The sequence below is a fragment of the Rhinichthys klamathensis genome, unplaced genomic scaffold (genome assembly GCF_029890125.1).
Source record: "Rhinichthys klamathensis goyatoka isolate OS25496 unplaced genomic scaffold, OSU_Roscu_1.1 h1tg000090l_1, whole genome shotgun sequence".
In the NCBI taxonomy this organism is placed as follows: Eukaryota; Metazoa; Chordata; class Actinopteri; order Cypriniformes; family Leuciscidae; genus Rhinichthys; species Rhinichthys klamathensis.
Window position 1 is genome coordinate 156,143 of NW_026606629.1, and position 60,948 is coordinate 217,090.

Here is a 60,948-nt window from a genome sequence, read left to right on the forward strand (position 1 = left end):
TTTGCTGGACTAGAACCGTTCTTTTACCACGTCATGCTTACGTCGGGCTAAGACGCATGGCGACGTACACAGTGACGTAACGACGTCATTCGCTGGGCTCTCCATGCTGCGTTCCAGTCCACTTTTAGACACGCACTTGCGAACTTCCACTTCCCCTCGGGGGAATCCCTGCCGCCATTTTTAAGTGCGTTCCACTTCGTGAAGTGGACGAGGGAAGTTTATATGGACAGACCCTTGCTCCCTCGTGGAGCACACACACACACACGTAATACATATACAGGAATCACATTTTTTGCATAATCCAACAGATTAAAACAAATTAGCACATTGTTATGGATTATACAGTTCCCTTTCGAGGGAACTCTCGATGCGTCACTTGACGCTTTGGGAACGCCCCCAGCGTGCATGCGTCTGAGCATCAATGTCAACTAGTCCAATGGAAAGAATGAGCGTCACGGGCGGGTGACGTCATGACCAGGAAGGGATAAAGGCTCACCCGGTGAAACGCGGCATTAGCTTCTGTGTCTCAGCAAGCGATCTGTGTCATTTTGTCTCTGTCTATTTACTGTTGTCTGTTGCGGAAAAGGATGGAAACTAAACAAGTGTACAAACAGTGTGCTTCTCCCTGCCCGCGTTATTTAACGGGTGGGGACACACACGAGCTTTGTGTCGTTTGTTTGGGAGTGGAGCATGCGGTCTCAGCCTTCGAGGGGGCTGAGTGCCAGCATTGTGAGATGTTACCGCTTCGCATGCTCCGCTCTCGCCTGTCACTCTTTGATAAAGAGAGTGGGCAGGCTCGCGATCCGCAGGGATCAGGACCCGCGTCTGCTGAGGCAGCGCGGAGATTGCATTCCTGGGGATCGCAAAAGGAACTTTCGGAGGGGTTGGAGACGGGTCCGAGGGCTCTTTCTCCTTCCTTACCCGAGAGATCCAGCGCTCTCCCCCCGGTGTCGGAAGCACGCTCTGCGGTTTCTTCCGCCCGGGGAGAGAGCCCTCCATTACTTCATTGCTCTTCCTCCGAGGAGGTTGATGCGATGAGTTTGGAGAGTGAAAGCACACACATGGGGGAAAGAGATTCACAATTTATTTCCCCAGCATATGATGAGCTGGTGGATGTTATGTCGCGGGCTGTAGAGAAATTAAATATTGAATGGCCATCTGAGAAGAAGGGCGCTCGTCCTAAAAGCAAATTAGATGAGCGCTTTTTATCTTCCACCACATTATCTCCACCACGAGGGCTTCCATTTTTTCCCGATTTGCACAATGAAATATCTAAATCGTGGAATAAACCTTACTCATCACGTCTTTTCAGCCCTCAAGTTAACACTTATTCGAGAATAAGAGGGCTGAAAGAGTATGGTTATGAGGCGATGCCCCAGGCGGAAGAGAATTTAGCCAGTTATCTTTCCCCTGGTCCCGCATCGTCTCTGAAAGCCTCGGCTTTGCCCACTAGACCGCTCAAAGCCACTTCGGTGTTAGTGGGCAAAGCTTATACGGCAGCAGGTCAAGCTGGAGCATGTCTGCATACTATGGCAGTGCTCCAGGCTTATCAAGCTGACCTGCTGGGGGATCTGGATAGTAGTGAGGGAGTCAGTCATGACGATATTCGTGAACTTCGTCGGGCTACCGATCCTTCTCTCAGGGCTACTAAGGAGACCGCCAGAGCAATTGGGCGGTCTATGGCAGCCTTGGTAGCTACTGAGAGACATTTATGGTTAAATCTATCTGAAATTAAAGAAAAAGATCGAGCTTTTTTATTAGATGCTCCGCTTGAACCTTCTGGTCTCTTCGGCGACGCAGTCCACGCGGTCGTCGAGAGATTTCAGGAGTCAAAGAAACAAGCTGACGTTTTTAAAAAGTTTATCCCTCGCCGGGTCCAGCCCCCTGGGGCTGCTGGGCGTGAGCAGCCCCAGCCGTCGAGCTCATCATATCGTGTGCATCAGAAAGAGAGTGTTGCGTCTCGTGCACCTCCACGTAGAGACTGGAGACGGACGCAACCCTCTCAACCGAAGTCTTCTAAGTCGAAGCCGGATCTGAGGACCGTTCTTCAGGCGAAGAAGACTTCGGTAAAAAAAAAAAAGGTCCTGATGACAGCCCCGACCGAAGTGGAGCGGTGTACACCTCATTATACGGTGCCCGTTCCATTTCGGGGTCCTCACGAGACCGTTCTGCCAACCCTGCCACCCTCGGTGCTTCAGGGCGCAGCGGTCTCCAGCGAGTCGCTGATGCTATGCTGCGGCACAGCATCGGTTTCGCGCCCTCTGAGGGGGGCCTTAGAGCGGCCAGTTCAGGTAGTTCCTGCCATTATGTTTCAGGCTCCGGAATTAGCCGTCTCGATAACACCAGAGACCAGCCTCGAGAGGCTGGTTCCCTTAGTAAATTTTCTGGCAGCGTGGAAGCTTCTGCCGAATATTTCTCGTTGGGTCCTGCAGATTGTAGAGAAAGGATACAGAATCCAGTTTGGTTCTCGTCCTCCTCGTTACAACGGGGTGCTGCCCACAGTGGTGCATCCCGAGCAGGCTCTGGTAATGGAGCAAGAGGTAAAGGCCCTGTTAGCAAAGGAAGCTATAGAACAGGTGTACTCACCCGACAGAGAGTCGGGTTTTTACAGCCGTTATTTCATTGTTCCAAAAAAGGATGGAGGGTTGCGTCCCATTTTAGATCTTCGTCTGTTAAATCGTTCAGTACAGAAACTCAAGTTCAAGATGCTGACACTCAAGCAGATCGTGACTCAAATCAGATCCGAGGACTGGTTTGTCACGATAGATCTGAAGGACGCTTACTTCCATGTCTCCATCCTCCCTCAGCACAGGAAGTTCCTAAGGTTTTCTTTCGGGGGCAAAGAATACCAATATCGGGTTCTTCCTTTCGGTCTAGCTTTATCACCCCGCACGTTCACGAAATGCGTGGATGCAGCTCTAGCCCCTCTCAGGCTTCAGGGCATACGTATTCTGAACTACATCGACGACTGGCTGATTCTAGCGGAATCAGAGCAGTTGGCGGTTCGGCACCGAGGTGTCGTTCTCGCTCATATGCAGATGTTGGGGTTGAGGCTCAATGCCAAGAAAAGTGTGCTTTCTCCAGTACAGAGAACCACTTTCCTTGGTGTGGTATGGGATTCAGTGACGATGCGGGCCACTCTATCGCCCGTTCGTGTAGCTGCTATCCTGACAGCCACCAAAGAGCTAAAGCTAGGCCAGTCACGCACTGTAAAACAGTTCGAGAGACTGTTGGGTCTTTTGGCGGCAGCGTCCAACGTGATTCCTTTTGGCCTGCTGTACATGAGACCTTTGCAGTGGTGGCTCAGGACCAGAGGGTTCTCCCCGAGGGGAAACCCACTTCGTATGATCAAGATCACGCGGCGATGCCTTCGTGCCTTGGTTATATGGAGAAAACACTGGTTCTTAACCCAGGGTCCGGTGTTGGGAGCTCTCTGCCATCGAGTTACGATCTCGACAGATGCTTCCCTCACCGGCTGGGGAGCGGTAATGGAAGGCCGCTCGGTTCAGGGTCGGTGGAGGAGTCATCATCTTTCTTGGCACATAAATTGCTTGGAGATGATGGCCGTCTTCAATGCGTTGAAGCAATTCCTCCCAGACCTGAGGGGCCATCATGTGCTCGTCCGTACAGACAACACATCGGTGGTCTCTTATCTGAACCGTCAGGGGGGTCTGCGGTCGCGTCCGCTTTGCAAGCTGGCGCACCAGATCCTCCTGTGGTCTCTGGGGAAGGTACTCTCCCTGAGGGCAGTGTATATTCCTGGGGACCAGAATATTGGGGCAGACATCCTGTCGAGGCAGGAGCTGAGGCCAGGGGACTGGAGACTCCACCCCGAGGCGGTGGAGAAAATTTGGGAGTTTTACGGCCAAGCAGAGGTGGATCTGTTTGCGTCTCAGCATACGACGCACTGTCCACTTTGGTTCTCCCTTACTCACCCAGCCCCCCTGGGGCTGGATGCTATGGTGCAGACGTGGCCGAGGCTACGTCTGTACGCATTTCCCCCTGTTGCTCTGCTCCCAGGAGTTCTGGAACGAGTCCGCCAGTACGGAATAAGCCTACTGCTAGTAGCACCACGCTGGCCGAGTCGGATCTGGTTTGCGGACCTGATCCATCTCTTAGACGGTCCTCCCTTGGAGATCCCGATCAGGAGAGACCTTCTGTCTCAGGCCGGGGGCACAATATTTCACCCTCGACCAGAAATTTGGAACCTGTGGGTTTGGCCTCTGAGGGGGCCCAACTCATAGAGAGTGGTCTCTCAGCTGAGGCTGCTGAGACCATTCTAAGCTCCAGAGCTCCAGCTACTAGGAAACTATATGCGCTTAAATGGAGAGTTTTTTCTGGATGGTGTCACCGACATCAGTGGGATCCAGTTAACTGTTCTGTGAACACAGTACTCGAGTTCCTGCAGGAGCGCTTTACGTCAGGTCTATGTCCTTCCACGCTCAAGGTCTACGTGGCGGCCATTGCGGCTTACCACGCCCTGGTGGGGGGTACATCGTTGGGTCGAGACCCCCTGATTACACGTTTCCTTCGTGGCACTTTGAGGCTAAGGCCTGCAACTCGCACTAGGGTGCCAGCTTGGGATCTTGCTTTAGTACTAGAAGGCCTGTCTAGGGCTCCATTCGAGCCCTTAGATTCGGTTTCAGAGAAGTTTCTTACCTTTAAGACTATCTTTCTGCTAGCTATTTCGTCCCTTAAGAGAGTTGGAGACCTTCAGGCCCTTTCGGTTTCCCCCACTTGCCTTGAGTTTGCACCGGGGATGGTCAAGGCATTCTTATATCCAAAACAGGGATACGTCCCTAAAGTGCCGACCTTGACTCCGAGGCCTATTGTGCTGCAGGCTTTCTGTCCTCCTCCTTTTACATCTGCGGACCAGGAAAGCCTGAACCTCTTGTGTCCAGTGCGAGCACTGGATACTTATGTTCATCGGACATCGTCAATGAGGAAGTCCGACCAGTTATTTATTTGCTTTGGATCACCTAAGAAGGGTCTTCCTGCTTCTAAACAGACGGTTAGTAAGTGGATAGTTGAGGCTATTTCACTTGCATACGAGTACTCTGACCTGCGTGTCCTTTGGCGGTCAGAGCTCATTCTACGAGGGGTATGGCGGCCTCTAAAGCCTTACTATTTGGAGTTTCTCTTCAAGACGTTTGTAATGCGGCAGGCTGGTCCTCACCGCTCACATTCGTTAGGTTTTACAGCTTAGACCTGGATGCTGCCCCAGGTTCTCAGGTGCTTAGTGCTTAGTTTCAACAGACTGACACTCAGGTACTTGGAATTCTGGCGTTTTGGGCATTCTCGTTCCCAAAGCGTCAAGTGACGCATCGAGAGTTCCCTCGAAAGGGAACGTCTCAGGTTACGACTGTAACCGTAGTTCCCTGAGAAAGGGAACGAGACGATGCGTCACCCTGCCATACTTCCTGCTTCCCCGTGATCGGCTTGCTTCGACTTTTTGAAGCTAATGCCGCGTTTCACCGGGTGAGCCTTTATCCCTTCCTGGTCATGACGTCACCCGCCCGTGACGCTCATTCTTTCCATTGGACTAGTTGACATTGATGCTCAGACGCATGCACGCTGGGGGCGTTCCCAAAGCGTCAAGTGACGCATCGTCTCGTTCCCTTTCTCAGGGAACTACGGTTACAGTCGTAACCTGAGACGTTCTAAGGGTACAGGAAACAACGCCTTTTCCAAATAAAAATGCTTCCTATAGTTGCTGAGATTGAACAGTAGGCTACTTTGCCAACTTTTTGGCCCCTGTTTTAGAAATCCCCCCAATGCAAAGTCCACGGATCACCAGCCTGTGTACATGACCTAGACTACCAAACACTAGCACAATAAGATGGCATTTGTACCCAAGGTTCTCAATGGTAGATATCAATGACGTATTTTTTAGAGTTTTAGTGCAGTGAGAGTCCTCCATAAACAAGTCAAATGCACATGACACCTCAAATAGTGTAACTGTTTTGCCATTCTGAGAGATGTTAACAATATCTGGTGTATTAGCAATTCCTAAAAAAAGTGTTTGCAGGTGAGTTGAACCATTCAGACTGTACAGTAGTGTGTTTAAAGATGTGCTCATCAGCCACGCAGGGAATCTGAGCAGCAATGAGGTCCACAAGTCTGTCATGTCTGGCAGTATATAGTCCTTTAAGTGATGAACAACTGTTCATGATGTGGGCTACTGACGGCAGGTGTTGAGGGGGGTCATGCAGCATGCAGAGGGGCGAATGGGTGGAGGGAAACCACAGTGATAAGTTGTATTTTGTAGGAAGAACCGGCAGACGTGCTTTTACACAGAAAGTGAGGATCTACTCACTCATGGTGGCATTGTTGTAGATGGTGTGTGATACAGAGTGGTCCACGCAGGGCAGTTTTGCCAACTTTCCCTGGAGTTTCAGACTGGACCAATCCAGTACTCCATATGTTGGGCTCTTTGAATAGACAAGAGAGTCTACCTTGATGTTCTAGGCTGGAGCAGGTGAACAATGTTGTTATGGTGCAGCCTGGCTTCCACGATGACAGATGGGTTATCTACGACTGCATCAGAGACCTCTAAAGGTTGATAGTGAGAGCTCCACTTCAGTTCAGTACCTGTCCTCCAGCATAGGTTGTCAGACCAAATCCCTTTGCCCGTCCATCCAGCTTTCCATTGGTCTTTCTTTTAAAACACAGGAAGCTGTCTTTCCCACCGCATGCGTGTAGCACCTTCCGTCTTTTAAAATCCAGCAATAAAATACACACACACGTACAGTTGCAGTCTACACGCGTTTTCCTGCCCCCTTTTAATTGACAGGATAAAATCGGCCCTGATCATCGGATGACCCATTTTGAAAATAATTACTTTTGTCAGCCGATACTGATTATTGGCGGATCGGTGCATTTCTAGTTTATTTCTTTTTTAGTTTCATTATTATTATAATTATTTGTATTATTATTAGACACGATTATTGCTATTCAGTGATATTTAAGGATGCTGATAATTCAGTAATGATTATTATTCAATGCTTTGCTTATAATCTGTGTGTAATATAATGCATTGTTCACCATACAGATGGAGAAGCTTCCTTTAAACTGTGCAGTTATAAGCTGGACAATGTTGCCATCTTCTGTTCTGACATATAACTGCATATATTATGATTCTGAGAGCATATTCCAGGTCATATGTTTAGGCTTACTTTAAATTGATAGTATTGATAGTAGCCTACATAACACATACATTGTCATCACTTATTATAATCAATTAGTGAAAGTGATTGGTACATTATTCTCTAATAATCTGCTATTTCATTTCACAGGCTTTGTTGTAGCAGCATTTTACTCAAGTTATACAGACATTGGTATTTTTAGAGTCACAATACTTTGAACATGCAAAGGAACAGTTTAACACAGTGTGAGCATGCAGCACCTATGGATGAAGGTCATGTTTATACATGTCATGTCTCAATTTATATTTGAATACTTTATATAAATGAGAATGAGGAGCAGTTTCATTTGGCTAGAGGTATTTGAGTTTTTCAGAGCATCTCATTCTCATGTGGGTCTTGCTGTAAATGTGTGACGTGAAATCTCAGTGAGCATCAGAGAGTAAGAGAGGGTCTATAGAGTACAGAGTGTTCCATTATTGACAGGCCAGAGATGGAGAGGTTACCGTGGTGACAGGCACAACACAATCATCTCAGAGGCCAACAGAAATGTCACTCTCACTCCTGATTCATCCAAGACATATTAATATTAGACCAAACTGCAAGTGGATCCTATTTTCTGCCTGCTTCTTTGCCTGTCTCAACCATTACATAATGACTGACCATAATGGATCCAGCGCCAAGGTAAACGATCACTCGAGGACCACACCCAAGAATTCCTGGACCTTGCTTATCTAACGGACTTCCCAGATTTTGCCCTCATTGACTTTTATTGTCACTGACAATGAACAAATATCAATCTAAACTCATCGTGATGGTCCTTGAGGATCATTGGCTGAGTTCTTGGACTATGTGCTTTTGTTGAGTGGGTCCTCCTTCACTGTTGGTAAAGTAGAAGAGGATGCTTCCGCTAAACATTTTTTGGGGGAGGGCAGTGTGCAGAAAGCTCATGATAGTGTTTCCGGTCGTCATGAACGTTGCATCTGAAGCTATCATGGCGTTTCAAAGGCATTTGAGGTTTCCAGTTTGGTGGACACACCGCTAACGTCGGTCTGAGCAGCTGGGATCTCGACGGGGATATCAAGTCTGGGGGTCTCAGAGGTGGTCCCACTGTCAATTGCACTCCCCTTTACGGCGATGGCCATTTTGTGTGTCTGGGCCACATACGCTTCAGTTTCTCCCGAGGTGGCGGCACCAGTTCTTGTTTTACCTGAGACAGCGTTGTCCGCCAATGAACTCTATCTTTCAACCACGGAGATCGTCCCTGAGTTTCCTGTCTGCCCTGATGCGACCACAGAGGTCCTCAATAAACCCTCTGTCAGCCCAGATATGACCACAGAGGTCATTCTTGAACCGCCTGTCTGCCTCGACACAACCACAGAGGTCGTTCCTGAACAGCCTGTCTGCTTTGACTCGACCACAGAGGTTGTTCATGAACTTCCTTTCTGCCCTGAGATGACCATGGAGGTCAACTTGGAACACCCTGCCGGTCCTGTAAGGACCATGGAGGATGCCCTTGAGCTCACTTGACAGGGCCCCTGAGGCCAACCCTAACCTCTCTGTGCTCTGTATTACAGTTTTGCCTGATCCGCCGTGGTGGTCTCCAGTTCCGCCAGATCTGCCAGATCTGCCCTGGGGGTCTTCGGCTCTGCCCTGGTTATCATCAACTCTGCTGTGGTGGTCCTCAGCTACGCATTGGTGGTCCTCAGTGATGCCTTGGTGGTCTTCATCCCCGCCAGCTCTGCTGTGGTGGTCATCAGCCCAGTCTGCCCTCCTGTGGTAGTCTACTGCTCCTCCGTGGGGATCTTCAATCCCATCAGCTTCACTGTGTTAGTCTTCTGCTCCACCATGGGAATTCTTCTGTCCCATTCGTTTCGCTGTGGTGGTCTTCTGCTCCTCCGTGGGGATCTTCAGTCGTATCCGCTCCGCTGTGGTGGTCTTCAGTTTCTCCGTGGGAACTTCAGTCTTATCCTCTCCGCTGTGGTGGTCTTCTGCTACTCCGTGGGGATCTTCAGTCCCGTCCGCTCCGCTGTGGTGGTCTTCTGTTCCTCCGTGGGGATCTTCAGTCTTATCCGCTCCGCTGTGGTGGTCTTCTGCTCTGCAGAGGGGAACTTCAGTCTTATCCACTCCACTGTGGTGGTTTTCAACGCATCCGTGGGGATCTTCAGTCCCATCCGCTTCGCTGTGGTGGTCTTCTGCTCCTCCGTGGAGATCTTCAGTCTTATCCAATTCGCTGTGGTGGTTTTCAGCGCATCCGTGGGGATCTTCAGCCCCGTCTGCTCCGCTGTGGTGGTCTTCTGCTCCTCCGTGGAGATCTTCAGTCTTATCCGCTGTGGTGGTTTTCAGCGCATCCGAGGGCATCTTCAGTCCCATCCGCTTCGCTGTGGTTGTCTTCTGCTCCTCCGTGGGGAACTTCAGTCTTATCCTCTCCGTTGTGGTGGTCTTCTGCTCCTCCGTGGGGATTTTCAGCCCCGTCTGCTCCACTGTGGTGGTCTTCTGCTCCTCCGTGGAGATCTTCAGTCTTATCCGCTCCGCTGTGGTGGTTTTCAGCGCATCTGTGGGGATCTTCAGTCCCATCCGCTTCGCTGTGGTGGTCTTCTGCTCCTCCGTGGGTATCTTCAGTCCCATCCGCTTCGCTGTGGTGGTCTTCTTCTCCTCCGTGGGGATCTTCAGTCCCATCCGCTTTGGTGTGGTGGTCTTCTGCTCTGACGTGGGGATTCTTCAGTCTTATCATCGGTGGTGGTGGTGGTCTTCACTGTGGTGGTCTTCTGCTCTGCCGTGGGGATTCTTCAGTCTTATCCGCTGTGGTGGTTTTCAGTGCATCCGTGGGGATCTTCAGTCTTATCCTCTCCGCTGTGGTGGTCTCTGCTCCTCCGTGGGGATCTTCAGTCCCATCCGCTTCGCTGTGGTGGTCTTCTGCTCCTCCGTGGGGATCTTCAGTCCCATCCACTCCACTGTGGTGGTCTTCTGCTCCGCCGTGGGGATCTTCAGTCCCATCTGCTCTGTGGTGGTGTCTTTCATGATCACCATGTTCACTTCCTGTATTCAGTTCCTGTTTCCCTTGTTTTGCCTGCCTTGTTTGTTACCATAACCACCATCGTTAATTCCCATGACAACTAATCACCTGCACCTGTCCCTAGTCAGCCACCTTGTTATCTTTTGCATAAATACCCTTGTGTTTCTCTGGTTGGTTGTCAGTAGTGATGGCCAAATGAAGCGTTTCGAAGCATTATTGCTTTCTGATACAATCGTGTCGAAAATGGTTCATTACTCGAAGCTTCATTCAGATAGAAATTGCAGCACCATCTCCTGGTGAAGTCAATGTAATGCAACAAAGCTGACAACCATAAAATGCAAGTAGGCTTATATGTTAACGCCCCGTTTATTACGTGTTTACCGAGGCGATCAAAGCTGAAACAGTGTTAGTGCTGTGAAACTCATTTATTTAGGTGAATTTTACAGATACTGATGAATTTCATGTGTTCACCTTGATAAATAAAACATTAAGCATGATGTGTGTGTGTAATTATTTCTTTAGACAAGGACAGAAGATCAGACCAGCTTAAAAAAAGTTGGAAACCATCACACAAATTCTAATGGTTTCTAATAAAATACCAATAGGAACCATTGGCTTTTACCATTTAAACCACTACAGAATAATTTTTTGGCACATATTCCATTAGGATTTAATGCCCCCACCAATAGAACCCAACACATATCAGAGACCCACAGATACCACTATAATTCCCATTACAACCAATAAAATTCCCATGAAAACCATTAAATCCAATAAAATTTCTGTGATGGTTTCTATAGTTTTTTTTTTTTTTTAGCAGGGCAGTATCATGTGTGAAAGCTTTATCTTGTTTAGCTGTGGGAAGCAGAGCTCTATAACTTGTTAACTGGTGGGACTGATATTTGTGTATGTTGAAAAGGATGTGCTTGTGTAACTGGTTGTAGCCTACTAATAGCCTAATGTAGCAGAGGGTTTTTGAAGTTTCTGTGTCTTTGATGCATGTTTTTATGTCACAATGTTCATATGTTCTCCAATTAATAAAAAAAATAAAAATAAACGTGGCAGAGGATGTGCTTTGGGTACATCATGCAGAAGGCTTAGACAAAGTGTTCATTAAATGGTATGGTTTTTATTCAGAAATATTATTTTCTCCACAGTGTTTGGTGAAAGGCGATTTCTTTTCTTTTTTTAAACAATTTCACCAGCTTTAGAGAATATCCTCTCGCATGGAACAGATGATGCAGAAGTACACAAAAACAGTTTAGAAAGCTGGTATAAATGAGGATATATTGCTTTGTGGCTTCACAGCCGCCAGGTTTCAAACCTGTCAACACTGGATTGGGCTGTCAAAGCAGTCAGGTGGTTCACTACAGGAGTGAACCAGTGTGTTTGCTTCAGACGTCATTTTCACGTGACTAGTGACGTAATGATACAAGCTCCGAAGCAGTGGTTCATTGCAAGGACCGTTCGAGTTTGAAGCAAGCTTCGGAGTGTCGGTGTCAGACCTAACATCACTAGTTGTCAGTCGTTGGTTTTTGCTGTAACATGTTCCTGTCTTGTGTTTCCTGGTTTACTCTGGCTACCCAATTTTTTTTAATCTTGTGGATTATTAATATTAAACCAAACTGCACGTGGATCCTCTTCTTTGCCTCTCTCAACCGTCACATAGTGAATGACGTCCCGGGTCACTAAAGACCCGAAGTATGTGTTTAAGGGTTAATTAAATTTTAATTGATTTGATTTGTGATGGCAAAGCTGAATTTTCAGCATCATTACTCCAGTCTTTAGTGTTACATGGGGTGTAACAATATATCGTGTCACAATATGGCAATACAAAAATGCAACATTATGTATCGTGGATTGTGACAATATGTATTGTGTATAGTTTATAGTAAAATTACTGTGTGAGAAAAAATTCAAGTTTTCGTGTCAGTACTATATTAAACTACTATATATAATGTTGAATATAATGTAATGCAATTGGGGGATATTTGTGTAAAAAGTGGCCTACATTATTTTAAATGATGTTTTATTAACAAGGTTCGGGAGGAGCAGGTGCAGATAATTAACCCAATCAGCACAAGTGGAGATCAATCAGTAATCAACTCAGGACAAGATAAATAACAGCAGAACCCACTTTTATTCCTTGACAGTTTATCAGCATTTGGCCCCGCAGTACCTTCCTAACATGTCCGAATCGAGCTCTTCCCATTCGATAAAGAATCTTTCGTCCGTCAGAATCAGGAATCTTTGCCGCAATCCTCTGGTGTTATCTCGCGGGCGTCAGGCCAAACAAACGGGTCCTCGCAACCACGGGCGAAACATCCGCAATCTACTTCTGCGTTTTTCTTTAAACAGGACCATTCAATAATTCCTGCCATAGAGAAATGGACAATAAGGCAATGCCGCCCTCTTCACGCGAAGGAACGGGCCTTCCTCCAGCGTCAGGCCGCCGCAGCAGGCCCTAAGTAAGCCGCGCTGCTGATTCAGTCCTGACCAGTCCACACTCAGTCTCAACGTCTGCCGGGTCAACTCCGTGTGTGCTCAGCTCAAAACCTTTTCGTTTTCCGTCCCTGGGTGAACTTCGCATCACTTCAGTTGTTGAATCACGAGCTAGTTATGCTATCTGGATACTCATTTTTTGATCGGGGGAACACTCGTTTTAAATCATTTCTGTTCAAATGATTTGCCATCATTAACGCGATGCTTTCTCGTGGCATAAACTCACACGTAAACAGTTGGTGCAGATTGCACACAGAATCCTGAACCTATCTTTAACACTGTCCTGCAATGTAGGCTATCAACAAAAATCGCTTAGAAACCTAAAGTTATAGCGTAAATGTATTTTTATTTAATTTTTTGAAGTAATTTAAACCCACAGCTTCACTATTGTTTTTTTTTCTGATTCAGAACGAACAAATATGCAGGGAATGTGACCCATAGGCTATAGCCATAGAAATAATTAAAATAAACCATCATGTTGAGGGTTCCTACACAACTTAGAAAGTACATTTTAATTTTTTTTGAATTACTTAACGACTAAATGAATATGCGTGTGCCACTAAAACCAGCAACGGATTGAACAAACAATCATCTAATTCAGACTGTAATATGCTGTTTGATGATCATCCAACATCAAACAATGATTACTGAATCAAACCGATGTGTCAGAGGTGAATATACGCAGGTTCTAAAACGTTTTAGTCTTCTCATGTAAGCGCATGTTATCACTTTGAGAAACCAATAAAAAAAATATATACAAAAAAAAACTTTTTCAAACGTTTAATAATCGATAGGATATTTCTGATCTCGTCCACCTTCCCAGACAGTCTAAACTGTTCTAAACGCGAACTGCTATCTTTGCTCGGCCACTTAAATTTCAGATGCGCATAATCCTGCAAGGATTTAATCTCTCACCTCCTCTTCCTCACGTCTTTGATTAACGTGCAAGAAGACGAGCATCGGTCTGCCAGGCCCCAATCTCCTCCCTTCACTCAGCCTCACACCACAGGAGCTCAATTTCTCCAGCAGTGATGTCTTCTCTGCTCCGCAGGAGCTCAATTTCTCCAGGTAAGTTATGTTGCATGCATCTATGTTTCTTCTTTCTCTGTCCAGCGAGCATTGGCCTCCCAGCGGACGTTGCATGCATCTATGTCTACTCTTTTCCATCCAGTGAGCATTGGTCTCCCAGTGGATGTACTATGTACTTATGGTGCGTTCTATTATTTATGCGTGTCGGAGTTCCGACTAGGAAGACATACGTTACCTAGCAACACGCCCCCTTTCCTCGGATTTCCCAGCTTGGAAGTCAGACCGTGAGGACACCGAGCAAGAATTCCGATACGGAATCCAAGATGGCTGCACCCTGTGTGACTTTTATGAATTGTTTTCATTGTTTTTATCATTTTTGGACTGCTTTGGTTGTTTAAATGACGATTTTAATCACTCTTATTACTGCAATACCTTACTGCGTCTGTATCACTGCCTGTGGTCATGGGAATCGGCCTTGTTCTGAGTGCAATATTGAATGAAGCCTTGTTTCAAACCGGTGTTACTAACGTGGCTAGCGTTGCTAACAGAAGATAACTAAAACATGAAATAAAGTGAAAATTTTAGAAGTTCAAATGGCTGCGTTTTGATAAGCGCCTGGTACTCAGCCAGTGCTACCATAGCAACAGCTTTCTGGGTGGTGTCCATGTTTTTTCTCCAACTCGGACGCGCAAAATGTACCAGAACCCTTGAAGTGTAGAAGTGACGTCATATACGAGGGCCCAATCGGTTCGTTGACAATAATTGGCTCGTTGAACTTGACATAATAGAACGCAGTGTTATCTCTACTCTCTCCCGTCCAGCGAGCATTGGTCTCTCAGCGGACTCGACACGTATCTATCTTTCTTGCCCAGCCAGCATTTTCAAATTCATTCCACTTCGCAGGCGGCCGGTAGAGCCCAATATCCTGACGCCATTGAGCCGCTCACGTCAGAAGCTACATGGGCCCTCCCGGTCAGCCGTTTTTTCGATTCCCGCTTAACTCACCCATTAACGCCATGGAGATATACTTGATCAAGCGATCAAGCTTATTGAAAAGCCAGCCCGCCAAATTCGCTGCGTCTTTGGGAGCTCTATAGTCTCGCGGCTGTCCTTTTGCTCTTTTGCTTTTTGGGGGGAGTACTCTGGGTTCGGGCAGAAATTCCGAGCTCAGAGCCCTCCACCCAGACAGCACGCCAAGTACGCATAACCTTTACCATAATAATTATATGTAGATGTGAACTCGTGAAATCATGTTTTATTAACAAGGTTCGGGAGGAGCAGGTGCAGATAATTAACCCAATCAGCACAAGTGGAGTTTCAACAGTAATCAACTCAGGACAAGATAAATAACAGCAGAACCCACTTTTGTTCCTTGACAGTTTATCGGCATCCCACCTCCACCCCATCTCCTCACTTTTAGTTCCATCTCTAGTTCCATCTACTCTTACCAACGGGGGGAGTACTTTGGGTTCGGGCAGAAATTCCGAGCTCGGAGCCCTCCACCCGGACAGCACGCCAAGTACGCATAACCTTTACCATAATAATTATATGTAGATGTGAACTCGTGAAATATATCTAGTCAGTGACAGAGTGCAAGCATATTCGTCTAAAATTATTCTGTATTTTCAGCTTTAGAATCATGAACATTGGGTTACCAGCACCAAGTCCAAGCCTATTCATTTACACCCACAATGTAATATCAAATTTAGCATTTTAATCAATAGAACATTTTTTGTTAACCTTTTATCATATGTCTTGGAGTATCGCAATAATATCATATCGTGAGTTCAGTATCGTGATATGTATCGAACTGTGAGAAAAATCTTTTGTAACATCATAAATGCCTTTAATGTCTCTTTTTGGCAATTTAATGTTTCCTTGCCGAATAAAAGTATTCATTTCTTTAAAGCGCATTTCTTTAAAGCGTCCGGCGTTTTCCCTCTTTGTCGCCATCTCTGTTCGAAATCTGCAATTGCAGTCATTCGCGGAATTATCAATTTTACCTGAGTTGTACTTCAACACCCTCGACACGGCACAGCGCGGATGAATCCAATGTTTGAGGAGAGTGTGAGGCAGTCAGTCACCGGGCCGGGTGTGGATACTGGCATTCAGAATCACAGATTATTCTTTTTGGAAGTATGACCAACATAATAATTTTCACCGGAAAATGTAATCTGAACAAGTAAGTAACATCCACTTTTGTTCTGGTTCTGACCAACTAAGGTAAAAAAAAAAAATCATTGCTGTAAATCACGCTGATTAAATCTAACAATCGCTTATCATATCACGTAAAACCGTGCAAATTATATTTTGTTTTCAAATTGTTAATGTTCAATATCAGCATTGGGTGACTACATTTAATGCCCTTCTGATATTTATCCTTGTTTTCGCATGGGCCCGGTTCCAGTCTCTTTTTTTTCTGTAGCCACTCAGAAGTCTTTTGCATTTTACAACGTGTGAATCTCAGTTGTCCCTGGTGATTGTCGTTTGAACCTTTCTGGGTCCACCATCAAATTGATAAGTTTAATTATATCAAGTGCATGTGAGAAAAGGCTATAAATCTCCACCTCCAACATCCTCACACGCAATATAGCCTACTAGCCGAGACACCTTCCTTATGTGTACAGATGTGACGCAATGACGCAAAGACTTGCTCCAATTTCCCGTGGAAATCCACCAGTACCACTGGGATTAAAAACATGATTACAAGCTTATCGTTTTGAAACGAGCTAAGGCAAGCCGATAGTTTTGAACACTGGCTGGTTATTTTTGCTCAAATTTATTTTGGATAATTTTTCACCCAAAAAAGCTACGGACTGCAGCTTTAGGCTAGCTAAATATGAAAACAATAAAAGTCTATGTTATGTCCCCATTTAGCCTTACAAGTCAAGTGTGGGTGTGAAATGCAAATAGAGTTGAACAAAAAATAATCATGATGAATGATCAAATTTCAAGGACATTTTGCCTCCTGTCTACAACAAAAGCTTTCAGTCGAGTTTCACTCTAAAAAAATACTGGGTTAAAAACAACCCAATTTGGGTTGTTTTCAACCCAATGATGCAGCAGCTTGTGTTGACTGTCTGTCACTGAACCGTTAAAATTTGAACTGTTGCTGCGGAAACCGTAGTCTATTTTTTATTACTAAAAATGTACCTTTTTTTTTTCTTTTTTTTTGTGGAAAATAACCTAACATATTGACCCAATATGAGTAAACTAACGGTTGGGTTAAAATAACCGAAGGTTTTTTCTTATACTTTTCTATAGACAGACTCAAAAGCCCAACGCAGCCAAAACATTATTGATAACTATAGGCTGGGTCCTTGGTTGAGCCATTGATCGTTTATTCTTCTGAGAACGTCAAAGACCTCCTGATGCAGTTTGTCATCCGTGTACCTCTGAAATCCTCAAGCATGAAGCTCATACTAGCCGCCTGTGATTGATTGCCGTTGTCACACCTCCAGAGGTCCACACCCCGACGGATGTGTTTCATGCAGCAAGAAATCGCATCAGTGGAAACAATGGCAGTCCTCTGACTGAAATCAAAACTACAACGGTACAACTACAACATCTTGTCCTTCATCTATTTTGGATTGTCACGGCTCACCGCCCAACAGATACACGGACTTCAGTAGATAAAGAGGTAAAATCACACAATCTGGCTGTGCAAATTACATCACATCTGCTTAGCGTGTGCACCAGTGCACGTGAACTGTAATGTTTCATCAGTGACATGTATCGTGTGATCAATGCATAAATCACAAGGGTGCGATAGTGATAATTGTCATGCATACCACGCTTAGACATTTTCGAAATAATTAAATTCTAATATAGCCTATTTGTTTCCTATCGTGTGATCCATAACTGCAATTGGAAAACATTTAGTTCTGAATGTTGTGTGCATTTGTAAACAATTATTCTAGCAGTTCTGCCTCAATCTTCCACATATCCGCTGCTATAATAATTTTGTTATGAATAACACATGAATATCTTCCTGAATACATTTGTTTGCTTTCTTTTTATGTGAATTTCTTCGTTTTTAGTCTTTCTATTTGAGATTGCCTGTTTTTTGTTTGATTTTTTTTAAATGATATTTACACTAAATCGGTTCTGTAGAATTAGCTGCACAGATAAAATCTGGTCTGATTTTTTTTTTTTTAAATAGCACCCAATATCATCATTAATGCTATACTGTATGTTGAATAGGAAACAGCTTGAATAATGTTTGTACGCATAAGCATTCATACTTAAATGATATGTGTTATAGAAAAGCTTTAGGCTACATATCCTACTTTATAGCATGTAAAAATATATATTGTGCCATGATCGAATTAGAATGTAATAGTGTGCAATGAATATCAACAATTTCAGGGTCATCAACCCTTATATTATTTATCATTGTGTAAAGTCAAGTCACCTTTATTTCTATAGTGCTTTATACAGCACAGATTTACAGTGATAACAGGGAAATGATGCATATTAGCTGTTGTTCAGCTTAAGTCAGTTCAGTGTTGATTCAGTTCCATTGTAAAGATAATCAATTATTAAATTAGTTCATTTCATCTATAAAGCAGTTCTGCAACAAATGATGTCATCGTCCAGCTCAGTTCAGTTCTCATACAACAGCGTCAGACAGATCAATAATATTGTTGAATATTAAGTGTCCCCAACTATATGCAATCCAGAGGCGACAGTGGCAAGGAACCCGAACTCCATCAGGCGACAGAATGGAGGAAAAAAAAGAAATCTTGGGAGAAACCAGTGCTCCTCTGGCCAACGAACAACACGGTGTGATTAGGATTCTGTCCAAAGAAAAACAGAAATAACACAATAAAAATATCTGTTCTCTATATCAGCACTTGGCCATTTCAACATACAATTATTCATTATCGGCATTGGTCAGAAAAGCAATATTGATCAATCTCTAGTTTCTAACACTTAAGTTGATGGCTAGTCTATGGGTGACAACATGGACACCAGGGTTAATTAACACATTGAGGTCTGAGACTGATGGATCCAGATCAGTTTCCACTTTGTGCACAAGTTGCTGCTAAACATTTTACTATTTGCCAGGTTGAAAAGACAGGTATTGTTATTGTCAGCTCATAGTACAGAGGTTGCATTAAGTATACCAAAATATGGTTTATTTGTACACATACTATAGACCAATTTTCAGTTGGTAAATATGGTGACGTTTTTATGCTTAGATGGTGGCAGAACGATCCCTCTGGCCGCTTCACTAACGTAAAGTCTGCAAGTTTTGTTAGCTTGTTTTTAACAATGACTGGAGAAAATCCGATTTTATCTTAATGTGCAAGGCCACTCACTGTCCAGGACCGCGATTGTTATTTGCAAAAGTTAATTTTAACGGACGGAACCAGATTGGCTGACCCGTACACTCATTGAGGATCTGACAGGATTAACGTTAACGCTACCTCCGGTTGAGTGGCCTGACATCTACACCAACCTGATAGAGAAACGGAGGGCATATAAATCTTTAGATGCCTATAACTATGTGCTGAATGGTGATGTGCAAGACGTGTGTGTACGATCCGCAGTTCTGCCTAGCCAGCGCCATGAAGACGACAATGTAAAGAGTGACATTACGGTGCAATTTTAATGAGGTGAATATTTTCTAGAAATAAAAAATTGCAGATAAAGCATATTAATGTTTCATTGATTCTTGCACCCAACAACACAACAAGATGACATTTAATAATAATAAGAATAATTTAAGATCCTTATTTTGTAGCCGAATCTGTGCTGGTTTGTATTCACCGCCTCCAGTTTTCCCTTTGTTCTGCCACCAGCTAGCGCTGTGACGTAACTGTGACGTCGGCTGGAAATTGGTCTATATGTCATAGTTTATTTATTCTGGTTCCATTTTTATTCCAATGGTCCATTATTATATATTTACATTTTTACATATGGTATATCTCTTTCTACATAACAACATACTGCATATTTCTATTACTTAATTCATATGCTTCTGTCCACAATGTCTCGCCTGTACCCATTATCTGTTTGTCTCATCCACACTGTATACCCAACAATCTTTAACAATATATGCTGATAATTGACTATTATTCCCCAAGTATTGTATTGTATATGTAATGGGAATTACATGGGAGTTTTTAAATAGATTGTCACCAGCATTTATAGACCTGAATGAGAAAAATCCCAATATATGCCACTGTCCCTTTCAATTTGATAAATGGAACACAGAGTAGAAAATATATTTCATTAACCATGTGTAACTGTGTCCTGCTATGTGTCTTTTCTAGGGCAATGGAGGTGTCAGATGATGACATGAAACGTATGATGAATTTTTGGAATTTACATCCCCCTTTATATCTGCACTATCCTTAGCAAAGAACAACCCAGAGTAACCATGGCAACAGCAGCATCCTCGGAGTGAGCATCATTCCCTCTTTCATCTGTAAACACGAATATTGTGGTTTGTAGATGCTCGCCATATTGCTCATTTTGTGCTGCTCACAGATTGCTCTACAGATGTAGATGTTCATGGAAAAAAGTAATTATTACAAAATTGTTTTAACTATGTCTGAGGCAAACCATTGAATACGCCTGTAATTGTTTTATTGATTATGCAGTTCTCAACTGGTGTAAGAAAAATTTCCAGCATTTAAAGCAGCACAAAAAACTGAATTTTGTCCGTTGGTGTGGTCGCCAGTATAGTTATGATATATATATATATATATCATTCTTGGTGTGAACAGACCTTAAAAGTATTAATTTTAGTGCTGTCAAAACGATTAATCATAATTAATCGCATCTAACATCAAAGTTTGTAAATATAATATATGTGTGTATATATGCAGTACACATACATACACACACACAATGTATATTAGTGCTGTCAATCGATTTTGATATTATAAATATTTTTTTCTGTAATTAGTCGCAATTAATCAGACCTAACATTAAAGTTTTTAATATATTTTTATATTGTAATAATTTCACATTTAATCTCCAAATTAATGTAGAAACAACAAAGACAGTAGCCTATATTTTAAATATTTGTTTAATGGCATCTTTTTATGAGAGAAGGCCGGTATCACAGACACCAATACTGCTACTAAGATATCTCTATGAAATAGATTTTTTCCCCCTCAATTTTAACATTTATTTGGCTTTAAAAACATAACAACTTTTAATTTAAGTGAACTTAAGATAATCTTCAATTCTTCGATTATTCTTAATGAAAAACAGCAGCATTTTTATTAGATTCACAGACGCGCGCCAGTACTGCACTGCATTCTCTTTTGTGTCTTATCGCGCTTGAATGGTTTAAAAGCATTTGCATGAATAAGAGCGTGATCATATAATGTAATGCTATAGCCAAAGGATTGATAGCCCTAATTATATATATATATTAGGGCTGTCAGTTAAACGCGTTATTAACGGGGTTAACGCAAACCCATTTTAACGGCGTTAATTTTTTTATCGCGAGATTAACGGTCTTTTTGGCCTAGCAAACTTTGTAGTTTTTTTCACAAGCTTTTGCAACAGGACGCGGCATGCGCGGCGCTGCGCTATGAAACCCATTCATTTCAATGGCTTGTGCCGCGCGAGGACGTTTTGTTGCTTCGTCGACCAAAGCGCAAGCGGATCTAGCTAGACCGGAAACAAAACAACAGGCACGACACCGCACACACTTGTTTAGGCTTGCGAGCCGGCCAAATAGTAGGTTAACGTTAAGTTTTGAGTGGATGACGAGCGCGAGACGCCGAAATGGATGCCAATAAGATTCTGAATGCAAAGTTTACTTTTAAAAAAGTTGCCAAATGGTTCCATTGACAAGACCAAAGTGATCTGTGTGTTTTGTCGTTGTGAACTGAGCTATCATCATCGCGATCGCAGCACGTCAGTCTGAAATACCCAAATACCGCTTGATGATGGCCAAGCACACACACACACACACACACACACACACAGCTGATGCGAATTCTCCGCCCCCTCGTCAATATCAGGACCTCCTCAGTATTTCTTTCACCCTTTTATTGATGGACAGTGTTACATTGAGAGATTATTTGCTCCAAGTGAGAATGTTAGTGTGAAATTGAACACTGTATATGCCAATGTTGTTTTCAATAAAAAAACATTTGCACAAAGCAAGCTGATCCACTTTTCCATGTTGATAAGAGCATTAAAATGAGAAAAAATAATGGGACAAAAAGAAATCAAGAGACGTTTAGAATAGATAAAACTGTGCGATTAATTGTGATTAATCGCAAGTTAACTGAGACAGTAATGCGATTAATCGTGATTAAATATTTTAATCGTAAAACAGCACTAATATGTATATATATATATATATATATATATATATATATATATATATATATGTATTAGTGCTGCGCAATGATTAATCGCATCAAAAATAAAAGTTTGTGTTTACATAATATATGTGTGTGTACTGTGTATAATTATTTTGTATATGTAAATACACACATATGAAATATTTGCATGTATATACTGTACATATATTTATACATAATTTGTATTATATATAAAAGTAAATACTTTTAATATTTTATTAAAAGTATACAAACCTTATGTTAGATTTGATTAATCACGATTAATCGATTTGACAGCATTAATACATTTTTTTTTAATCATACGGTAGTGTAAGTTTGTATTGTTATTAATATACCTCACACTTTTGGTCTTCTGTTGCAGGTAATGTTTTACAACGTCTTCAGTGTGGAGAGTAATTCTCTTAACGGGAGCTCACATAACCATGGCAGTGGTCTAGCTATGACTTTCCAGGTTTGAATGGATGATACCTGGTAACAGCTGCCATGTTCGCCTGTAATGGCAGCTCACTGGAGGGGTGTGGCCTTCTTGAACCAATAGAAACTGAGACGCAAGAGGCTGATACTGCCCTCATGCCCACCACTCTTAGGGTGGCACTGGCTGCCATCATGATCTTCATGATCACCATCGGTTTCCTCGGCAATGCCATTGTGTGTCTGATAGTGTATCAGAAACCGGCCATGCGTTCAGCGATTAATCTGCTCCTGGCCACGCTGGCCTTCTCTGACATCATGCTGTCGTTGCTATGCATGCCATTCACCGCCGTCACTCTCGCAACTACGGACTGGAGCTTCGGAGTGGGATTCTGCCGCGTGTCCGTCATGTTGTACTGGTTATTTGTTCTGGAAGGTGTGTCCATCCTTCTGATCATCAGCGTCGATCGCTTCCTCATTATAGTTCAGCGGCAGGACAAGCTAACGCCGCATCGTGCGAAAATTCTCATTACCGCGTCATGGGCTCTGTCGCTCTGCGTGTCCCTACCGTCCGTGATCGGCTGGAGGACGGCCGGGATCGGCGCACAGGTGCCGCAATGCATTCTTGGATACAGCGAATCGCTGGCGGACCGGGGTTACACGGTTCTGCTCGCCGTCGCGGTGTTTTTTGTGCCATTCGGTGTGATGTTGTACTCCTACCTGTGTATTCTCAACACGGTGCGACGCAACGCGCTGCGCATCCACAATCACACCAGCGAAGGCAGTGTCGCCATCAACCATGTCAACAAGTTGGGTTTAACCGGTCTTCAGCGACCCCAAGTCAACGTGGACATGAGTTTCAAAACCAGGGCCTTCACCACCATCCTCATCCTTTTCATTGGCTTCTCCGTGTGTTGGTTGCCACATACGGTGGTGAGCCTGCTGGCGGTGTTCAGTAGACGCTTCTATCTCAGCCCCGCGTTTTACCCCGTCAGCATCGGGGCGCTGTGGTTGAGTTACCTAAAAGCGGTTTTCAACCCTGTGATATATTGCTGGAGAATCCGAAAGTTTCGTGAGGCCTGTCTGGAGTTTATGCCCAAGACTTGTCATCTCTGTCCCAAGATTCCCGGACGAAGTCGTAGGCGTATAAGACCCAGCAACATCTATGTGTGCAGCAGTGAGACCCAGTCTTCAGTCTAGGATTCGCACCAAAGTATGTTTAAAATTGACAAGGCAAGAATGAAAGATGATGTTTAGATATGACACACTTGGTTTCAAGGGTCTTTGAATTCCCATGGAGATGAGAACGCTTATTAATTGAGTACTTGATAAATACGTCCTCCTATCATAGTCTGCAGTGACGAAGGAAAAAGCATTAGCTGTCTGAAATTCATCAAAGCAATATTCTTATATATTCCTGAACTGGGTCATGAACTGAATTTCTTTTATTTCATTTGGAAAAGGTTTTACAGGTTGGCAAATAAAGCATCTAAACTGGTGATTTACTGAACATGTTTGGTAGAATTTATTCATGATTAGGTGAGTGAGTTTTGTTTGTGGTCATTATTTACATTCACATTTTGTAATGCCCAAAGTGAAACTGCATCCATGCTGAAAAAACAAACAAAAAACTCTAAAACCAGACTAAGTTGATTGGCTGGTCTTCCAGCCTGGCCATAGCTGGTTCAGAAGGCTTGTTTTAGAGGGGTTTTGGCCAATTCTCTAGAAGGCCAGGCTGGAAGACCATCTTTACCAGCTTAAACCAGCTACATCTAGCCTAAAACCAATACAATTTTCACTTATTCTACCAGTTTGACAGAAGAATTTTGCTTTTGCTTATACAAATCGATACTGAAATATTAAATTAATACTCCTTTTCTGCAGTATCGATACACCGATACCAGCTGTCAGGGGCGGACTGGCCATCCTGGTGGGCCGATATGCTTTTTTGGGCCAATACATCTCATACTTGTTTTGTTTAACTGGCGGCGCTGGGGTCTTTGTGCCGGTGTATCATGTGGGAAACACTGCGATTGCTATGCCAATGCAGCTTATAGCGTGTTTTAGGATTCATCACTGTGGAGTATAGTTCAATTGTATTAATAAATGACAATTTTGGAGCTATTTCCTCTGTTAACTCTCACTCATTCCTACTCACTCATTACATGGCTTTAGTGGTTTTAAGGAATGGGAGTTGATATACATATTCAAGGGCATGCAAAGATGGGTGGTGTTTATGATCATGTAGTGCCACATGAAAATGCCAGGGCGGATTTTGTACATTTTCTCTCTTCTCTCTGACGGCGAATTGACACACAAACCCGTCTCATCTCATTCACTGTTCTCATTCGCTCCCGTTGAATAGTGTTGATGTTACAGGTCCTGAATTTCAGCACGGGGTTGCAGGTATTTCGCATAATTCTACTCTACTCATTCCCGCAGGTTTTGAGTGCGCCATTGATATATAAGTGGCTTATGTGATATATAAGCTCTTTTTTGTGACTTATTGCTCTTAAACGGTCAAACACACACAATTAAGTCAGAATGCCCGTCTTGGTGAGTATTCCGGTGAACACAGAAACGTAAATAGTTGAAAAACAAATCGCATGTGGTGTAACAGTATAGGATCTGTGCATAAGCTCTTAAAGTGACAGCAGCCTAATAAACTTAAAATCAAAGAACAAAAGACAAAGAGAAAATCACTCACTGCTCTTGAATGAATAACTTTTGTAACTTTAATTGTAAGCATTATTCTATTTTTACAATGAAGACTATCCAGTGTAATTTTATATTTGATTAATTTCTGTACTATTTAGTTGAATACTGCTGTTAGACCCACCTTAAAAAAAATTAAAGCCATGTTTATTTCATTTGTTTCGTATATTTTATCTCTTTATTGTATTTATTTGTGCTATCATTTGCAATTTGTTCTTTTTTTATTTTATTACTGATGGTTTACTTTAGTTCAAAGTTTCAAATAAATCCTCCCTGTTGTTAGCTATTGCAACAAAATTACCCAAATTATCAAAGAATTTTGAGATAATTATAAAAATATCTGTTAGTTTCCCCTGTGGTATCACATATACATTTTTTTCAAGGTATCATATCGAAGTTGGAAATTCCAGTATCGTGACAACATATCAAGTTTAACTTTAGAATTATGCTTATGAAAATTGCATAAAACTACTATAGACACTTTTTTTTTGTATTTTCACCATTTCACCAAAATGTAATTTTGGAGTGCATTATTTTTTATAAATGCGGCATTGTCAGTTAAGCGAGAAATGCAGATTGTCCATTTTAATTGGGTTTCTTTATCAGTAATTTGGGAACCATGCCTATATATAAAAGCTAATACTCAAATCTGTCAATACTGAAAATGAAAAAAGTGGTTGACCGATATGCATCTTCCAGTTGACAAGGCTGATATCAATGTCAAAAGAGCAGAGTTGCAGATGGCTGATATAATGTAATAAACCGACGAAGTGAAACAAACTCTTATTTTACACAATAAATAAAATGTTTATTCAAACAAGTGGACATGCTTACTGGCCAGTGCTAATAATTTGTAAATGGCCAAATATTGGCCTGTTAATTGTCTGGCCAGTCAGTGACATTGATTTCATATCTTTTCGTCAGGTTAGTCAAAGTCTGTCAATTCTATTTGAAAAAGAATTGAGTCATGCATTGTCATTAACTCATTCTTTATATAGCTGATGATTCTCTCTGCCCTAGCACACATTGTACTCTAGGTGGCAGTAATGGTCATGGGATGTTAAACGTCTCCCGCATAAGCGTAGAACAAGAAAGCTTTTTCCTGCGCTTTCCGGAAATGGACGGATAAATATGGCGTCGCACAGGGGTGACAGAACGAGAAACCCTACATCAAATGCTGGAGATGTTTCCAAAATCGACCTTCTGCTTCACCCTGAGCTCCTTTCTCAAGAGTTCATTCAGCTCATGTTACATGAGGTGAGACTCGGAGCCACATGAAACCAGTCGGGTTACTGTAGGCCACATCGCATAACATACATGACAATAATAATCATAATAGTTTGGTTATTTTTGTTCCGTGCGTCTTTTCTGTATAGTATCAATTTATCAGACAGTAAATATACCTGAAATCTGAAGAATTAATACATCAACAGTCATTGAACGGCAGCAAACGAGTCATGACTGCGTTGTGTTTTAGAGGAAGATAACAGTGGGTGACCATGAGGACCGCGACCGGCTGACAAGTCTGTACCTGCGACATGTGCTTCCTCTCCCGCAGAGAGATCTGCCCAGCAGCCGCTGGGGGAGGAGGATGGAGAGGAGCAGAGCGCACAGGTACTCACACAGGTTATGATGCTGTCCCGCCTCTCCCGCTATTAATGCACTTACATGAAAAGAATGATGTGTGCCCGTTCACTTTGAAGCTCCAGCGTGTGCGCGCATCAGATGATCAATACAATCAATCACAGTTCTAATCGGAAAGCGTGTCAAAATGACGATTCCCAAACTTTCCCAAAACCACTTGATTATTTTTTCAATATCTTTGACAATGTGTGTGTCTTAAGTTTTATAGGAATCAACTTTAAATGGAGCGACAGAAATTTCCCAGCTCATAAATATCTTCATTTGTGTGTTGAAGATTAACGAAAATCTTATAGGTTTGTAACGACTTGAGAGGGAGTATGATGACATAATTTAAATTTTTGTGTGAACTGTGCCTTAGAAATTATACGGTAACCTGAGCCAACTAACTCTATATCCTGACTAATATCGTTTACACCACCAATACATATCGTCACATTTTGATATCACTATATAACAATTTATCGTTACACATTACCTCCTGGAAATGAGTTTTTGCAGGGTGGGATGTCTGTTATTTATTATTGTTATCATAATTTATTATCATGTTAGGCGTGCAGAAGGAACGCAAGCAGTTTCACAGATGAGTGATCAGTTATACAGTGTTGCCCTGGACAACAATTATTATTCCAAAAATATTTGACTGAAGTTTCACAGAGCGCTTTGTAATAATCACTTATACTCTTCCCCTTTGCTTAAATTCTCCAAGAAATCAATTTTTTTTATGGAAGTTTGCAGTATTTATTATAAGCGATTTAACCATCTACATATTTTATTTATTTATTTTTATTCTTATGCCCTCGTAATCTTTAATCAAAGATTTAATCGTTTTCTGTTTTGTTTCAGTTCAAGCACTGATAGTGGCAGGAAGAGGCCGTTGATTGTGTTTGACGGCAGCTCTACTAACACTGGCGGTGTGAAGCTAAAGAAAGCTGATACTTCAGCAGCACCTGTCACCACAGACCGAATAAAGCCCCCCGTTTCCAGCATCAGTCTCACAAACCCCATACGCAAGCTCACCGGGACCTCTACAAACTGCTCTTCCTCAAATTCCTCTAACAGGACGCCAGTGTCATCGCCGGGGGCCAGTCCCAAAAGCCCCTGTAAGCACTCGAACGCTGCCAACCTCTCTCCACATTCAAACAACACCACGTCTAAACTAAAGCGCTCGTCCCCCAGCGACAGAGAACATGACACTGCTGTGAGTATGACACTAACACCATGGAAATCTGTGATGTAGGTGTAAGAGTGAGATTTGGTTGTGAATTATCTTGACAGTAAGTGTGAATTTAAGTTTTATATTTGTTTGTGGCAGAAGGACATCAAGTCACCTGATACAAAGAAAAAGATTCAACATATCACATGGCCATAATCTCTGATGTCATCAAGGACGGATGGTTAACGCCACTGACATCGTCTGCTGGGTCTCTGTGTTGGAGAAAGAAAGACACTCATGATGGGACACATGAATTTGAAAGATGGGTTCTTGTCACACACCTCAAGTTGTCACTCTTTACTTACCAGCCTCAGGAAAAGTGACTTGTGCAATGTGACCCTCCGGAAATGCTTTGGCTTTCGACTTTTATGTAGTGGTGAAGGACCTGACACATTCCTAGCAGTTTTATGTTGGACTGCTCAGATTTTGCCTTTAGAAATCTTTCTGGCAATTAATAAACTTTTCATTGCACGTGAATCATGTTGACAAATCAAACCCACCTAGAGGAAATAGATGGACATGCTCTTGGTGTGTTTTAGAGACGTCTGCTGTGTTTTACTGACATAGGAATATACTGAGTAACTGAGTCACTCTTTTCTCAAATAAGATGTTTTACAGGTTGATCTGTGATTTAGATCGGAATAGGCCCATCCACGTTTGGCCAATATCAAATAAATCCCTTTATGGTTTTGTATTTATAGCCCCCATAGGGTCAAAATGCAGTTGTGATGTGTGTTGCATCATGCATTGATGTATTTAAGTGAGAAAGCAAAATGAAGGGTGTATTACATGTCAGTGTTTTAGTGAAGGTTTTTCTAGGCATTATGAAATGAGTTTTTTTATTGAACGGCATGGAAAGTTCCTCACTGACGACAAGCCTGATGAAATAAATGGCTGAGAGTGTTGATCATGGTGTTAGTGTGGTTTTTTTTGTTTGTTTTGTTTTTGTTTTACTAACACCTTAGTCAATCCTAAGTACACTGCCAAAGTCCATAAAATAAAAGTTTATTAATATTGATGGTGTTTGAATTTCATTCCATTCATAGTTCTGCTTTGTTACAGGTACAATACTGTTGAAAAGTTGGGGGTTGTTTTTTTTTTAAATCAATTTAGAAAATGGTTTATATTTTTGTGGAAACTGATAAATTTTTTTGCCCAGGATTTTTGGATGAATAGAAAGTTCAAAATAACAGCCTTTATTTAAAATGGATATCTTTTGCAATATTATAAAAGTCTTTACTGTCACTTTGATCAATTTAATGCATCCTTGCTAAATAAATGTTTAAGTGTCACCCCCCTTTTTTTGAATATACATGAAAATGCACATTTCAAACTTAAATGGTTCTAATTCAAGAATGCTTTGGAATATAGACGTAAGATTGGTCTCGTTTTAAAGAAGACATTTGGCAGATTTTTGTAGAAGTGAAATAAATTAAGAAAGTGAAACAGAAAAAAAGTTATAGAAGTTTGAGTTTATGAAAATGTACAATGTAAAAAGTTTAATTATTCATATTTTATAGAAAATATATATTTTCAAAACCTGGGCGACTCTAAAACTGCAAAAAAAAAATCAAAGTCAAAAACCTGTTTCAAATTTAAGGTTGATATCTCAAAAAATGAGCTTTCAGTAAGATTTTGTTTTGGCGCAGTACCAAACTTTTTCACTAGATGACAACCAGACTCCATTACTGCCCATATAAGGGCGCCTCCATTTCCAAATGTGTTTTGAGTGATCTGAACCATTATTTCCACAATTTTCATACAATTTATGAAGTAGACATCCTATTCAGAAGTAATATGAGAAGTTTGGCAGATTTTGATATGAATTCAACCTCTAAGAAACACAAAAAGAACAAGTATGTGCGTTATAGCTTCCTGCCACATCACAAATGGTGAATCTATAATTTTTTTCTTTATATTTAAAAAAAATTTCAGACCTTTTTTTCTAAAATAATTGAATGGATGCTATCTTTTGAACTCTTGGCATGAAAACAAACTGAGGTTTCTACCCTTCTTTCATAATTTTTCATGTTCATCACTATTTCAAAATAAAGGTCTTAACACGCCTTAGGAGTATGAAAATATTCTTGTTGCAAATTGATAAATTATGGCTCTTCTGTAATTCATTTTGAAAATCAATCACCAAATATGGAAACTAGAGATTGTAAGCTTTCAAATGATATATAGTTTGTCAAGATTAGTTTAGGTTTAGTATAGGATATTACTGTTTTAAAAATGTAATGGATTTGGGCCCACCGGTGGGCCGTTTCTTTAAAATATTACTGAATCCAAACTTTTGAACCATAGTGTAAATTCGAATGACAATTACCCAAAATATTTTAGCATTTTTTTCGAAATTAAACGGGACATATTATGCAATATTCACTTTTACATGTTTTTTGAACAAATATGTCAGCAGTGTGTGTACAAATCCACCCACTCCTTTTTTTTAATCCCCATAAATCATTTCGTTTTTGGCAGAGTATCCGAGGCACCAGCTGTAAAGGCTCTGCCCTCTTCTGGGAAGCCAGCAGCTCATTTGCATTTAAAGATACATGCATAAAAACAGCATGCTTTTACAACATGGTATAATACATATTGTGTGGGGCATTTTGAGCTGAAACTTCACAGTAGTGATGGCAGTGTGACGCTGAAGCTTCGATACGTGCTTCGAAACCCTGAACTACAAACCTAGAGAACCACTGCTTCAAAGCTTGCTTTGGTGCGAAAAAAATCATGTGACATATGACGTCCGAAGCAGCAAGTGCTTCATTGCCTGAATGAATCATCTGACTGGTTTGCGGTCCAATCAGGTGATTCACTGGAACGGCGCGTCTCGATTCTGAGTCTGATGGTGACTGATCCACCAGTAGCAAGATCAGAAGACCCACTGGCGTACTGGCGAAACCATCAAAATGTGTACCCTCATCGGTTTAATCTTGCAAAAAAAAATTTATGTTCGCCAGCATCATCTGTTCCTTGTGAGCGAGTGTTTTCCAAGTCTGGAGAGGTTGTGAGCAAAAAAAGAAACCGACTCAGTCCAAAAACTGTTGAAAAAATAATGTACCTCAATAAAAATCTTTGAGTGTTCCCCATCCCAAAAATCACCCCCTGCCATAGTTACACAAGCACACCCAACCTATGCCATATTTTCCAAGCACTCTCTCCTTAATAACACAAAACATACATTTATCAATTTTTATTTGTAAATAGAACATTATGCTCAGCATTAGCGTGTGCATCAAAGAGTTTTCAAAGGAAATATAGTTAAAAATCCAAGGGTGATCTTAGCAAAGATGCTTCAGAACTAAAGTAGTTTCTCCAATACTGCTCACTGATTAATTTGACTGCAGCCATGCTTTTCGCCAGGAGAGGTCGCTGCAACTGAAGCTTCGAGTAATGAACCCATTTTCGAACCAATTGGCTCAAGTGGTTCAGTGCTTCACAAAAGCTTCATTTGGCCATCACTACTTCACAGACACATTCTGGGAACACCTTAGTCTTATATTACATCTTGTAAGTGTAAGTGGCATAATAGGTCCCCTTTAATATAAAAGTGAACAATGATGGAGACAGCAATGGTTATATTGAGGTCAATGACCTTTTCACCATTGTCTCGTACTTTAGTTTATATCCAGTTAGAGATCAGAGAACTTCTACTTTGTTCTTTCGCTCTTGTCAGTTCACACTCTCTCGCTCATTCTCTCACTCTTACCTCTCTCTATAACTTTTGTCACAGGTCGGGAGGGTCGACTGGGTCTACCCCCTCCCTTTAGAATGTACCACTGAGGAGCAAACCAGAAACCAGGCGGACAAGGAAAGTAAAAATGTAACAGACTTTATTGATTAAAAGAATTTGTAGATCCTAATTAAAACTCCTCCTTCCTCCTCAGCCTCCAGTGGCCGCCGGGACGTCGGCCGGACAACAGGCGAGGACTCGGTCCACTCAACCCCTCAGATTTTCGGATGCCAAGGCTCTCGGCTATGGAGGGGACGTGGATTGGACAGCAGGTAAGTACTCTAAGCACGGCTTATCCTTCTCGGGCTCTAAGTAGAATGTAATCTTCTCGATCTCTCAAGTGCAGGAAGTTTACAGCGGTGAAGAGGGGCGTCGACTGGACAGCAAGTAGGTACTCCAGGTACGGTTGGTTCTTCCCAGTATAGCAGGTGCAGCAACTTACGGCTGTAGAACGGCGTCCACCAGCCGGAGGTGAGTATTTCGAGTATGGTTGGTTCTTCCCTATACAGGGGATGCAGGGAGCTTACAGCTGTAGAAAGGCGTCGACTAGACAACAGGTGAGTGTTTCGAGTACGGTTGGCTCTTCCCTGTACAGTAGGTGCAGAAAGCTTACGGCTGTGAAAGGGGCGTCGACTGGACAGCCAGTAGGTACTCCAAGTACAATTGGTTCCTCCCAGTATAGCGGATACAGAAGCTCACGACGGTGAAAGACGTCGACCGGACAGCAAGTGGGCACTCCAAGTACAGTAGGTTCTTCCCCATACAACGGGTAACGGAAAGTTTCGGAGGGCTGGCGAGAAGGCTGACTGGGTGGTCAGATCGGCAAGTCCGGACAATCGGCCAGCTCCTGGAGTCAGCAGGCCTTAGGGGTAACACCCCGAACAGCAAACACTGGATTTCCTTCGCTCTCCACGGCAGTGTTGATAACACAGAATGCAAGCGGCTTTAGATGGAGGACACTCAGAACAGCAGATAACTGGATTTCCTCCGTTCTCCAGGACAGCATCAATGATGAATCAGAACACAGCAGACTTGGAATGTACAACACTCAGAACAACAGATAACTGGATTTCCTCCGTTCTCCAGAACAGCATCAATGATGAATCAGAACACAGCAGGCTTGGAATGTACAACACTCAGAACAACAGATACCTGGGTTTCCTCCACTCTCCACAACAGTGATGATGGAACAGAATGCAAGTGGCTTTGGATGGGGGACACTCAGAACAGCAGATAACTGGATTTCCTCCGTTCTCCAGAACAGCATCAATGACGAATCAGAACACAGCAGGCTTGGAATGTACAACACTCAGAACAACAGATACCTGGGTTTCCTCCACTCTCCACAACAGCGATGATGGAACAGAATGCAAGTGGCTTTAAATGGGGGACACTCAGAACAGCAGATAACTGGATTTCCTCCGTTCTCCAGAACAGCATCAATGATGAATCAGAACACAGCAGGCTTGGAATGTACAACACTCAGAACAACAGATACCTGGGTTTCCTCCACTCTCCACAACAGTGATGATGGAACAGAATGCAAGTGGCTTTGGATGGGGGACACTCAGAACAGCAGATAACTGGATTTCCTCCGTTCTCCAGAACAGCATCAATGATGAATCAGCACACATCAGGCTTAGAATGTACAACACTCAGAACAACAGATACCTGGATTTCCTCCGCTCTCCATAACAGTGATGATGGAACAGAATGCAGCAGCTTTAGACGGGGGACACTCAGAACAGCAGATAACTGGATTTCCTCCGCTCTTCAGAACAGCATCAATGATGAATCAGAACACAGCAAGCTTTAAATTCCACCGTCACTTAATCTCTTCCTCAGCAACTCCGAACTGCAACACAGGGCAAGGCCGATGGGCATTAGATATGTTGGAGCATACCCGGTGGTGCTATGCACGCTGTTGTTATATGCTTGGATCAGAGCCGGAAGCGCATCCGCCCAATGGCCCTGCTGATCCATCTCCAACGTTCCCAACAGGCTCAGCAATGTTTGGTTAAACCTCTCGCATCCTCCATTCCCTTGGGGATGGTACGGTGTCGTGTGGGTCTTCCTACCCCCGTACAGCTGGCACAACTCATGGACCACCCTGGACTCGAAGTTCGGCCCCTGGTCTGAGTGGAATATTTCAGGGCACCCAAAGGGCTGAATCACAGCCCTCCACAGGGCATTTGCGGTGGTGGTAGCAGTTTGGTCCAAGGTGGGAATGGCCCAGGCATATTTGGTGAATAGATCTGTCACCACCAAGATGTTCTGAATCCGGTCCACCGGCCTTCCCAGCGTCAGATAGTCCATAGCGACCATGTGCATGGGAGCCTTTGCCTGAATCGGGACCAATGGGGCTCAGGTCTCCTTCCTGGTCTTAAACAAGGTGCACCGGGGGCATCCTTGAAGGTAGGCCTTGGTAGTCCTCTCCATCCCAGCCAATAGAACTGGCGTCGTAACAGCGAGATCGTCTTCTCCAGGCCCTGATGGCCCAACTGGGTGTGATAGGCCTGTAGCAGGGACCGATGTTGCCCCTCCGGAACTACTGTTTGCCAGATCTTCTCGCCCAGGTTAGGGTCCTGGATGGAGCGACAGAGCACCCCCTCCCTTAAGGCCAACCTCTCCCGTTGTCCTAGCAACCCTCGGACTGCCTGAGTCTGAGCCCGGCGTTCTCTGGCCTCTGGCCATTTCCCAGTCTGGACCCACTCTAGTACCACCCGCAACCCTTCATCCTCCGCTTGTCTCGATCTCCAACACTGTGGGTCCCAGCCCCAACCAGTGGGGGCCTCTTCCTGTGAGGATCCAGGCGCTTCCACAATCCCCACAATCGCTCTTTCCTCCGCCTCGTAACTAGAGTTGGGCCCCTGACCTACTGGGCCTGCCACCGGAAACCTCGACAGTACATCAGCGTTCGTATGTTCCTTCCCTGGCCGGGACTTCAGCTGGTAGTCGAAATTCGCCAGTTGTGCCACCCATCTCTGTTCGACAGCCCCCAGCCTTGCCGTCTGAAGATGTACCAGAGGGTTGTTGTCAGTTACTACCAGAACCTTGGTCCCCCATAAGTAGTCCTTGAACTTTTCGCTCATTGCCCACTTCATGGCCAGCAACTCAAGTTTGAAGGAGCTATAGTTAGCATCTTTCCTCTCTGTCGGATGTAAGCTTCGGCTGGCGTATGCAATCACCCTCTCCTTCCCCTGCTGTTTCTGGGCTAGTACGGCACCAAGGCCGAGATGGCTGGCGTCAGTGTACAAGATGAAAGGCTGGGAGAAGTCTGCATAGGCCAGAATCGGGGCCTGCAGTAGTTCCTGTTTGAGCCTCCGGAATGCAGCCTCACATGCCTGGTCCCACTGAACCGCGGGAGATCCCCGGCCCCTCGAACGTCCCGTGCCCCCAAGCAGCTGGTTAATGGGCTTGGCGATTTTAGAGAAGTCCCGAATGAACCGCCGGTAATATCCGACGAAGCCCAGGAAAGATCTGACCTGTCGCACAGTCTTCGGCGCCTCCCACCCTTGTACAGCCGACACCTTCTCTGGGTCCACAGCGATCCCAGCTGCACTCACCACATGGCCCAGAAACTTCACCTCTTTCCGGAAAAGCTGACACTTGTCAGGTTGCAGTTTTAGCCCGTATTTGTCCAGGGCGCGGAAAGCTTGCTCCAGGTGTTGGAGGTGAGACTCAAAGTCCGGCGAATAGACGATGACATCATCGAAGTAGACCAGCGTGGTTTCCGTCAACTGACCTCCCAGGCACCGCTGCATAAGCCGCTGCATAAGCTGCTGCATACTCGGGGCAAGGGGAAAGCATCCCGCTTAGTCACCTGGTTCAGCTTACGGTAATCCACACAGAATCTCCAGGAACCATTCTTCTTGCGCACCAGCACGATAGGGGCTGCCCAAGGGCTACTACTTTCCCGGATAATTCCCTTGTCCAACATTCCTCGCAGGAGTGTGCGGACCTCAGAATACAGGGTTGGTGGCACTGGTCGATAACGTTCTCTACTCGGGGCGGCGTCCCCGGTCGGAATCTGATGTTTTACAATGTCCGTCCGGCCATAGTCCTCGTCATGAGTCGAGAACAAGTGCTGCCATTTGAGCAGGAAATCCTGGAGCCGCCCAGTCTGTTCCTCTCCCAGTCCTTCACCGCGTAGTGATCCTCCCTGGAGGTGGTTTGGCAATTCCTCTCCCTCACTACCCACCGGCGGTCCAGTTCGGGTCAGGGCGACTTCCACTACGGAGGGGCTTACCCGGTTAAACTGCACTTCACCCGGCTCTCTCACTTGTTGCGGGCACACCGCTGTAACTCGGGCCAGACACTGATGACGATGCAACAGGACGGGGAATGCATTCACGTTCCGTACCTTCACAGAAATCCTCCCCCGCCGTGCTGTGGCTAGCACCCGAGCTACCTCTAGGTTTGGGCCGTCCAGATGGGGTTCCACCAATACCCACTCTCCCGGGCCATAGAGTTGCGAGGGGAGCCTGGCCCAAACCACAGCCTCACTCTGAGCGGGAATGGACAACGCGTATCGGCAAGCCGTCCTCCCAGTGCCCTCTCGATCTCCTCGCGTCTCGGCAAGGCGAACCCGCCGACAATCGGCCTTAATCCGGTCCCACTCTTGGCTTTCCGAGGTCGAGGCCGTCTGCTTTAGTCCACTTCGGAACAGTTCCTCCCAACATTCTGCTATAACGTTCATGCCCAACAATGCGCGATGGGTTCCTAGGCAGGCGTCACGAACGATCACCACCCCCTTCTGGGGGACAACAACTCCATGGATCTTCAAGTCAGTCACCAGGTATCCCACGTATGGGATGTCCAGACCGTTGGCTCCCCGTAGCGTCAACCAGGGGGCTTCCGAGGTGGGACAGTCCTGGCCCTTAAATAGCTCTCGCGACAGGCTCTCAGAGAACAGCGTAACTTGTGACCCAGTGTCTAACAGGCACTGTACTTCCAAGCCGTTGACCTGGGCCACTACAATGGGGCAATGCCCCACCAAACATACTCTGGACTTCGTAACCAATAGGGGGTCTACCATGGGAGTCCCGGCCACTTGACCCACAGTGGCCGGCAACTCTAAAAATCCTCCTGTGATCCCCGGCGGGAGCGGCACTGGCGGAAGTAGTGACCCGGCTCTCCACAACCATGACAAATGGGGCGTCCCTGTTCGTCCCACCTGAACCGTGGCCCCATTGGCCTAGCTGGGCGTCGTTCTGGGAATCGGCTCCCAGCTGAATAGGTCCGCTCTCGGAGCAATGGACTGGAACGTTCACGCCGGAGCTCTTCTCTGAAGGAATTGGATAGCTCGGCCAGCTGTTCCTGGACGTCCTTTTTCAACTCCTCTCGTAACGCACGTCTCCATTCCGCTTCAACCGGGCGTGGGGGGTCGACGGGTGCACTCGCAGCCATGCACGTTGAGGGCTCTATACTCTCCGTGTGGTCCCGTTCCAAGGCCAAAGCCTCTTGCCTCAGTTCGTCAAAAGACGAGTCCGGGTTCCGGCGGACTTGTATTCGCAGGCTTTGGCGTACGGGGCCTTCCCGTAGCCCCAGGAGGAATTGGTCTCGCAGCAGACTCTCTTCACCCCCTAGACCATGGTCTTGCCTTCCTCTTAGCCTAGCGAACTGCTCTCTTAGCTGTAGCGTGAATGCCCGGATGGTCTGTCGCGGCCCTTGTTTGCAGTTGAAGAACTGTGTTCGCAGAACGGCTACGGGAGTGGTATCGCCGTATTGCCCCGAAAGGAAGTCAAAGATAGCTCGAGCCGTGGTACGGTTCGCTTCTGGCGCTGCTCGCACTTCCCTCAGTGCTTCTCCTTCCAAGGAATTTAAGATGAACTGCACTCCCTGAGGGGCGTCCAAACCTTGGAGCCCGACTAGATATTCGACCTGGGCCCTCCACGTCGACAGACTCATCTCCGATCCCGCACCTTGGTACTTCTGGGCCCACGGGGCTCCCATGAATATGGGCATGGCTTGTCTTCGTGCTCCCGGTGCCTCTTCATCTTCCATAACGGCTTCTGGTGGCTCAACTCAGTGGTATCCTGCCGACTATGCCAATAATCTGTCACAGGTCGGGAGGGTCGACTGGGTCTACCCCCTCCCTTTAGAATGTACCACTGAGGAGCAAACCAGAAACCAGGCGGACAAGGAAAGTAAAAATGTAACAGACTTTATTGATTAAAAGAATTTGTAGATCCTAATTAAAACTCCTCCTTCCTCCTCAGCCTCCAGTGGCCGCCGGGACGTCAGCCGGACAACAGGCGAGGACTCGGTCCACTCAACCCCTCAGACTTTTCGGATGCCAAGGCTCTCGGCTATGGAGGGGACGTGGATTGGACAGCAGGTAAGTACTCTAAGCACGGCTTATCCTTCTCGGGCTCTAAGTAGAATGTAATCTTCTCGATCTCTCAAGTGCAGGAAGTTTACAGCGGGGAAGAGGGGCGTCGACTGGACAGCAAGTAGGTACTCCAGGTACGGTTGGTTCTTCCCTAGACAGTGAGTGCAGAGGGCTTACAGCTGTGGAGAGGCGTCGACCAGACAGCAGGTGAGTATTTCGAGTACGGTTGGTTCTTCCCAGTATAGCAGGTGCAGCAACTTACGGCTGTAGAACGGCGTCCACCAGCCGGAGGTGAGTATTTCGAGTATGGTTGGTTCTTCCCTATACAGGGGATGCAGGGAGCTTACAGCTGTAGAAAGGCGTCGACTAGACAGCAGGTGAGTGTTTCGAGTACGGTTGGCTCTTCCCTGTACAGTAGGTGCAGAAAGCTTACGGCTGTGAAAGGGGCGTCGACTGGACAGCCAGTAGGTACTCCAAGTACAATTGGTTCCTCCCAGTATAGCGGATACAGAAGCTCACGACGGTGAAAGACGTCGACCGGACAGCAAGTGGGCACTCCAAGTACAGTAGGTTCTTCCCCATACAACGGGTAACGGAAAGTTTCGGAGGGCTGGCGAGAAGGCTGACTGGGTGGTCAGATCGGCAAGTCCGGACAATCGGCCAGCTCCTGGAGTCAGCAGGCCTTAGGGGTAACACCCCGAACAGCAAACACTGGATTTCCTTCGCTCACCACGGCAGTGTTGATAACACAGAATGCAAGCGGCTTTAGATGGAGGACACTCAGAACAGCAGATAACTGGATTTCCTCCATTCTCCAGGACAGCATCAATGATGAATCAGAACACAGCAGGCTTGGAATGTACAACACTCAGAACAACAGATAACTGGATTTCCTCCGTTCTCCAGGACAGCATCAATGACGAATCAGAACACAGCAGGCTTGGAATGTACAACACTCAGAACAACAGATACCTGGGTTTCCTCCACTCTCCACAACAGTGATGATGGAACAGAATACAAGTGGCTTTGGATGGGGGACACTCAGAACAGCAGATAACTGGATTTCCTCCGTTCTCCAGAACAGCATCAATGATGAATCAGAACACAGCAGGCTTGGACTGTACAACACTCAGAACAACAGATACCTGGGTGTCCTCCGCCCTCCACAACAGTGATGATGGAACAGAATGCAAGTGGCTTTAGGTGGGGGACACTCAGAACAGCAGATAACTGGATTTCCTCCGTTCTCCAGGACAGCATCAATGATGAATCAGCACACAGCAGGCTTAGAATGTACAACACTCAGAACAACAGATACCTGGATTTCCTCCGCTCTCCATAACAGTGATGATGGAACAGAATGCAGCAGCTTTAGACGGGGGACACTCAGAACAGCAGATAACTGGATTTCCTCCGCTCTTCAGAACAGCATCAATGATGAATCAGAACACAGCAAGCTTTAAATTCCACCGTCACTTAATCTCTTCCTCAGCAACTCCGAACTGCAACACAGGGCAAGGCCGATGGGCACGTGACAGAATTCGGTATAGTAAGCATGCAGTAACTTCACTTCAAACACACACGGTGGGGCACAGCATCAACACACGTCACTCTCAACCACTCTGTGAAATATAAGGCCACAGCCCACCTCCTTGTTCTGAACAGCGGGGACAGTAAGACGGAAGAATATATAGCAACCTCAATCATGCATCACAACAGCTGTCTTCTCATTACGGTGTCTAGACTCCTTTTCCTAGATCGCTTCTCTTCATATACAGTGTCTTTGTGTATAAATCACATACCGTACGGCCAGTAAAAGGTTTGCACTTATCTCTACCCAAGAAGGGGACTTGATATTTCCAAGGCGACTTCTCCTCTGCTTCTCTGTTCCACACCACCCAATCCTTCGTAGCGGATTCCTTTCCGCGGGTTGATCTCACCAGCCGATTTGTCCCACAGAAACTCTCAGCCCACCTCGACGGAACAAAGTCAGGACACAGCACCCGAACACCAAACACAGAACACTGCACTGAACTGAACTCAACTCCCTGGTCTTTCAAAGCTTGGTTTTTATCTGTTCCAAGCGCTGTGTGTCCCAATCATCAAACAGCCCCTTGATGCGCCGCACCTGCTGTCACTCTGTCATCAGCGGCTGCTGTTGCCATGGTAGCGATGCATACAAGGCTGGCTGGGTGTTCCGTTGAAAGTGCTCCGGGTGGAAACATTCCTCCGTGGAATATATAGTTCCGCTGCTGGTTCGTCACCTTGTGACACTTTCAAACACCCCACTGCTTCTTATTGAAGATGCTTATTTTCCATGCAGTTGCATCTCAGGTTTGTGTCCCAGTGGAGTCATTGAAATCCCAGAGCTTAGCTTCTCTCCTTCCCCTCTGTTTGAGAGTTTTCCTGAATTCATATAAACAAATCCCACCACTACAAAATGCACTATACCTGTCAAAAGTTTGGACACGTCTACTTATATTTTTACTTTTATTCTAAAATGTTGCAAATAGTAGTCATCAGAACTATAAAATAATACAAATGAGTGAATTAATGGCTTCTGGGTCACCCTTTTCTAGATTCCAAAACCAGCTCTACTCTTACTCAGCCCACTTCATGAGGTGCATCCTGGGATGCTTTTACATTGGAAATTAAAGGAGTTTCCGTGTGACACTTGTTGACTGCATTTCCTTCACTATCAACTCAAACTCCAAGAAATTCATACCTAGGCATAATTTGCATTTGTCTGCAAAACTAATTTCAAGCATTTAATCATAAACGTTTACTTCGAAAACTTCATATCACGACTGACAAACTGATTTTTGCTTATGCCCCGATAAGAGAGTGCAAGTTGTTTTGCATGGTCATTGTTAAACACTAGGTGGCCCTATTGTCTTATATCACTACTGAGTGCTTGCTTGTGCAATAGTCTTCATTCATGAGAAAAACACAACACATTTTTTAGTAAGCTTTATTGATTTTCCATTACTATTTAGATTCCATGTATAACTGTTAGATACACAAAAGGGCCAACATTTATTATTATTTTTTTTTGCAAGTTAAGACATGAGTTATGCAACACATCCGAGAGCCTGTCAGACATTTTAAAGAGATAATAATGCATATTATTTTTTATAATTCAGTTTAATCTTTAGAACCAATTCTTTCTTCAGTCTTCAAGTTAAAGCAAGCTCAAATAAACTCTATTGAGATAAAGAAAATCTGTCTCTTGTTACTCTATTATAATCTTTGCTCTACTATGTTTCCATGGAGTGCCTAAATCTATTCATTGTTTCATTTTAAGCGTTGTGGATGCTTGGTTGTTTTCTCCATGCATGCTTTCAGATGTCTTTGCCACACTCGGGACACAGGATGTCATCTCTCTCGGTGAGGAAACCTCTGCCCACCAGAGACACTGAGCACTTTTTGCAGTTGAAACAGTCGTTGTGCCACTGGCGTTCCTCAAAGGAGATGTACTTGCTTCCTCCGAGTCCTGCGTGCGATGACAAACATGTTATGAGTACTAGTAAAGCAGATGTAGCTGTGTTCCAGAGAAGTTCAAGGAAAGCCGGTAGATTTGAACTCTTTGAAACAGGGTTGAGCAAAATTCTGAATTTAAGAAGTGCCTCCAATTCAGTTTTTAAAAAAAAAATTTAATTGGCCATGTGCCACAGGATGTTGAATTGGAAGAACAAGATGAGGAATTTATGGTGAGTTTTGCAACTTTAGGGAACATTCTGGTCCAGTTAATTTATTGAATATATTGAGAAAATGTATTATTAAAATTATCTGTGATTTAGATCGAAATAGGCCCGTTCAAATGGTTTGGCCAATATCAAATAATAGATAGTTGACCCTTGATAGTTTTGTATTTATAGAAATGCAGTTGTGATGTGTGTTGCATCATGCATTGACGTATTTAAGTGAGAAAGCAAAATGAAGATTGTTTCACATGTCAGTGTTTTAGTGAAGGTTTTTCTAGGCATTATGAATTGAGTTTTTTTTATTGAACTGCATGGAACGTTCCTCGCTGACAACAAGCCTGATGAAATAAACGGATGAGAGTGTTGATCATTGTACTTTTTTTGAAAGTTTATTTTTTGATAAGTCAGGAATGAGGCATGATGAAATGATTTTAGTACTATAAAAGTACTAAATTTATATATACTCTAGATGATCATATAAATTAAACGTTTGGTGGCACTTCAAAATCATCAGTGTTTCTGGAAGTACCACATTTGTTTTATGTTGACATGTTTTTGAGTAATTTAGAAAGAAAATGAAGTTTGTTATTAAAAATAACAATTAATAATAATAAAAATGTAACATTTTAATTCAATTTTTCACCAGTATTATTTTAGTATTACTTATGTAATATTATAGTATTGATTCATATTTTACTAGCTTTTATTTTTATATGAGTTTTCAGTTTTTCATTTCATTTTTAGTTTAAGTTTTAATAATGTTGTTATGTGCTTTTGCCATTTTATTCATTTTTTAAATAGTTCTATTTAGCTTTCATTTAATTTGATTTCAGTTTAATCTTAGTATTTCAGCTCAAACTTATTTTTATTTTTAGTTATTTATCAAAGAAACATTTAAAAACTATTTTTCTACTATTTTTAAAGGGATTCTTTTGACATATAAGAGGAATACCATTAAAGCATCCTGCAAGTTTCATAGCTTAAAACCTCATTATAAACAAACCATTTTATTTAATCAAGCTCCAAAAATGGCTGGTTTGGATATTGTGGGATCTGTGACATCACATGCGCTAATATATTTGCATGTATGGCTGTGTCTGAAACTCCGCACTGTCTGAGTAGGTACTACATTTGAATTTGAATTTACTTTGTGACCATTTACAAAGTATGTTATATATAGTATGAATATGGGTAGTATGAAGGAAATTCAAGCGCACTACATCCGCCATATTGTTACTGTCACATGACCTACCAGCGTCAGTTGCGTCGCTTCACTTTCATTAAAAATCCTCTCCTGTGGCCTCATGGGATAGTAAAGTGTCTAAACTGTCTATCATATGCAGACTTCAGAATCTCAACTGAAGTAGTAGGTCATCCGGGGACTTTTACGCCTACTGTTTTTCGAACACTATAGCTGTGTCTGAAACCACTCACTCGTTCACTCATTCACTATCCCTATATAGTGTATGGCATTTGAGTGCACTATATCTGCAAGGAGTGAACGAAATGAAGTGAGTGAATTCAGACGCTTCGTCACACGTAGTGATAAAACTCCTTTTATCTTACGTTACTTACTTTATAAAATAATATTAACAACAATAACAATCATAATGACTTTATTTTGTAATTATATATACCTCCGTGCCAGCTTTGTAGTTTCATCATTGAAATTTTGTTCGAAACTCTCACGCTCACAGATGACGTGGTCGTTGAGCGCCCTCAGGCGACCGTTATGATTACATTCGAATGAACAGATGATTAACGAATATTTTTAAATCATCCACCAAATCATCATCCCTTCCTTACAGTTTAACGAATTAACAACAATGCCACAAAGTATTAAAACACCTGGCTTATAGTAAAACACATTAAATTGAGTTAATTTGCTATTAATATCAGTTCATTTTCATTTTAACATTCATAATATTTTCTCAATATTTTAATGTTTTATTCAAGTAATGATTAATAAAAAAAAAAGGAAGAAAAAAAAGCTGTTAGGTAATTTCTGATTTAAACTCGCTGGCTCCCGCACTTTCACGCGCGCTCAGTCCTCTACGCATTGGATTCTGGGAAATAGTGCTTCAGCAAGTGTACATCGGATGTACACTCAAAATCAGAGAGGATTGTGGGTAAAAGTAGTGAGCGAATGTAGGGAATGATGTCGTTCACTTAGAATTCGGACACCACTACAAAATGGCCGACACCCTATATAGTGCACTATATAGTGGATAGGGAGCGATTTCAGACACAGCTTATGTATTCGGACATACTACACTTTTGGCGTACTGTTTTCCGCATACTATACAGTAGAGAATTATTTGATTTCAGAGACAGCATATTTGCATATTTGTACATACCACTGATGGGGGTGGTGCAGGAGGCACATTTCTTGGCGTACAAGTTGCAGAAGCAGTTGAGGCAGTAGGCAAAGTCGTCACGAGAGGTGAAGCGCTGGCCAGACAGCTGTTGCTTACAGCCAGTGCACAAGAAACAGTCCTTATGCCAGGGCTGGTCATGGTACGTCACACCGCCAGTGGTGATGGGCTAGACAGAGAAGGAAGAGATTAAATATGATCAGACTACCAATTTCTGCAGTATACAGTATGCAGATTACCCGTACACTCTAAAAAATGCTGGGTTGTTTCAACCCATGTTTGGGTCAAATGGACAAACCCAATATTTGACCCAAACATGCATGGGTTGAAACAGCCCAAGCATTTTTTAGAGTGTATGCATAGATTAACTGGATTTCTCAAAACGTGCAACACTGCATGGAATACTGTATCCCATAATGGAAAGTGGTCAACTTACAGAATGTGGTGTATTCAATAAGTAGTAAACTAGTATTGCATTTTTTGAGCAGGCCTTTATGCTTAATTAAAGAGTTTCTGGAGTCTTAATAAGTTTCATGTAAGTATGTACTTGGTGTCGCATAGTAAAACATTAAAAAGTTTGTTTTAGTTTCCTTCAACTGTGGAATCTACCTTCTTGCAGTGAATACACTGCATGGCAAACTGCTTTTCGTAGCAGGGCACGCAGTAGTTATAGTTGTCTTTGGGGATGAAGCTTTTGGTGCCAATTGGCTGCTGGCAGCGCTGGCAGGTGAAGCAGGTCTCATGCCAGCTGTTTCCTTTATGCTCCATCTTCCTCGAGCCTGAGGGAGAAGAAGAGAGCCATCTTTCAACAACATTCCAACAACATTCTGCTTATGAAAAGATGATGGAAGAAGTTTGTGCATGCTGTAAAAAATGATCGTGATTTTAACGGTAAAACACTGTAAAAATGCTACAGTGAAAAACTGTTAATTGGTTAACAGAAAGTTTCCTTATTATATACGGTAAATAACTGTGATATATATAATGGTACATTTAATTTAATTTTACTGTAAAATACCGTTAAATTTACAGTTTTTGGAAGTGAAATAGAACAAGTCATTGTATAATTTACAGTGAAAAAATGTAAATTGACATTCCCACAATTCCCTGCGTGACACTTCACATTTGATGTATTTTGTTTTTAAATCACTGTTTCTTCATAATTTTCTTAGTTTTTTTCTAATCAGTTATGTACATTAGGGTTTTATGTTACATTTAATGTTGTTAAATTAATGCTTATTGCATTTTTTAAATTTCAACATGTTACCATGATGGTGTTTAATGTTTGTGTGAATGAGACTGTGCAGCTTCTGTATATTAGTATTAACTCTCTTGTGGATGAGCTGCTTATGATGAGCTTTGGTTGACCATTTGACTCTCATCACTGCTGTGATTGTTGGCTGTCAGTGTATTACAATGGAAAAAAACAGATATTAATACTTCAAAAGGTCAGTATATTAACAATTTATCAGATAATGAAATACGGTTTATCGCTGTAAAATTATATACGGTTAAAAGTTGTAAAACCTAAAACGTTGCTACCGTATTTTTAACAGGAAAACTCTGGTAACCACAGCTGCCAGGGTTTTCCTGTAAATTTAACGGTTTTTTTTTACAGTGCAGTAGGTATAAGTCCTTTTCCAAAATATCAAGTCATGTTAGAATCAGATACGTTCTATGCTCTAATAATTATATACAATTCTAATATCTAGCCCAGATATTTTGTAAAGTACACTACAGTTGAATTGTTTGGGGTTTGAGTGGGCTTCGTTTAATTGTGTCAAAAGTAGTAAAAACAGTACAATTGTAAATTCTGTAAAGCTGAATTTCCAGCATCATTACTCCAGTCTTCAGTGTCACATGACCCTTCAGAAATCATTCTAATACGCTGAGTGTGTGCTCAAGAAACATTTATTATTGTTAGAAATGTTGAGCTGCTTAATGTTTTTCTATAGAAAGTTTAAGAGAATAGCATTTATTTGAAATGTGTATATTTTTGTTACATTATAAATGTCTTTACTGTCATTTTTGGTAATTTAATTCATCTTTCTTGAATAAAATTTTTACTTTCTTTCTTTCAAAACAAAAACTTTGAATGGTAGTGTATGTGTAGACAAACATAAGTTTGATTCATTTTATATAATTGAATGTAAATGAGTATTTATGCATTCATACAGGACTTAATGTCAATTTATTAATTTGCTTAGTTATTTTTTCTTTATCTATTCTGCTTGTTTGCATAAGTGGGCATTTAGTCACATTCAAATGGCTTAGTAGCCTATTTTTTATATAAAATATTTTCATGAATACAGTAAAATTACAAATATGAAAAAAGAAGAGTTGATGCCAAATTCTACATCAACACATTCTATATACAGTAAATAATCTTTACAAGATAACATGTAATATATACAGAGAGTAGTCTATTCTTATCAGATTCAGATATCAAACACTTATTGTGATATTGAATTATTATCATCAGGATTACAGTTCTACAGTCATATCAACTGTAGCGTAACAGCAAAGTTGAGCTGTTAAACAGGCATAATTCTCTTTCAACATATTCAGATGAAAGTTCAATAAATACCAGCAGTGGTGCGGTGTAAACAGACACAGGACAGAGTTTCATTGTTTTAAAAAGGTCCACGTGTTGACATTTTACGTTTTTAAAACATAAAACATACTGGGTTAATGAGAGTCCAACACTTTCACATGGTCATGAGGACCTGTCTTTGAGGATTTATGAATTAATATTTATTACCAGTGTGCAGATCACTTAATCTATTGCTTTGACGTCATTATGGGCCAGTAATATATCGTTATAATGACAGTTACTCTTTCTTCACAAGATCTGGGCAAAGATCGACCCTGTGTGAAAGGAAGCAGTTCTCATTTGCTTTAATGGAAAGAATGTGGTGCTGAATGAATTATGATTTTATGGCAGTGCTGAGTATAAAAGAAAACATCTACTGATATGAGGTAATTTGTTGAACGTTCCTCCCATGGCGAAGAATCTCTTACCAGGCATAATGGTCTTCTTGCAGTCATGGCATTTGGAGGAGTACTCGTTAGAATAGCACTCGGTGCACAGCAGCTGCTCATCTTTAGTGGAGAAGGGCTTGTCCACCAGTGAGCGCTTGCACTGGAAGCAGTGGAAACAGTCCTCATGCCAGTGACGGTCCTTGTAGGACAGATCCTAAAGCAGCCAAAGACGACAGTTCTGGTTGAATTTTATTCATTAACTGTTTCTCTGCAAGTGAGATGAGTAAATGCATGCTCAAGAGAGGTGTCAGATAAATAGGAGAACAAAGTAACTTGCATTACTTATTTGAAAAAGAAACTCATATATTTTGTTGTAAATGTAAAAGTTACTTTACTAGTTACTTGAAAAAGTAATCTGATTACAGAACTTGTAATGCGTTTTCCCCAACAATGGGTAGTAGCTATATGGTGCATTTGATGACAAAACTGAAAAACACTTTCTCGATCTGCAAGCTCTAAACCGATTGGCTGGTTTTATGCAATTTCATATATGTTACCCTGCTGTTGCAGCCGATGGGTTTCTTGCACTCCTCACAGGTATTGGAGTACAGGCTCTCATAGCACTTCACGCAGTATGGGTTCTCCTCACGAAGAACATACTTCTTCCCAAACAGTGACTCCTTACAGTAGTGGCAGTCATAACGCTCTGTCATCTTTACTTCAGCCTTTCAGTCCTGTGATGGAGAGGAGATTTGAGAAAATGCTAGACATTCTGATAAAATGATTGTAATCTGTGTTGATATAGTATTTCTTTGCTGTGAGATATTCAGAGATAATCACAGAAGTCTGAGACCACCTTGAAAATGGAATCCTGTTAATAAAATGTTTTTGATATATTTACAACAAATAAATATTATGACTAAGACATATACTGTACAAGATTCTGCACTATTTTTAGATCACTAATAAGTAAACTTGTGAAATCATTTCCAGATGTTCTTGCTTCCACTGAAACACGAGATGCTTTTTGGATCATTCTCAAATCATGCTGGAGAACAGGATCATCAGGATTTACTTGTGGAATTCATGAAACATTATAGCAGTGTTATTTTAGTATCACATGGTCACACTTTATATCATGGGACTTTAACTACTAGGCACTTACATTCAAATTGTAATAATAACTAGGTACAATGTACTTGTGTTCATGTTGTATTGCAAAACACTTTTGCTGGTATTTAGGTGAGTGGGTTTAGGGACATGTTTGGTGGTATGGGCAGGTTTAAGGGTTAAGGTGTAAGAGAAGGGTCAACAGTCCAATTATAGATGTAATTAATGAAATCGATTTTCAATTTTATTTATGGAACATTTTTACACTTAAAATATTGAGTACATTTTATAGCAGTGAAATAAATTAAATATAGGCTAAGTTAAGAATTAAGTAAAGGGGGGAAAAAGTAGATCTAACTACATTTGGTACCATAACAAATAAAAATGAGTAACCCCAACAAATTAAGTTAACTCACATTTGGAGGGGAAAAAAACATTTGGAATGAAGAAAGAAAGAAAGAAAGAAAGAAAGAAAGAAAGAAAGAAAGAAAGAAAGAAAGAAAGAAAGAAAGAAAGAAAGAAAGAAAGAAAGAAAGAAAGAAAGAAAGAAAGAAAGAAAGAAAGAGAAAATATTTAGAATTAATTGAGAATCTTGTTTAAGAAGATATCAGATGTTGTTAACCATAAGATCAAACCTCAAGCATCAGTCAAGTTCACTCACTGCATGGGCATCAGTGAGGCATCAGTCTGGAATTCCACAGTGCACTACATCATACCATCATAACCAGTCTAATATCTCACATCATACCATCATAACCAGTCTAATATCTCACATCATACCATCATAACCAGTCTAATATCTCACATCATACCATCATAACCAGCCTGTTATCTCACATCATACCATCATAACCAGCCTGTTATCTCACCTCCAGCTTACAGCGTTTATATTGTGTGTCAGCATGTGTTAGTGTGTCTGTGCATGGATGTGGTTATCTATAAACATCATATGAATGGACTTTTTCTGAGAATAATCCATCTGTCCTGTAATAGGCCAGATAAGTCTGATTCTAAAACTCATCGGAAATATCTCTGAACAGTTTGACAGAGAGATTGTGATTTGGACCACATGATTCTTGATATCAGAATGCCATCTACTCACGCAGCTGTCGGAGTCCTGGACCCGTTAAGCCCCTCTGCCTATTGTTCCCATGAGCCCGCCTCAGGGGTCCCCAGTGTCCCGCACACGCTGTCTCCCTGCTATCCCTTTGTGAGTGCGTCTAACTGAGCCCGGGCTTCACTACTACACCAGATCCCCCTCCACAGTTTTACCATAAAAGGTAGCAGATGAAAACCAGGAGAAGCATGCTCTCTTGCTTAAAATCCTTCTAAGAAAATTCTTTGACTTGTCCTTCACACACCCCCCCCCCCCCTCCTCTGCTTCCTGTTTGTCTTGCCCTTTTCTGCTGTCTCACTTCTTCAGGCTTTCTCCCTTTCTCCATCCAACTGGCAAGCCCTCTCAATTCTTTCCATTAGGTTCCTTCTACGTCTTTTCACACTATCAAAATAGCATGCAGGTTTTTTCTGAGCATTTTTTTACTTGAGGAAGTAAGTTGTCCGAGGGTCTAAACACAAGCCTGACAGTGACTTGTCAAGACATTTTTACTAAATGTCACTAAATACTTATATTACTTTTTCTCCCTACATATTGAACCAGATAAATTATCGCCTTGCTTTTGGTACAGACCATAGATAGATGAACTAAAATATCACCGTTTTGTAGTGTATTTTCTATCAATCTCTAGCCCTAGTTTTGTTTTCAAAACTTAAAGTAACTAAAACAATTGTAAATAAAAACAAAATAATTAGGAGCTGAATGTCCTTAAGGGTTACCACTTTTTTTATAACCAATGGATTGAGATGACTCGTCCAGTTCCTCATAATTTACTGGCTATACGGTTTCTAAAGTCAGCATGAAATGGAAGTAGCGATAGTCTTGAAGTCCCCATTCTGACATAAATCTGATTTAAACGGCTTTTTGAACAAGAACAATGTAGACTTGATGTAGACATAGACTTGGTTTTATCCATCAGGAATTGAAGTGGCTCAGCGATTTCAGTGACATCCTCAGTGATGATGGTATAAAACATCTGCGCAAACTGAACCCTACCAAGCACCAAAAGGTAACAAAATATGCTTTATTTTATTCTTCTGGAATTTTTACTCTAATATTAGGAGATATTTATATTATCGCGACAGGTAGAGATCCATCCGTTTTAGATATAGATCCGGTCACAAAAGACCCAAATATGTAAAAATGATTGGCGAAACATTCATGCACTTAACCCTTTCACGCGTACGATCACACCGGTGTGATCAGTCTTGGCTGGTCCCTGGAGCGTACGATCACACCGGTGTGATTAGAACGGTCAGTGCATCACGTGATCTACTGCTAAATTCAAACGTGCTTTCGCGCATTGGCTGGCGCTGAGCCAGAGACAGACGCACTCAGTGCTGTCATATATCACAACTATTGAGTGTTTTCAACCACATAATGTTTATTTTAGGTTTCAGACATTTAAATACACATAAGTACTAGCAAAACAATGATTTTGAGTTTGTAAAATACACACTGATGTCTATGGAAGCGGCTATAATAATCCTTTCCATTACAATAAGACGACACGTTTTATTCATATCAGATACACATTGTGTAAGTAGACGCTATACAACGCTATCTCACGACCAATTCGTACGAATTCGTACGAGTGATTAAAAGATGACTAATTCGTACTAATTCATACGACCTCACTCGTACGAATTCGTACGATTTGTCTAAACCCACGTGATGGGTAGGTTTAGGGGCGGGGTCAGGGGTAGGTCATTTGTACGAATTCATACGAATTTGGTAACTCGTAAAATATGTACGAATTAGCAAAAATCGTACGAATTTGTACGAGTGAGGTCGTATGGAATATATCAGTGTTTCATGCTATAGCTAATACATTTGTGAATATTTTTAATAAAAAAGGAAAAATTACATAAAAGCAGATCATCATTCATTCAGCGCTGTGTTGTGGTTGCGCTGTGTCACGTGACAAGCAATGACGCGTCACCATGGAAACATTAAAGTGACAAGTTCTAAATAACGGTCGCCTTGAAAAACTCACGCTGGGGGGTCAGTTAGAATATTTTAAACTTACGTGTTGCTCTAAGCGATATCACACGTTTTTTAGGCCGAAACATTTTTTTTGTCACATACAGCAAACATCTGCTCACTATCCGCTAGCTGCCTGTCCCCTGAACACACTGTAAAAAAACGTGGTCTCTGTAGACACCCCAGGCTCCACAAACGGCAACAAAAACAAACTGGTCCAACCTGGACCACGAAACATAACAAACAGTGTTCCAGCCAATAACCGACAAGAATGATTTGGGGGTGGGGTTGGGGGGTTAGTGCGCGTGCAACGGAAGGGAGGGGGAGGGGACGGGATGAGGAGGAGGGAGGGTCCAGCTAGCCTCCATTTTGTTTGACAATACTTCGAACGTCAACAAGAAGTGAAGTCATCCAACATCGCTTAGAGCACCTTTAAGGGTCATCAGAAGAGAAGAGAAGAGGGAGGGGGACATTTTGATTAAAGATTGTGAGGGCACAATAATAAAAAAAATAAAATAAAATTGTGCATGGATAAATAATTTATAATAAATATTACAATATTCCATAAAAAAAATAAGTGTCATTTCATTTCATTGGTGACTTTAAGGAATATATTTTATACATATATAATTATATAATTATATCATTATATAATATATAATAAAAATTTTTAGAGCTTGGAATAAGTATATTAAAAGGTAATGTTCATTATAAAAATACCAGTGGCGTTAAGATTTCCAGTTCTACAAATCACACTTTTAAAATTAGGCTACCTCATAGAGCCAAGTTTTCCAAGACTGTGGGAACTGTGAACTCTAGTTCTTATTTTCATTTCAATAAATTATTTCAAGTCATCTTAAGGCACTTCTGTTAGCTGTCTAATCCAGGGCTGTTTCGGAAATGTGCTGACACTTTTGCCTTAGACTTATCTACTGTAAAATGTAGGGTAACACTTTTATTTCAATGGTCCACTTTAGACATTATACTAAGTAACATTGCAACTACATGTCAACTAACTCTCATTAGAGTATTAGTAGACTGTCTGCTTAATATCTGCTAACACTTTATTGTTGATGCTCCCCCAAAAGACATTCTACTGACTATAAGCAACTTTGTAGTAGTTAGTAATAGTAAGAGCAACTTAGTTGACATCTAGTTGCAAATTAATGAGAGTTAGTTGACATGTAGTTGCAAATTAATGAGAGTTAGTTGACATCTAGTTGCAAATTAATGAGAGTTAGTTGACATGTAGTTGCAAAGTTACTTATAGTTAGTAGGATGTCTAAAGTGGACCAGCAAAATAAAGTGTAACCAAATGAATGAAGCAAAAAGGATGTCTAACAACCAAAACAGGTATAGACTCGAGATAATAAAAACAAGATAATTAAGGTTTATGGGATTGAACAATTCTTGATTTGGATTATCACGATCCCATGATGTGCAACAACAGTGATGCGCTAAGGCCAACAAAAGAAAACATTGGTTAGAGAGAAAGCTTTTTTTATTCATTTAATATCATGCATTAGATCTAAATATAATAGTATATGTCACATGTATATGTCAACTTCATCATTCTTGATAGATCCTCTTTTATAAGCTAATGAGCTTTTTTTTTTTTTTTTTTTTTCACCAGCACACTTGAAACTGATCTCCTCTAACAAGTTATCCTCTATTGGGCATGATTTGGTATTTGTTTAATCTTTCCTTTTAAAATCCTCAGCTGTGTTTGGAGACATTTGCAAGTGCCATCACACAAACATATCACACAATGCTAATTAAAAGTATAGCAGAGGTCTGAAAGATATGGAATGCTTTCAGACGACACTAAAAAGAGATTGCAGACAGGTGGATGGAAGACTAACCCTGAGATTAAGACCTTGTTTTAACGCCCCACACTCACAACCTTCACACCCCCATTCCTGCTCCAGCACAATCCATATCCATGACAAGAGTCTGACCACCCATCATGACTCTATAAATGCCTTCTATCTTCTCTATAAATGCTTTAAGAGGGACTTATGGCTGTCATAGATTTTAGGGTGTCATATATGGTAACCTGTTAACACAATACCAAGCCACTGTGAGATGAATTCTTTAATGTTACAGAAGTTTGTTATTAGATTCAAAATTTTGGGCTTAGTATATGTATATTATTATTATTTTTTGAAAGAAATTAATACTTTTATTCATCAAGGATGCATTAAATTGATGAAAAGTGACGGTGAATACATTTATAATGTTACAAAAGATTTCAATTTTAAATAAATGCTTTTCTTTTAAACTCTCTATTCATCAAAGAATCTTAAAACAAAAAAATCTTAAGCAGCTTAAAATATATTCAAATTGTAAACAGACATTTTGAATTGTAATAATACTTCACAATATTGCTGTTTTTACTGTATTTTTATCAAATAAATGCAGGCTTGGTCAGCAGAATAGAAAGGTAACACTTTATTTTAAAATGCCCATGTTACATGTACTGTAGTTACTATAGTAATAACTATAAATCATGCAAAACTACATGCGACTAAACCCAACCCTAACCCTAACCCTAACCCTAATCCTAACCCAAAAGTAATGCTACTTACCTAGAAAGTACTGGCTAATACAAGGTAAGTACATGGGTTAAGGGTAGGTTTAGGGGTAGGTTCAGGGTTAGTACCTAGTTATTACCCAGTAATTGTAATTACTATAATAAGTACATAGTATGTACATGGGTAACAGGACTGTAAAAGGAAGCGTTACCAAATTATCAATACTTAAATGTATAATTAATACTCAGTATACTCAGTACTTAAATGTATAATTACGCTGTAACAAAAACACCTTAAAGTGTAGGCAAATCTTACAGACCCCAAACTTTTGAACAATAGTGTATGATAGATGTTTTCACACAATGAAGGCTGATTTAAATTGAATTAAAATGCAACATATGCACAAGAAGTATATTTCAAACATAAAATGACGATGTAATGGCAAATACAAATATCATATTTCAAAGTATTTAAAAACGTACATTTATGAGAATAAATGGTAAATATAAATAAAAAAATAAAAGCATATTTTAGTCCGGGGAGCAACATATTCACTTAACTGTTACAAAAATCATTAAGAATAAGACATGATTGCAGACACGACAATATATTAGTAGTTCTACTACAACATAGTTCTACTAACTATGAGTAACTTGTCAACTACATGTCAACTAACTCTCAGTAGAGTATTAGTAGACTGTAGTATGTTAGGGTGTAAGATAGGGGAAGTATAAGTTGACATGTATAGTTGCAAAGTTACTTATAGTTAGTAGAATGTCTGTTGGAGGAACATCACGATAAAGAGAGTTAGCAGATATTAAGCAGACAGTCTACTAACACTCTAATGAGAGTTAGTTGACATGTTGCGAAGTTGCTGTCTAAAGTTGAAATAAAGTGTTACCATTATTTGTGTAATAATATTGAGAACACATGGTGGTAGAGTAGCAGTAAGGTTTGGTGTTAGTAATCTACATGTATAGACTCAAGCGCCTGGCTCTTACCTCAAGAGAAAAGCTGTCTGTGTGTGTGTGTGAAGAGTCTGGCCAGACTGAGCTCGGTGGCCCTCAACTGGGGCTGTATGTTCTATTAAATTACTCCACCTATTGGGTGACTAATTGGAGTGGTAGGGTTTGGGCAGGCTTTTTCTATCAAGAAGAGCTATAAATACAACACAGCAATGCCAAATGCACCACCACAGAAGATAAAACCCACACGCACACACACATATACATTCCCTCTTACCTCTTCAGTCCTGTGTCCTTTTAAGGACACATATTGTTTTGTTATGGTACATTCATGTTAAATATTAACAAATAATTGGTATTTTTTTCTTGTTTTACAGAATGTTTAAAAAATCTATCCCTGAAGCATGGTTGAAAACGGCCAGTTCTAAATTTTTAGAGTATTCATTCTAACATTATAAGGGCCATTGTCATATATTTTATGAAAATTAAATACTAGCATGGACAGAAAAGTGAACACAAAAGCATATTATATAAGATCTTCAGTCTCATAGATATAACTCTTGCCTTCATCATCTGCCTGTTATTCCCTCGCTTCATTTCTTCCCCTCAAGCGTTTGTGAGAGAAAAGGGAGCCAGAGCAAACAAAAATCTTGGGGAATGTTTACAAACCTCCTCTCTTGCACTAGCCTTTATTCTGCTATTGTTTTCATGTGACAAAAACATTCTTATGTGTTTTAGTTGCCTTTAAGGTAACGCTTTATTTTGATGGTCCATTTTAGACATTCTACCACTAACTATAAGTAACTTTGCATCTACATGTCAACTACAGTCGAAGTATTAGTAGACTTTCTGCATAATATCTGCTAACACTTTAGTTTGATGCTCCACAACAGACTACAAGTAACTTTGCAAGAACATGTCAACTTATATTACTAAGCTGAACCTAACAGTCTACTAACAGTCTACTAATACTCTAATGAGTGGTAGTTGATATGTAGTTGCAAAGTCACTTATAGTTAAATATGGTCTCTTATCAAATGCAAAAACAAATTTGTGACTGGACATTTAAACTCATTTGTACAAGGACTTTTTTTGCTCCTGTTTTGCTTACAATGAATCACAAGATTCTCTTTGGTACAGTAAATACTTAAATCTTATTAGGACTTAATGGATCTTGTGAAGTTCATGCAAGCTTAAGTGCGGGTGGGTGGGTATTCAAGAAGAATGCATGCATGATGCACTTTCATTCACTATCGTGCTCTCAGACTTTAGGATATAATGTACTCGGTTACTAACGTAACCTCGGTTCTCTCTAGAAGAGGGAACGAGTACTGCGTAATATCTTACGCTAGGGAAAAACCTCTTTTCCACGAGATATTGAAGCCAAAAAATTATCCTTATTTTGAATTAATGTAAAACGCGTTGCGGCAGCATACAGACATAGGCAAAGGCGGCTTGCGTGCCTATTGGCTGTCCTGCTGCAACTGCAGCAGCCTATCGAGAGAGGCCCTTCGGTGACGGTCCAATGGGGCGCTTCCCGCCCACTGCGTCACCTTCCCGCCAGAGTAGGCGTGGCCTAGCCCTATAAATATGGCTCGATGGGCTGATATCACTGGTTTTTCATCGCCGAAGCGAACCAGAGTGTGTTGCAAGCACGGCAAGATAGGCAGTACTCGTTCCCTCTTCTAGAGAGAACCGAGGTTACGTTAGTAACCGAGTACGTTCTCTTACGAGAGGTTCTCTCGTACTGCGTAATATCTTACGCTAGGGGAACACAGTGTAAAACGCCGTGCATGCTGGGATCTAACACCAAAGTCCCAAGGGCAGAGGCCCAGGGCGCATGTAGTGCATAATCACCATAGACTCACAAAGAGTGAAGGAAGAGGGGCTAGAAGCGTCATTCCTTATAAAATAGCATCCAGAGGAGCTAATCATATAGATATTATACCACGTAGTCAGGGTGAAAACACTTTCAGCCTAAACTGGGTGGCCATACATGTGTTGACACTCGTGGAGCTGCTGTATCAGTCAGTGAGCGATACGCAGGCCAAACTCAGCATCTGGGCCGGCACAGCGGGGCAGATCGCACTGAATTCTAGACCGCCAAAAGCTTAGCTTGTTAAGGCCTCATTATGCTTCTGCGTCAACTCCACGGCGTAGCTACGCCGTCACTCCTACGGCGTCGTGGCCGTTTTATGGTTCTGCATCAGGTTGCGTTGCATCGCGGTGCATTTCACCGCCAGAACGCTAGGGGGGTGTGTGCTTCGCGAATCTCTTTGCTAGTTTGTTTTGGTTCCGTGCGCCGGTTCCGCTTTCGTTTCCATTACCCTTCAAATTGCGCAAATTGAAATTGCGAATTGAAAATACGCACAATGGAACCACGTCCATTTCGCAAAAACTCGCAAAAAGATTTTACGCTCGCATGAGGAGGTTTTTCAGGCAATTCGAAAAAGGAATATTTTGCAAAACTGCAATGGAAACAGGTTTTGCGCATTTACAGTCACCTGACTTAGAAGACGCGGTGTGTTTGGGGTCCGTGTCCGCAAATAATAATAATAATTATCATCATTATTATAACATTTATTAGGCTACATAGTATGTAGAAGACGCTTTTATCCAAAAAAAGGAACAAAGCAATTCGTCACATCTCATTCAAAATACAGGTTGGACAATAATAATACAGGGCTAAGATTATCACAAATAAACACAAGATTTTGACGCATATCCAAGTGTTTGTGCGGAGCGCACACTGAATGACAGGGATAGGCGCGCTGGCGCGAACACTTGCATTTTCCTATCAACAGTGGAAACAACTTAAAATGCTCTATTTCTGGTCATACAGAAAATAATAATACATTATTCGCAACTACTTTTATTTGCGTAAACTCACAATAACAAGAAAACGTTGTGGTTTTGTAAAATAAAATAAAACAATCAGGCGCGCTTTCATGGTCTCCGTGAACTGAAGCGTGAGAACTGAAACAAAATATAGCCTATGTAGGCTAAAGCTTGAAATGTCCACTTTAAAACGAACAAATTCGAATCGAAAGCTAATACCTTCTGATTATGTAATCCGTATGAAAGGTGCATTTCTCTCTAAAGGTGCATCCGGAGATGGAGATATGTTTTTAGCCGACATTGATTTAGAAAACAATACTTTATTAATAAACAATTAAAATGCCTCGTTATTTTTTCAGACACATTTATTATAGCCTATTACTCACCTATAGGATAAATCACCTTTCTGTAGGCTGTGGTTATGGTCTTCTCATTCAGCACTGCGGGAAAATTATAATTTCCAGGTTCTAATTTGGCCTTAGAAAACCAGTAAAATCTACATTTTTATGTTTAATAAAGGGGCAAAAAAACATAAACAAATATCTTAAAATTCGTCGATTTTTTTTTTTGCGCAGCATTTGGTGTACAGTTCAAATAAAAAATTTGGTGTTCAACTTTGCGTTTTAAAAATACAACAACCGTTCATTTTTCGTTTTGCAATTACGGGTTAAATAAGGGAAAACGAATGGACACAAAAGTAGCTACAGCACTGACCGTTTGGAATTAATACGAGACAGAGTTAGCTATTTACTAAATTCATAAAAGAAACAATAATTACAGGAATAGCCTACTGGACTCTAAACCTCAAAGAAATGCCACAATCAAGAGACCTCGGAGCAGAAATGAGGGAGAACTCCGTGTCTTTCCCTGCCATCAATGCTTGGATAACACACCACGTCTCCTTCCATTACTAATAATAATGTCTAGTGCGGTGGATACTGATAGGCTATAGGTTAAACCTACCAACGTCCGTTACCATGATTTTTGGAATGGCTTATCGCGAAAGGAAAAAAATACGTTTTAGTCGCATAACATCGGATGGAAACGCGCCTAATGGCGAGCGAAAGAGAGAGAATGTTGCAGCTGGAGCTAATCGACGTTGAACAACAAATGATTTTATTGCAAATGTTTAATCGCAGAAGAATCAAACGTTCCTCAACTTGATATCGTTAAAACAAACAGTGCAGTGGTCACTTTAAAAATGGCGGTATAGCGGGAGGGGGAAACCGGAAAAGCTTCACTCCCGAAATGATGTATCTGACCAATCACAGCCCTTGTGGTCTGCGTCGCCTCGACGTGTAGTTACAATTTTTTGGAGGTGCACGTCGAGCTATGGCGGAGGGGTCGGAGAGGGGTTCGCGGCGACGCAGAGAGGTCTGCGGGGGTACGCCGTCGATTCGACGCAGAAGCATAAAACAGGCTTAAGGCGGGGACCTCCAGGTTATAGTATTTTATAAATGTAGACGGCGAGGCCCAGCCCGCAGCCGTACAAATATCTTGCAGGGTAATCCCGCTAGACCATGCCCACGAAGAGGCCACGCCTCTCGTGGAGTGCGCTCTGACACCCAAGGGACACTGCAGGCCCTTAGAGGTGTAAGCCAGCGCTATGGCATCAACTATCCATCTGGATAGGCTCTGTTTTGATGCGGCAAGTCCCTTAGGACGTCCGCCAAACAAAACGAAAAGCTGCTCAGTCTGTCTAAAACCAGACGAGCGGGACACATAAGCTCTTAGTGCCCTCACGGGGCAAAGGAGACTCGCGTCCTTCTCCTCATTGAGAACCGGAAGGGCGGACAGGGAAATCACCTGGGCCCTGAACGGTGTGTTGAGGGATTTCGGCACGTACCCGTGCCTAGGTTTGAGTATGACCTTTGAGTCATTAGGCCCAAACTCCATACATGACGCGCTTACCGAAAGCCCTTGTAAGTCCCCTACGTGCTTCACTGAAGCGAGAGCCATGAGAAACACCGTTTTGAAAGACAGATGTTTCATGTCTGACAAATGGATTGGCTCGAATGGGGCACCTTTCATGGCTTCCAACACCGTGGAAAGGTCCCACATCGGGACTGAAGGGGGCCTGGGAGGGTTCAATCTCCGAGCTCCCCTGAGGAAACGCACGACTAAGTCGTTCTTCCCCAGTGGCTGGCCAGACGCCGGTTTTGCAAACGTTGCTATGGCCGCCACGTATACTTTGAGCGTGGATGGGGTTCTGCCCTTATCTAGCAGCTCTTGAAGGAAGGAAAGCACTTCCGTAACCCCGCAGTCTACGGGTAAAAAGCCCTGAGCTTGACACCAATCAGAGAACACAGACCATTTCGAGGAATAGAGCCGTCGAGTAGACGGAGCTCTAGCCTGCGTGATCGTGTTTAACACTCCCTCCGGACACTCACTCCTACCCGTTTATGGCCCATGCGTGCAGGGACCACAGATCCGGGCGAGGATGCCAAATCGAGCCCCCTGCCTGAGAGAGGAGGTCTCTCCTCAGTGGTACAGGCCACGGGGCAGTGCTGGCCAGCTGCATCAGGACTGGGAACCAGGTCTGGTTTGTCCAGAGCGGGGCCACGAGCAGCACTGGGCATCCGTTTTCCCTGATTCGTTCCAACACTTGAGGCAGGAGCGAGACAGGGGAAAAAGCATATAGGGGAACGCGGGGCCAGAGCGCATCCCTGCTCTTCAAGCAGAAGTTCGGACACTGAGCGTTTTCGTGGGACGCGAACAGGTCCACCTGCGCTCTGCCGAACGTTTCCCACAGCAGTTGGATCGTCTGCGGGTGCAGCGACCATTCCCCTGCTGGGACATTGTTTCTGGACAGTCTGTTTGGTCCCATATTCAGGTGACCAGGCACATGCGCTGCTCTCAGCGAGAGCAGGTTGTGCAGAGCCCAGACCAGAAGGCGTTCCGTCAACCTGTAAAGGTTTCGGGACCTGATGCCGCCCTGGCGATTTATGTGTGCCACCACTGACATGTTGTCCGACCGGACCAGGACGTGGTGACCTTTTATCAGGGGACAGAAGCACCGTAGCGCTTTGTCGACTGCTATCATTTCCAAGCAGTTTATGTGAAGGAGCTTTTCCCGTTCTGACCACAGGCCAGCGAACGGTCTGCCCTTGAGCAGCGCTCCCCATCCCGAGGTGGAGGCGTCCGTAGACACCACCTGCACACTCGAGGCGGTCCCCAGACTCACACCTGACTTATACCAGTCGGTTACTTTCCAAGGTTTCAGAGCTGAAACGCACTTTAGATCGACCCTGAGGCGAAA

At 42.5% G+C, this 60,948-nt stretch overlaps 3 protein-coding genes across 3 annotated transcripts; 2 read left to right on the forward strand and 1 right to left on the reverse strand.

The window, feature by feature from the left end:
• The first annotated feature begins 17,247 nt into the window (after positions 1 to 17,247).
• On the forward strand, positions 17,248 to 23,858 carry gpr45 (G protein-coupled receptor 45). Its single transcript, XM_056251775.1, has 3 exons — positions 17,248 to 17,329; positions 19,971 to 20,100; positions 22,390 to 23,858. Exon 3 carries the CDS (start codon positions 22,512 to 22,514, stop codon positions 23,637 to 23,639), a length of 1,128 nt encoding a protein of 375 aa, XP_056107750.1. The 5' UTR covers positions 17,248 to 17,329; positions 19,971 to 20,100; positions 22,390 to 22,511; the 3' UTR covers positions 23,640 to 23,858.
• A 2,383-nt stretch (positions 23,859 to 26,241) lies between these two features.
• cunh2orf49 (chromosome unknown C2orf49 homolog) lies at positions 26,242 to 28,200 on the forward strand. Its single transcript, XM_056251785.1, has 4 exons — positions 26,242 to 26,411; positions 26,632 to 26,768; positions 27,642 to 27,996; positions 28,111 to 28,200. The coding sequence occupies exons 1-4, from the start codon at positions 26,286 to 26,288 to the stop codon at positions 28,165 to 28,167; spliced, it is 675 nt and encodes a 224-aa protein (XP_056107760.1). The 5' UTR covers positions 26,242 to 26,285; the 3' UTR covers positions 28,168 to 28,200.
• A 13,103-nt stretch (positions 28,201 to 41,303) lies between these two features.
• fhl2a (four and a half LIM domains 2a) lies at positions 41,304 to 47,858 on the reverse strand. The gene is made up of 5 exons (XM_056251784.1): positions 47,703 to 47,858; positions 47,185 to 47,359; positions 44,773 to 44,942; positions 44,146 to 44,332; positions 41,304 to 41,577 (listed from the first exon to the last, which is right to left on the reverse strand). Exons 1-5 carry the CDS (start codon positions 47,856 to 47,858, stop codon positions 41,426 to 41,428), a joined length of 840 nt encoding a protein of 279 aa, XP_056107759.1. The 3' UTR covers positions 41,304 to 41,425.
• Between the last annotated feature and the right edge of the window lie 13,090 nt (positions 47,859 to 60,948).

What these genes read in the sequence shown, in the direction of transcription:
- cunh2orf49 (XM_056251785.1), top strand. Translation starts at nt 26,286, where the DNA reads ATGGCGTCGCACAGGGGTGACAGAACGAGAAACCCTACATCAAATGCT. An exon ending in TTCAGCTCATGTTACATGAG is followed by an intron (nt 26,412 to 26,631) that starts GTGAGACTCGGA and finishes GTTGTGTTTTAG; the next exon opens with AGGAAGATAACAGTGGGTGA. An exon ending in GAGAGGAGCAGAGCGCACAG is followed by an intron (nt 26,769 to 27,641) that starts GTACTCACACAG and finishes GTTTTGTTTCAG; the next exon opens with TTCAAGCACTGATAGTGGCA.
- fhl2a (XM_056251784.1), bottom strand. Translation starts at nt 47,858, where the DNA reads ATGACAGAGCGTTATGACTGCCACTACTGTAAGGAGTCACTGTTTGGG. An exon ending in CCATCGGCTGCAACAGCAGG is followed by an intron (nt 47,360 to 47,702) that starts GTAACATATATG and finishes TGGCTGCTTTAG; the next exon opens with GATCTGTCCTACAAGGACCG. An exon ending in CTGCACCACCCCCATCAGTG is followed by an intron (nt 41,578 to 44,145) that starts GTATGTACAAAT and finishes CATCGCACGCAG; the next exon opens with GACTCGGAGGAAGCAAGTAC.
- gpr45 (XM_056251775.1), top strand. Translation starts at nt 22,512, where the DNA reads ATGTTCGCCTGTAATGGCAGCTCACTGGAGGGGTGTGGCCTTCTTGAA.